This window comes from Pinus tabuliformis, chromosome 7 (genome assembly GCF_031772625.1).
Source record: "Pinus tabuliformis cultivar Carrire ecotype Pingquan chromosome 7, CPIR1, whole genome shotgun sequence".
Classification (NCBI taxonomy): domain Eukaryota; kingdom Viridiplantae; phylum Streptophyta; class Pinopsida; order Pinales; family Pinaceae; genus Pinus; species Pinus tabuliformis.
Genome location: NC_142293.1, coordinates 818,393,414 through 818,465,502, shown reverse-complemented (window position 1 = coordinate 818,465,502; position 72,089 = coordinate 818,393,414). Strand labels below are relative to the sequence as shown.

Here is a 72,089-nt window from a genome sequence, read left to right as displayed (position 1 = left end):
TTTGAACACAATATTTTTTTAACTAATTTCAATATCTATGTTAGGTAGTTTATGTGGATATCAAGTTATTTACACATTGTATTTTGTACTCTAAAAGAAGTTTTCACTTGAAGAAATTTAATCCCTCTCATGTTAGATCTAGAGTTAAATGGATCTAATTTATCTTGTTATTTTCCTTGTTATTTTCACTCTTCAATGTGCCTTACATATAATTTGACTTTGCTCTACTCGAAGGAGCCTTCCCCTCACGATGAACATTTCCATAATCTTTTTATCATGTGTCAATTTAGGCTTGATAACATCTTATGTAAGTTCACCATTTATCTTTATTATGGATTGCTTTTGGATGGTACATTCTCTTTGTTGGTAAAATTAATATTAATGTTAATTTGGTGAATTTATAATATTTGAGTAAGATGGAAGATGTTTAAAGTTAATATATTTAATAGCTTGTAAACTAGATATATTAACAACATATGATTTAGTAAAAATCAAGATGTTATGTGGGTGGGGTTACTTGGCTTGGCAATGTCAATTGGTCGTTGTCAATTGCATGTTCAACAATCTCATTAACAATATCAACAACAGAAGTTTCATGTTCTTGAGTTGGTAGAACGACCTCCATCTTACTACGAATTTGTTCATGATTATATTGTGTTTCACATACAGTTTAATCATCTTCACCATATAAGTTTCCTTGAGAGAGGGAAATCATATTATCAGTTGCGACCACATCATCTTGTTCATATACTTCTTGAACTTCAACAACTATTTGGGCATGCCCTTCTTCCTGACCATCCACATGAAACGCCTAGCTACAACCAGTATCATGCATAAGAGCATCACAATTCAGTGGCCAGATTCATGTCCTCCTAAAGCCAACCTTTATATTTGATGGTGTCAGAGCCCTTTTAAACGCTTTACTTGCAAGCTCTGTTAGCTCGAACCTTTTCACCTCAACCCCTGGATTCTTTGCCATCCATGCAACACGCTCTAACCAGAAATAGTTCTTGAAAGGGCCAAACACACTAACATCAAGGGGTTGCAATCTGTGAGTGGTATGAGTGAGCAATGTCAGTAGGTCGATGCCAAAATTGTTTTCTTCCTCAATTGTTTGTACAACCATGTGGCTTCCATGGCCATCTAACATCAATAGGTTTTTGTTATTAGGTGAGACACCACTTGGTATAGATGCAGCAAAGTGACAAAGCCAATTTAAAAACAGTTCTTTAGTCATCCATGCATGGGGATGTGCATCCATCCATGCACCTCATTCACAGTGTTGTATATAGTTTTTCATTTTATTTTTACCTTTGAATGGATAAAATCCTGGGATTGAAGTACCAATTGCATTGACACAACATAAAATAGTTACCCACTGCCTACTCTTAGGAAAGATCTTTGGCACATGTCGGCTCCCTCTCTTAGCAATAACCCACATGCCACAATTCCTCCATGCTTGTAAAACTGTTTCATCACAGTTCCATATATGGTCTGCACCATAAGAATGTTTATCGTAATCACTAGAAAGAGTGTCATAGAACTTACATACAATTGCAAGGCACAAATTTAATGCTATGTCTCTATCAAGGTCCTCAACTATACGCAATACAAGCTCTGGATGCCTTTTTTTAAACCCAAACAACCATCATTTACCAGGAAACCCATCTTTGAATGGGTTTGGCCTCCCTTGATAGATTTGAGCAACTGTTGATTTGAGTTGTATCAACTCTAGCCCATGTCCCAATTGGTCCATCTCTTTAAAACACTCAACCACCTCGACCTCCTCCTCTTTAGTCATAACTGTAAGAGGTCCTCTACATTTTGTATGAGTTAGACCATTTATCCAATAATGTATTGATGAGGGATGAATACCATGTTTTTTTGCAGATTCTCGAATTGAGTATCCATTAAAGTCTATGTCATGAATTGCAACTAACATTTCTTCTTTTTTCCATCCTCTTATAGCGCTGATATTTTTAGTTGAACTTGCCCCTTAGATTGTTATTGACGGTGGCTCTGTGGATGATGGTGTGACAACAGCAGCTTCAGTCGCATGGTCATCCTCAACAATGTTTCTTGGGGCATTGTTGACATTCACATCACTTGTCCTGTCCTCATCTGATGATGGGCATCACTACTGGGCACCCCTTGTCACTCTCCTGGCACTTCTCCTTGTACGAGAAACATAACTAAATTGTGCCATAGATGCAACAACCTGCATACTTATTTCATGCATTTAGTTAAGAATATTTGAAAATTATGCTTTCATACAAGGAAAAAATACTTCTGCTTTAATACAACCAATTATCAACATGTATGTTAGTATCCTTGAAAAATCAAATCTACAGATTGAATTTGTTGTATGTCTTCAAAATTATCAGTGATTATTGTTTTGATAACTTGTTTTTACACTTAAAATACCATGACTGTATTTGTACTTGGAAAACTACTCTCTGTTTCCACCTTCTTCTGGTACTATGAGAAGACTCGTCTACTTATTGTTGACTCTAATGCTTCATAAACTTCTAAGTCGGGCTTGTTTTATATTGGCGCTATCTTGGTTCCTTTTCTGGTTAAGATGTTGATTTGGTAGTTAATGTTGTTTGAATTAATTTTTTTAGCCTCATGTTTGTGTTTATTGTTATTCATAGTGACCACAAACATCCTAGGTTTGGATTGGGAAGACATGGTAACTCTACAAGTTGTTTGGCTGTTGAGGGCAGCCTTAGTTATGCTCTTGGACCTAGTTATAAAGTGCATTGGATTACTGTTTTTTGAATTAAATTTAATCCTTAAATGTAGAAAAATGTAAAGTCTGACACTTTTGGAGACACTCACAGACATCCTAGGAATTTCAACTGTTATTTTATACACAATTAGTTTAGTTCTTTTTTATAAATTGTTATTTAAATTAAATTGTTTAGCCTCATGTTTGTCAATATTGTTTAGTTTCATTAGGTCTCTATGTACCATGTTTGCCTCTACTCACATATTTTCACGCTTTTAGTATTGAATTTTCCCAAAAGATCGTTTGGGTTTTTACATTATTGTCATCTGAGCAGACCCATCTATTTATTGTTTACTGTAATGCTTCATAAACTTCTACATTTCTTGTTTTGCCTAGGTTTCCACCCTCTTCTAGTACTATGAGAACACCCCTCTACTTATTGTTGACTGTAATTCTTCAGGTACTTCTGCGTTGCTTGTTTTCTTTGGGGCTATCCTTGAATTCTCATTTTTTTTCTTTGGCAACTTAGAGACCTAATGTCAATACTGTTGTTATTCCTATAGCTAACACTCTTCAGACATGAAGGAAGCTCTAAGAGGAATTTCAGCTATAAAAAGTGTCACTTGGTTCCTTTTCTGGTTAAGATGTTGATCTGGTAATTACTATTGTTTGAATTAATTTGTTTAGATTCATGTTTGTCATTATTGTTATTTATAGTGACTACAGACATCCTAGGTTTCGATTGGGAAGAGATGGTAATTTTGCAAGTTGTTCGGCTGTTAAGGGTAGCCTTAGCTATTTTCTTGGACCTAGTTATAAAGGGCATTGGCTTACTGTTTTTTGAAATATATTTAATCCTTAAATTTTGAAAACTGTAAAGTCTAACACTTTTGGAGACATTCACACACATCCTAGGAATTTCAATTGTTATTTTATAAGCAGTTCGTTTAGTTCTTTTTTATAAACTGTTATTTAAATTAAATTGTTTAGCCTCATGTTTGTCAAGATTGTTTAGTTCATTAGGTCTCTAAGTACCATGTCTGCCTCTACTCACATATTTGCACACTCTTAGTATTGAATTTTCCCAAAAGATCGTTTGGGTTTTTACATTATTGTCATATGAGAAGATCCACTTATTTATTGTTGACTGTAATGCTTCATAAGCTTCTACATTTCTTGTTTTTCCTAGGTTTCCACCTTCTTCTAGTACTATGAGAAGACCCCTCTACTTATTATTGACTGTAATTCTTCAAGTACTTCTGCATTACTTGTTTTCTTTGGGGCTATCCTTGAATTCTCATTTTTTTTCTTTGGCAAATTAGAGACATAATGTCAATACTATTGTTATTCCTATAGCTAACACTCTTCAGACATGAAGGAAGCTCTAAGAGGACTTTCAACTATAAAAACTGTCACTTAGTTCCCTTTCTGGTTAAGATGTTGATCTGGTAGTTACTATTGTTTGAATTAATTTGTTTAGACTCATGTTTGTCATTATTGTTATTCGTAGTGAATACAAACATCCTAGGTTTGGATTGGGAAGAGATGGTAATTTTGCAAGTTGTTTGGCTGCTGAGGGTAGCCTTAGCTATGCTCTTGGACCTAGTTATAAAGTGCATTGGCTTACTATTTTTTGAAATAAATGTAATCCTTAAATGTTGAAAACTGTAGAGTCTGACACTTTTGGAGACATTCACAGACATCCTAGGAATTTCAACTGTTATTTTATAAACAGTTAGTTAAGTTCTTTTTTTATAAATTTTTATTTAAATTAAATTGTTTAGCCTCATGTTTGTCAATATTGTTTAGTTTTATTACGTCTCTAAGTACCATGTTTGCATCTACTCACGTATTTGCATGCTTTTAGTATCGAATTTTCCCAAAGGATTATTTGGGTTTCTACATTCTTGTCATCTGAGTAGACCCATCTATTTATTGTTGACTCTAATGCTTCATAAACTTTTGCATGGCTTGTTTTCCCTAGGTCTCCACCTTTTGGTACTATGAGCAAACCCCTCTACTTATTGTTGATTGTAATTCTTTAAGTAATTCTGCACTGCTTGTTTTCTTTGGGGCTATCCTTGAATTCTCATTTGTGTTCTTTGGCAACTTAGAGACCTAATGTCAACACTGTTGTTATTCCTATAGCTAACACTCTTCAGACATGAAGGAAGATCTAAGAGGAATTTTAACTATAAAAAGTGTCACCCGGTTGCTTTTCTGGTTAAGATGTTTATATGGTAGTTACTATTATTTGAATTAATTTGTTTAGACTCATGTTTGTCATTATTTTTATTCATAGTGACCACAAACATCCTAGGTTTGGATTGGGAAGAGATGGTAATTTTGCAAGTTGTTTGCATGTTGAGGATAACCTTAGTTGTGTTCTTGGACCTAGTTATAAAGTGAAATGGATTACTGTTGTTTCAATTAAATTTAATGTTGAAAACTGTAAAGTCTGACACTTTTGGAGACACTCACAGACAACCTAGGAATTTCAATTAAACAAAGTGATATTTCTGATTAAGATGTTGATCTGGTTTAGTTCTTTTTTATAAATTGTTTTTTTTTTCCTTGCATATTTGTAAATTTAAACCACATAAACATCCATTTCATTGAAATGAAGTAGCGTTGAAAGTGTCAAACAATGTTCCTAGTGGGAATTTTCCACAGAATTCATTAGATGAAACATCCATATAACCAACACATAAAACTCTTAATTCATACAAAGTTACAAGGTAGTTAGGTAGTTGACCCATTAATCTATTTTTTCTTAAATATAGCAGTTGAAGTTGGGTACATTGGTCCAAAGAAGTTATTAGAATAAGCAAAGAGAACTTCTATAGAAATTGGAAATAATATTTCTAGATATCCACTCAGTGTGTTTTCTGAAACCTTTAACCTTTGTAAAATAGTACATTTACTTAAAGTTGGTGGTAATATCTCAGACAAGTTGTTTTGGTGCAGTAATAAATTCCTCGTAGATTTACAATTGCTTAAAGATGAAGGAATATTTCCATTCAACTTGTTTTTGGACAAATCTAACATTTCTAATCCCACACATTGGCCAATATGATCTGGAATTGGTCCCTCTAGATTGTTTTCAGATATATCTAATTGTCGAAGTGAAACCAAATCACAAATACTTTCACGAATGCTCCCAAAAATATTGTTTGAATTCAAAAATAGATTTGTAAGAGAATGAAGTTTTCCTATGCATTTCAGAATTGTAGATGTAACATGATTCTCATTTAGAAAAAGATGTTGAATATGGTTCAAAGTGGCAATGCCCTCCGGTATTTTTCCAATTAGATTGTTTGCCCCTAAATTTAAGGTGCCCATCTCTCTCAATTTTGTTATGGCTTGAGGTATGCTATCAGTAAAGTTATTTTGAGAAAGATTTAGGTAGATGGTCCCAATCAAATTGCCAATAGCTTAAGGTATGGTACCCATCATGGTATTTTCTGCTAGATTTAGGGTAGAGAGGGGATTGGACCAGTGAGATCTATGTATCCAATGGACAACACGTGGAGAGAAGTGTAGTTGTTGAGATACATTAGAATATTTCTACTAAGATTATTGTTGCTCAGGGGGAGTTGTTTTATTCTTTTCCATCTGTAGCTAGCCATACTAGCCAATACTCTTCATTATGGTTGTGTCGTATTTTCCAATCAACTTTAAAATGATTTAGAATATAGAAGAATAGAAAAAATATATATTTTCATGAAAATGAAACTATAAGAACTGAAATAAAAACTGTGAGAAATGGAAATAAAATTGTAAGAAAAATGTGTTGTAATTGAAATAACTAACCTGAATAAACTGTCAAATGTTCTATTGATGATTTGTCTCCAGGGCTGGTGAATAGTTTGAATGTTAAAAATGCAACTTCGACAGTGGTTGGACTTCGTTTATAGTTTTTTGCACTTGAATTTAATTGGTGGTAAGGAAGGACATGGATTGCAATGGCTTCCTTTTGAATGTGTGATCTTTAATTAGATGTGATCTAATGACTGGGAATTTGAATTTTTTTTTTATCCATGTGCTTTGATCTATTTTAATGATCAATGTAATGGGTTGGGTGTCATTTATTGAAGTTATTGGCTTGGGTGTCATTTATTGAACAAAGTGGCTTTAAATATTTAAAAACGGAATAGTTATGGCTGACATACATTCACTTTTATTATTTGCATGTATGAATATTTATTTGGAATAGATAGCTTCAAATTTTTAACAACACAACAGTTATGGCTCACATACATTCACTTTTATTATGTGCAGGTATGGATATTTATTTGGGATACATAGCTTTAGTTCTGATGAGTGGGGGTTGAAGTGATTTCTACTTTGTACTTCTGGAATAGACTATGTTGGAAGGATTTATGGTTTTATCTGTTTTCTAGTTGGGTCGATATGATTTGTACTCTTAAGTATTAAGATACTGTTTATGGATAGTTGTGGGCCGAATCAATGTTTTGGGAAATTTTGGACGTAAATTAAAACATATTTTCACTTAATGTTAATTATTTTTGTTTAAATATTGGTTGCACAAGTCTCAATTTCTAGTGATTTGGTGGGACTAGTACTAGATCAATTACTGATCCCACAATATTAAACATCTATCCCTTAGTCAGGTGTGATGTGAATCAAGCTTTGATTTATACACATAAAAGTAGGAAACTTACTTTTTTTAATTGCAACTCGTAATTATTTTACTAAACAATACCAAATGTTGCATCTAAATAGCGTTTTTTCTTAAACGTCACATCTAAATATTTAAAACCAATTGATGGATAACTAGCAATTGCCCCAAAAGGTGCAAAGAGAGGCCGATAGAAATGTTAAATTGAAAAAATTGTATTTTGGTTGAAAATAATAAATATTATAATAATTCAATCATTCAAACTAAACCTAGTCAAAAAATTGCCCAAAATAAAATAAATCTTTAATCAAAATTATATTTTGATGACCTTAACAATTCTAGATTTATTAAGACACCATGGGTCTGAGGGTCGAATCTCTCTGGGCTCATATTTTGATGGCCTTAACAAATCTATTGTTAAAAAATCTTAATGCCAACAAACGTAATATTTCGTCCATTGGGTCTCGGGATCGAATCTCTCGGGGCTCATTTTTTTATGACCTTAACAATTTTAGATTTCTTAAAAAATCTTAATGCAAGCAAACATAATATGTTGTCCACTGGATGTGAAAATTGTAATAATAACAATCCATATGGTTCACATGTGACTGTTGAGAAAATTTGAGCCACTAAATTACAATTTAAGTCCAACATAACCCAGAAATTCAATATAAACCAAATATATTGAATCCAAATATAAACCCAGAGATTCAATCTGAGTATATATGGTATTGAGAAAATATGGAAGGGCACCTGGAGACATACAAGCAAGCAGAGGGATCTAAGCTATAGTTAGAGAGCCAGAGAATAGGCAGCAGGACCCGTGAAGTAGTTTTGACTAATCGATTCCCGAATCCAACCCCACCTCCTCAACCTACTCATTCTCAATCTCCCGGGGAGGCAATGAAAATGGTAACGAAATAACCGATATAGGATTTTGGATAATAGGTAGGTTTCAGGGTTCAGCTATGAATGATAAAATAATAAATCATTGAAGAGAGTTGTTGGGACCTTGGATGTAATATGCTTAACCTAGAAAATATAACAGAGTGCATCAATAGTTCAGTGCAAAACTAAGATACCTAATGCAGAAACAATCCCTTATATTATTTAGGGAACCTATAGAAAGCTAGGAGAGAAGCAATCTGAAAGAAGTTTTATGGAAGTACAGTACAATCTGAAAAATCTCTTCATCACACATGAAGAGAGTCAGTCAACAAAATGTTTACCTCCGAGGGATGAATCCACATTGACAATCCCTTTTTCCTTTCCCTATGCACTCACTGTATACGAAGGTATAATTACGCCGTTTACTACATCTTTAACATCTCCACTTTCCAGGAATTTCTCCTCCAGAAAAACGCTTGATGCCAGCCATATTCAACAGTGACATTGGCAGGCCTGGTTTCTCTGGCTTTCTGTGCAATGAGGGATCTATGCTGCCACCTCAGCATGGATGAAGAGGATCTAATTTAAAAAAACAAGAAACCACCTATCAGCATGGATGAAAAGGGTCTAATTCAGAGGAATTAATTTAGAAAGCCAAGAAACATGGATTGAGAGGATCTAATTTATTGTAAACCAAGAAACCCCCTCAGTGTGGATGCACATGATTTAATTAAGGTGTCGAGAGTATCCAAGAAGGGATCGCCGAATTGGAATGGGCAGTAAAGAACTCATGTTAAGTGCCATATAGTGCAATCTGAAAAAATTTTCATCACATATGAACAGAGTCAGTCAACAAAATGTTTACCTCGGATGGATGAATCCACATTGACAATCCCTTTTTCCTTGCCCTATGCACTCACTGTATACCAAAGTGTAATTACGCCATTTACTCCATCTTTAACATCTCCACTTTACAGGAATTTCTAGAACCCATCTAGAAGTGCAATAGAACTACCTTTCAGAATGGAAAAGAACGAGGGCACCGCCGAAACAACATCCTCCATTTCACGTCTTCTGCCAATTATAGACATGGTACTATGCGGAGGACATGGATCCTTCAACAGCAAACTGATGCTTTCATTGTTAGCCCTGCCTATGGTCTTCAACGGCCTGTTTAAGGGAACACCTTGCTCAGTTTTACGCTGTTTAGGCCCCTGTGTGGGAGGAGCAGGAACGTTACATTTACCTGCAGCAGCAGCAGGAGTAGTAACGGTAGGGAGGTCCTTATTGTTATTATTGTCATTTTCTGAAGATGATTTCTCTCTTTGAGGCTTACTGGCAGTAACTGCCTCTTGTTGAATTGAATCTTGATCCACAGACCCTAAATCGGCTGCAACATTACTGATGTTGTCGTTCTTATTAGAGTTATTATTGTTATTGTTGCTGCTGCTATTAAATTTGTTTTTCTCATTGACAGGGGTGCTGCTGATGTTGATGCTGTCTTGTTTGTCAGACGCCCTCGCTCATCCAATATTTCTCCACGCGGTAGGTGCAAAGCAGCCCACTATTCCAACCAATAGGAGTTGACACTGACCTCACCAGTCTTCTGGCGGGATACAGAATATGGGACAAATGTCAATAGGAGAATAAAAGTGTTGACTGATGTAAGTGATTCAATAGGAAGGCCTATCGGCTTAATTATTCATCATCGTATTTTTAGTGACTTGAATTCACAAGACTAATTCAAAAATTATAATAATAATAATAATATTAATAATAAAATAAACAAATAAATTTATTTTACCCTAAACTAATATTATTAATATTAATTGGTAATTAATATTATAATATTATCTTGGAGTTAATCTTATAATATTACTAAAGGTTATCACAATAATATTACTATTGATAACAATATTTTAATAATTTGATGTAAAAGAAAAAAAAGGAAAAAATACTCTAGTTTATTATTGATAATAATATTCATATTATATTAATATAGTAATATTAGCTTGAAGTTAATATAATAATATTACTGTAAATAAATAGATAAATAAATAATTATAATAATTATAATAAAATATATATATATATATATATTATAACTGTTAAGGGTCTTTTTAACCGTTGCATGTTCATATAGCCATTGAAGGACCTGCATGCTCTATTTAATGGATCGCTCAGATTTGTTCCTCAACTTGTCCTGACGATGAACCACACTAACTTGTCCTGACGATGAACCACACTAGTTGGTTCGAAACACGTCGACAAATTATTCTCTATGTGATTTCGCTGAAATCATTCTCACAAACTTAATTAAGAATTTTCAATTTAAGTTGTTGGACATTGAATACCTTGTAAATGAACAAAAACAAATTCAAGTTACATATGTTAAATCAGCACGCGCATGACATTAAAGTAGTGTCCGGTACATTGGTACATGGATGTTGAAGAATGGTTAAGGTTTATTAAAATTAATAATTTAATATATATAATTATAAAATGGGTAGAAATTTTATATTTAATTAAAATTTTAACGTGTAAGTTTTTGGAGTTTTCTAGTTGAAATCTAGTCAAATTTTGATTTGTGTTGTTTAAATTTATTTTTAATTACATATATACATTTAATACTCTTAAAAAATTTTGTGGAATTTTTATTGTGAATAGTTCACTTATCAAACTTGAGATTTCAATAAATCACTATTGAATTTTAGACAAAATAGATTGAAAAATAAATAAACTTTCTAAAAATAGAACTTAAAAACTACTCAATCTTAATATAATTGATAATTATATTAATAACTTAATTAAAAATTTTCGATTTACATTGCAGAGCAATGAATACTTTGTAAATGCACAAAAAATTTCGTATATGAACAGAAAAAATTGAAGTTTCATATATTAAATCAACCAAGGAAGACATTAAAGTAGTGTCTTAGTAAAAATTTGAAGTTACATATGTTAAATCAACCAGGTAAAGACATTAAAGTAGTGTCTCGGTAAATTGGGACTGGATGTCCCGTGAAGGTGGAGGAATGGTTAAGGTTTATTAAGATTAATAATTTAATGTATTTTAATTAAAATTTTAATATAATTGATAATTATATGGTATTTTAATAATTTATAATGTGTATCCCGGATGCGGGTGACTATGCAGCGTGAAGGGCAAGTGTCAGGTGTGGCTCGTCACATGGGCAGGTGTAAGCCCGGACGAGCCACGACATACCAGAACGCAGGTGAATTAAATACGATGGGAGGTATAGTTATTTGGGTTTTACTGCTGGTTCAGACGGCATTGAATGTGCAGCAGCGATCGAGGCAAATGGCGCTCAATATTTTCGCACCCCATGTCGTCTGTCTTCATTCTTGCAAGCGATCCGAGCAGAAGCTGGCAGAGACGGAACATTCTCTGGCTCAGTGCAAAATTACTCAGAGGAATTCTTGTCTGAAGGGTAATTCGAAGATGCAAAGAGAGAGGCCCAGAATGAGCAGTCGCCGTGGCGGTTCCAGGGGTCGCTCTGCTACTCAGCGACCAGTCAATTCGCATTCCTCCTTGGTGGAAATCACTTCTAGGCATAACAGAGGCTCGAACAGACTTGTAGGCCGCGGCAATGTGCGTGGGTGGGGAGAAATTCCGGACTGTGGTCATGTGGAACATTCGGTTGTTCGCTACCGGATCCCCTGCACTCTGGAGAAAAACACTCTCATTATCTCAATCATGGTGGAACACTGCAGCAATCTCAGGGGGCCTTTGGACAACCTGAATGTGCCAGTGGTTGACATGCAAGTTCCCACGGTTGATATGCGGCGGCCAACCAGAGCAGACTCTCCCCAAGCCACTCAAGCTGCGGATGCTGGCCCCAGTGAGCCGGTTCAGAGGTCGCTGCGCTCGGACATGGAGGAATCACAGAAACTCAAAGGACCAACGAAGGATGAGCCTCATACAACCGATGAGGATTAGCACTTCCGTCACTCTATCTTTCGCTACCAGGAAAGCAACTCTCTGTTTGTCTTTCATGCTCTTTGTCGATTTACTGCTCTCTCTGTTGGTTTGTCTATGTGTCAACCATGCTAGATTATATGTCCACCGTGTCAGTTTATGTGTCCATCGTGTCGGTTTATGTGTCCATCGTGTCAGTTCATATGTCCATCGTGACGGTTTACATGTTTATTGTGTCGATTCAAATGCTGGCTATGTCGATTCAGATGTCCCAATTTTGTAATGATGCTGCCCTGAAAGGTCTATTATGGGGAAAAATCTCTCTGGAGATGCAGGGCCACGGCCCTGGTGTAATTTTTGAATTTTTTGTAATATAAATAGCCTAGTCTTACAGAGAAAAAAAAATAAAATTATAATGTGTATGTTAAACAAAATATTATTGTAAAATAAGATTTTATTTTAATTAATTAATGTTCAGTTTTAATTTCTAGTTAATATATTATATTTAAAAAAACTATTTAAAAAATTTAATAATAAAATTTATTTAAGGTAAAAATTTTATAAATATTTTTTATTAAGAAATATTTAATTGAATAAATTTTTTATTATAAAAAATTTTCCTTAAAAAATTAAATAAATATCTATATTTTATAAATATATAATAAATTCTCAATCTATTATTTAGAGTAAAAACATATTTATAATAAAATGAATTTTGATGTGATTATCGCTAAAAACATGTTTCTAAAATATTATAAAATTATTAATGTTATTTTAATTTTCTCCATTTTTTATTTTTTATTAATTTGAATAAATTTTAAAATAAATATTATTAATTAAAATTATGTTTGAGATAATCTCATTGTCGAATGGGATTATTTTGGGTGATTAGATAGAGTGGTTAATTGATCATTGCATAGTTTTTTTTTTTTTTTAATAATTTTAAATTTTTTAAAGTATTTTTCAATTAAAGTTTTAAAATAAATATAAATAACAAAATATTAACATATGACATGCTTGTAACAAAATTTTAACTATATTATCTAAATTTAAACTAAGCAAGAGTAGTAGCTGCTCTATAACTCTTGTTCAAATGTGAGAGTTGGTTCATACTTTTCAAAGTTCAATAATTAAACTAAGCCGCAGGGAACACTAGTTAGTGGATCGTTTTTTTTAAGTTTATAGTACATTAAAGCAGAAACTAAAAATAAATAACGATGCCACTTATCAATTGCAATATTTTCTTTTGTTGTCTTTTACTTTAATAAGTATATAATACAAATTAATATAACTAGCAAACATTAAAACTATGTAAAATCGAAGACCTTCTAATATAACATGAAATCGATATGTATAATACATTAAAAAACAATTTGATTGTAACTCAAGCATGCTTGTGTGTTGGAAAAGCTTACAAGTAGCATAGGCCCACCTCAACTTGGAACTTGTCTTATTTGGGATAAACATGAATGCAATCATCAAATAACTTGTTATTTTAATTTTAACTTTTATTAATGTAAAGCTATATATATATTTGTGAGAGATATAACTTTTGGACTCAATTTTAACTGTATTTAAAGAAAGAAAGGGTGGCCACATTGTAGCCCTTGTCAAATGTTGAATTTGCTTCATACATTTCAAAGTTCAATATTTAAACTAAGCAACAGGAAGGAACGCTAGCTAGCGACCTTGTTAAATTTAAGAAATTATTATACAGTTCACGAGCTTCACTTTATTTTTAAAATTTAATTATGCTGCCCTTTGAAAACTCATTTCAAAGCATAAGGGATTTGTATCGGTATCTACCATTCGTCACAACAGTCATTCCAAAAAAACCGAAAAAGGAAATTGTTGATGGCGTTGGACCCTCCAACATGTCAGGGGATCTTCCCAGTCCCAACTACACCTCAGACCATTTGGTGTAGGAGTCCTAACAGTGGGTCGTACGATATCGCCTTAAACCATGGTTGCACGCACATGCAAGTAAGATATTCATATTGGTAGCAAGGGTGTGACATGCACAACAAGCCAAGGAAGGTGTATGAACAGTTCTATCACACGGAGAGTGAGTTGAGTGCGCCCCTAGGAAACCTATAAAAGCACGTGGTTAAGATGGGAACACACGATCAAGGATGCATCACAAACTAGAAGGCAAGTAAGCTGACAATCCAAAGTGTCGGTTAAACCAAAAACACATTTCAGTAAGATTCATACATACATACACAGAAAGAGTCTATACACACATGCGTAAGAAAATATATACATATATCATTTACAGTAAACAAGATAGTTGAAATAAAATACGAAATTTGCATGAAACATGTTGGTTTTGTTATATTAAGAAGTGAAAGTTCCTATCATATAGTACAGCCATGACCGACCACTAGTCCCAACAGCATAATGTTACAGTCACTTCCGTCTTCTCCTCCAAAGAGATGTACTAGCTCTGCACTATGGAGAAGCTAAGGCTCGTTACAATACTCTCCAAGATTTCTCTAAGATACTCCTATTAGAAGCTTGGCTGACCAAAAGCCTCTACAATGAGTTATGGGGTACTATATATAGCAAAGGGTGTGGTGACCCTTGACATTCCCCTTTGTGACTGTTCACCTACCCTCATGACTCTTCAACTACTCTATGACTGTTAAATTCAACTATCGACACTTGAACTTGCACTTGACAAGATGTTGCATACAATATACACATGTACCCATGTGAGACAAAATAGGCTTGAGCAAGCCATGCAAGATATCACTGACACTCAGAGAGTTGTGGTAAGACCAACTCTTCGACATCCTTGCAATGATTGATGGTGGCAAATTGATGCCAAGCTTGGTTGTTCGTGGTGGTTTCCCTGCATTCAATGGTGACATCTTTCTGGAAGCGAACTCTTGCTTCCGTTGCATTCGGGTACACTATTATGGCCCCTCTGTCCAACTCATCTGATAATATGCACAACACTGTCTTGAGTGCAGCTAAACCAACAACATACTTATGCATAATGTCCGGGCGGATCTCCAAGTGTGTGCTGGTGACCTTGCATATTAACATGTTGAAATACATCTTCAGCTCTAGTCGACTTGCTTCTTATCTTTGCCTCGGTGAGTGTGCCGAATGGGTGGGATCGCAAGCATGCGCATAATGACATCAATGCTCCTGAATACCCTTGCATGTGATCGACAACACTTCTCACCCTGTCTGCTCCATGCCGGCTGTTGGCTGGGTCCATAACCTGTATGGGAGTAGTTTCATCAGTTTGTGCATGTTGCGCCTCATGTTGTACCTGTTCTTGCTGCAACTTCTTATCTTGTCAATGCAGCTCCTGCTCTTCTTTGAGTTTCTCCTTCAGCACTTGCAACTCCTTCTCAGTTTCTTTCTCTACCTTCATGTGATCCTCTCGTCGCAATGTCGCCTCATATCCTCAATCTCCAAAGATGATTTCATCACAAGTGGATCTGCTTGAGCTTGCAACTTTGTTCTGCCTCTACACTATCAACAACCTTCCTCTTGCATTTGTCACATGTAGGTGTGCTACCTTCCACTGCTACTAATGGTGTTGTTCGTTGTGATGCCACTTCCATTTCATCTTGATATCCTTTTCCATGAACAACTTGATGTCTTCATAGGTAGGCAAGTTCATAGACAGTTGATTGATTGCATCCCCAGTTGTGCTTTAAATGATGTCTTTGACTCTGCTCTCCTGGAAGCCATCATACATGTGCTACTGAGAGGCAGATGAACACCTGCGATACCTCGAGACATAGAAACACTCATGACAAGCAATCTGTCAGTAGCAAACCAAAACAAACTAGAGGACTAACATGCAACATACATGTGTGACTGTAGTTGGGAGACCGACTGCCAAAACTGCACAAGACACAGTCTGGGCTGCCGAGAGGTTTACTGACTACTGGAACTGCTTAATGCATAGTCCAGCTTGGCCTGCTGAGGACTGAAATTGCGCAATGCACAATTTTAGTCACTAGTGGCATGCAAACCAGAAAACTGCATTGTGCAGTTTCTAGGGCGAACAAGGCACTGCCTCCTAGAATTGTGCAATGCAAGCCTGGAGGTCAGTGTTGGGCCAGAATTTTAGAATTTCTTGAGGGAAGGCAGAGCCTTCACTTCTAGAAATGCGTAACGTTAGCCGAGAAAAGGCAAGGTTCGGGCTAAGGCAGCTTAGACCCGCTGACAGGCAACTGAAAACATGCGAAGTTTGAACGCATGGTGATAATGAGTGTAAACAAGAGTGAATTCTCATGCATGTAAATAGTAACTACAGGATTTTGGGAAAATGGTAAACCATGCATGTGTGTGAAGCGAGTCGCCGCAACGTGACTGTTAGTGCAAAAACAGTGTCATGCATGTGACAACAGTGAGATGAAAATGAAAACTAAAATGATGCTTCTACAAGATAAAATATATCAAAATGGCAGCAAGCACTCACTGAAATCAAGTAGACAACACTCACACAAAGCGAAACACAAAAAGCAACTGAAACGGAGCACAAGACATGAAAAGTAGACTTGCCCTGAAACAACTAAGTTGAAAGTGTCGAAGACTCCTGGATGTAATGTGGGATGTCAGAGCTACAAGGTCGATGTGAGGAATGATCTCCACAGCATCGAGTTGATGAGTTTTGATAAGATCGAGGTTATGACGAACATGCCACAAATCTAGGAAAAAGCGACACTTTGCGAGAGGTTTCTAAAATGATCTATGCAATTTTAAATCTAAGATTTTTGTGATCCATAATGTAGAAGTAAGTCTTTCGGATTAATCACATTGATCTATGCATGTAACCTCCAACTACTAAAAATAGATCCCTAAATCTAGGGATTCCTTTTGCATGCTACGTTTTGCTATTTTGGGAAGATCATCCCATGCATGCAAATCAGTTTTTCTCGGTCCTGGAGGGAAGTAGTCGACCTCAAGGCACATGAATTAGTCTGCAAGCATGGGATGAAAATTTGCACAGTTCTTGGGCTGAGTTGGCATAGTTGTACTAGAGGGATTGCATAATTTCTAGGATCAGTAGGTGACTGCCTCCTAGAATTGCATAATTTATGGGTTGAGTAGCAGTGGTGGGTCTGATTGTGCAGATTTGTGGAGGAAGACTGCCTAACTACTTGCGCAATTCTGGAGCCCTGCAGGCTGCCGGGCTGATTTGCACAATCTCTAGAGGGAAGGTTGGTTTCCCTCTAGAATTGCGCAATTGTATGAGGGAAGCCTTACAAAATGATTTGCACAATTCTTGAGCTAAGTGGTCTGGCCAACTAATTTGCGCAATTTCTTGTGGGAAGGTTGGTTCCCCTCTAGAATTGCACAATTTTTTGGCGGAGTTGCTTGGCTAGCACATCGTCTAAGTCCGGAAAGACAACTTGTGAGGGGAGTGAAGCAAACTATCATGCACAAGCTAAAAAGACACTGAGAAACAACTGAAGCCTATATGCTTAATGGTGTAAGACATGCTGTTGAGGATGGTTGGTAGGGAGGCTCCAAAACAAAGCTAGGGCAAAATTTTGGAGGGTGTTTGTAGCCGCTACAACAGAAATATAATAATATCATATAACTTTTGGGAAATAGAAAAAATGGAATACAATAATATCACCAATTTGGGTTTGAAGCATGCTTTAAAATTGTTTATGTTTGGTTAAGAGGATTTTTTTGGACTTAAGGAAATAGGCTAATGGCCCAAGACCTAGAGACATCTATAATGAGTGAAAGCTTGCACCTTACGAACCACCAACGGGTTATTCCAGGTGGCATAGTTTTCCTTGAATAAAGGTAATGACTGAGTCTGCATTCGGGAATAACAACCAAAAGTAGTTGTCCTCATGGGTGATCTGACAACTAAATTATGATAAATTTTCCCACTATAGAAAAGATAATATCAGCAGCGTTACAAAAGCTACGATTCTTATCCAAATTCATTGTATAAAGTATATCTAAGTGGTGCTGAGCGCTGGTCATGTCATGCAATCGTTTTGCAAGTCGAGTGGGACTTGTTTTATCTATTTACACAGACTATGGTGCTTATCCAAATTTGTTGTATAAGATATATCTAAGTGGCGCTGAGCGAGGTCGTGTCATGCAATCATTTTGCAAGTCGATTGGGACTGGTTTTATCTATTTTTAATACGAAATAGATGACTTATAATGATCAAATGTATTTACATTCATTATATATATTCAACTAGATTTAATACGATTAAATTTAGTAGGGTTGAGTACACAAATATAGTCTTATTTGTTATAAGATCATTAAAATAAAAAATATTTAGGGAAATATTTTAGATAGTAATTATATTAAATATTTTCTTAATTACTTAATATGAATCACAAGAACCTAAATTTAGAAAATAAAAGATATTATCTATTTATAAAAAGAAATAATTATTAATAATAAATTATGTATTGATATTATGTTAATATAATCTATTCATATATTTTATATATTAATTAGCAACTCATAAAATGTAAAATCAATACATGTCTTATACTAAACCAACATATGTCTTATACTATAATAATAATAAGTAAATATAATAATATTATTAGATATCATTGTTTGGGATTCAACTGCATTAAGTAAGTCATTCACGTATGCCCATTTCCATGAGAGGTAGTCTCACTAATTTCTCATGATTTGAATAGTTCACTTAGCACTCAATGCATCGGGTGATGCTCACAAGGGTGAAGAAGTGGGATTGAAACTAGTGAAATGAATCACATTACGTGAATCATCACTTCCAGGGCTTCCACCCAGTGACACTTCCAGGGCTTCCACCCAGTGACCAGGAATACCTGAGAAATATAATATTATACATAATATATACATTAGTTATGTGTCTTATACTCTATTAATAATAAGTAAATATAATATTATTATATTTATAATATATACATTAATTATGTAATGTTGGTAAAACATTAAGAATTTCAATTAAAAAAAATAATGTAAAAAGATTTTACTTATAATTTTATTTTATTTTATTTATTTATTTTTTCTATTTAAATTTATAGCTTTTTTTAATTTTAATTTTTGCCAATGCCTTTTTAACAATAAAATAATAATAAATAAAATTTTAATTATTTTTCTAATATTTCCAATATCTATAATAAAAACATAACTAACACAAAAATTATTAACAAATAAGTAAATATTTATATTCAAAACATAATTAATACAAAATCCGCTAAAATAGTATTTGCATATTCTAAAAACTAATAATATAAAGAAATCATTATTAAACAAGAAAATGCCAATAATAAATTTGAAGAATATTGAATTTTCAATATATATTTATACGATTTTAAATAAAAATATTAAACATATCTTTTTTTAGTTAATTTTTTTTCTCTAGAATTTTTGTTTTATTTTTTTTTCATTTTATTTATTTAAAATCTAATTTAAATTTGTTTCCGTCCCAAATTTAAACTAGAAAATCTATATATGGCTTAAGAATTTTAAACAATATTACATCCATTTATATTTTAAGGAAGAAAACACATGCTAATTGTTAGTATATTGGTGCTGGTTTCAAATATATATTTTAAAGAGAAATTCACATGCTAATTGTTAGTACATTGGTGCTGGTTTCAAGGGGACACTATTTATATTTTTATGTTGGGTACATTGGTGCTGGTTTCAAGGGGACACTATTTATATTTTTATGTTGGGTACATTACTACAGAGCGGGTAAGACTGATGTATCTTTTCTTCACTGTATTTTTTGTTGGGTACATTAGTACAAAGAAGGTAAGATTGATGTATCTTTTTTTCATGAGTTTGGACTGTGTTTTAGACACTCCAAACTCTGGCGATAGAAAGCTCAGTAACTCTGCCAATTGGTGGAGTCTTGGGAGGATAAAATTTATAGCAGTAGCGATACTTTAGAGGTTTCATAATGAACGGCTTATCCAATGTATTTCTTTTTAGAGAGCATACATAACGGTTTATCTAATGTGATTTTTTAAGAGAGCATACATAACGGCTTCACCGGAAGACGTGGATGATGTAGAACAAATACGTTAAATAATGATCTACACCTTGTATTTATTCATTAACAATCGGAAAATTTAGGTAAAAAAAATAACTGCATTTGATAAAGACCAAGTAAATTTGGGAACGAAGAAAAAAGCAGAAGAATTTCAAGTATCATTTAATGAGCTTCTTAGGGCCATGCAATCTTACCCGAATGTTATAGTCTATCTATAATAGTTGGAGCTAAATGACTAAGTGGATTACCATTAAAACATATCAAACCGCTTTGGATTGAAAACATACACATATATACTATAGTAAAAAAAAATAAAAAAAAAATTAACTATTCAAAATTCAATACTAGGCATATACATACACATATATACTATAGTAAAAAAAAAAAAAATTGACTATTTAAAATTCAATACTGAAAAAATTTGGGCATATACATTTCTTTTGTCATTCAAAAGATTTTCATTAGATTTCTAGGAAAGCATTATTTACATAGATCATCCTGACAATCCCTCTTCTCTCATTCTAACTAGACTTGTTGAGATTAAGGACTGAAGGACCAGAACTAACAACAACATATCAAGGAGGGGGGGCTGCAAAGTATCCAACACGATCATGCATATGGAAATCTATGTGTTCCACTCACACTTCCAGACTGCGTAGCTAATCATTTGTGTGGCGATGGTTGCGACGAAGGCTGTCCAATTGCTGAAGAATTACACTTTGACTGTATTGGATGTCTTTGATATAGGCCACAATTTCGTTTCGATCATCATACCTATGGTCCCTGGGAATTCCCATGTTGAGTTGAATGTTTTGAAGCTACTCAACGATGGATTCCATGGTAGCAGGGGCCACTATGTAACCACGAGAGTGAAATGGAGAGATATCTACAACATCCTTTGTCTTTTGACTGGCCAAATTGTCTAAGGACGAGTTATGGCCTCGCTAGGGACACCCTACACAGAAGTGCTACCCGCCCCCCCTTGGTGAGGTCGACCCTGTTGTTAGGGCATACTAAGATTGGCACGAAAGAACCACCGAATGAACGGGAGGGTCACTGAGAAGTCTTCACAGAACCTGCAATAAGAAAACCAATAGCCAAAACCAAGAATCTGATGTCCCAAGTGGGTGCATACTAACATACAGATACCACAAGAGTGAACATAGGGAGAGTCAGGGACAACCCATACCAAAGAGCTATATCGGGCAGAAGCTTTCCACCATCCAATTACCCCATGGAAACCAACAACACAGACCCAAGAGCACGATGCAATAAAAGTAGGGACACCTATCCCTGATGGGCACCCAGACCACCAGTAGAGCTTACTAGAGACCAGGGTAGCACCCCCCCACAAACAAGAGCCAGAGGTAATTCCCAATAGTGAACCAACAATAGAATGATCTGAGACACAAAAAGACAAATCGACCCTCCTATTATGACAAGCAAAAGAAATTTCCAACATATATACCTAACCCTTCACAACAAGAGAAAGTTCCTGGAGCTTTTTCTTCTGTGTTGCAGGTCTAAGGTAAGCTCGTCTGTGACTCACGTGAAGACAAACAACAACGCCCTGACCACTCACGTTCTTGGATCCCAAGGACAAGATAAAAAACCAATTTTGACCCAACCCAAACTAGGACGAACATCCCCTTTGTTTCTCAACCAAGGTCGTGATTTGTTTCTCAACCAAGGTCGTGACCCCAGAGGGTCGCAATGGAGCTTGTCTTCCTCTATTCTCCTCCCGACCAAAATTCATTTCCCAACTGTCCAGACTAGAGAACAACACTCGCTTGCCCATGAATTTAACTGTGCAATGTGCGTGCGAGTTCAACACAGACCTGTATTGAATTTGAGGTTGACATATGAGTTGGTGCTTAATGAGCATGTGGAGGTGGGATGAGCCCCAATGGCTACGCATGTGACAATTGTGTACCCGATAAGTCACCCCCATCGGGGTGGGAGTATACATCTTATCACTATATAAAAAAATGAATTTTTTAAAATTTTAAACTGTCGAAATTAACAATTTTGATATTCAAAGCTTCAAAGACTCCTCTAAAATTGTTTTCAATGATGTTATAAAAGTGGTGAATAAAATTAGATATCAATATTAATAGAAAAGAACGCCTCCTAGGTGAGTCGATGGAATGAGAGGTCATCCTTTTAGTTGTTGGTCAATAATTAGATAGTAGTTAATGAGGCTATTTCCTAGTAATACACTATGAGGTAATTTCATAATAATTAAGTAACAAATGAATAAATCAAAGGACATTTGAGTAGAATTGGTCTCAATATTGTCAACATTGTCTTTAAAAACCTAAAACTATGTATCTCTCTTCCCAACAAAATTTTCAAAAACAAAAAAATGGATTTTTTCCTATCTTATAACAAATAAATAGTTTTTTGAGACATTTTTTTTGGTGATAATCACATTAAAAATTCATTCGTCGACACGTTTTGCACCAAACAGTGTGGTTCATTTTCAGGACAAGATGAAGAGGCAGATTATGTCACGAGTATAAATAGAGAGCAACATAGAGACTCAAGTTTAATTAACGGTTATAATAAATGGCTAGTATATAAATAATATATTTTTGTTTTTATAATTTCTATAAAAAAGGGCTAGTTTTTAAATAATAATTTTGTAACGGTTAGTTTATAAATAATTATATTTATAGTTTATATAAAAAGGGCTAGTATATAAAAAATAATTCAAAAGTTAGTTTATAAAAATTATTTTCCAAAATAATCTAGAAAAGGTTAAATATAAATAAAAAGAACACAAACATTCAAAGTCAAAAGTCAAACAAAGAGCGAACTTTCAAAGTCAAAAGTAAAAAAAAGAGCGAAGTGAAAAATGACCAAAGGGATGACCATATTAATAAGTAATGGAGCCATGACCTTATTAAAAATATAACCTATATGAAAACAATGGCATAAATAAAATTAAAAGTTAAAAATTAAAATTAATCAAATAATGAAAATTAATAAAATTCAAACTCAAAGTAATCAAAGAAAGATTCAAGAAACAAGGTCAAAATAAAGGGGCATAGGCCTAATAGTAAACACGAGGAATTACTAAAATAAATGATGTCTAATCTAGAAAACAAGTTAAGAGGGGCTAAGAAAGATCAAGAAGGCATACTCAAAACATGAGAGAAAATTAAAATCAAAAAAATAAAAAAATAAAAAGAAACATATAAAGAAGAAATACTTTTTTTTTTCTTTTAAGAAGACACGATAGGGATCCAACTTCCGCTAATATTCTAACCATGGTCTCTATTCAAATTATTTGTGCTCCTTTTTATTTCTAAAGCCTTCCTAAATTTACGATCATAGAAATGACTAACCATGACAATGATCTGGGCATCCTTAGTGAAGATGTGATGCTTATATTTTCAACATGTTCTGCGAAGGCAGAGGAGTGGGTCCTACCATACTTAATGCCAACGACGTGTTCATGAATTCTTTGATTAATCAAGCGAATGGTCTCACCAATGTAAAGAGTCCCACAAGAGCAAGGGATAACTTAAAACTTTATATAGATCACAAAAGCCTAAATTAAATAAATATATAGTTGAATATCATTTATGATACTCAACAGTGAATGATTCCTTATAAAAGAGATATTAAAATTTTAAAAAATGAACAAAAAAGATTTGAGAATTCACTATTCTAATTTATAAAATAATGTGCACAAAATCCTCCACATAAAACTAAAAATAATATTTTAAATAAAAATTTTAAGTGACAAAAAGTTAATATACAATCATATCCAATATTTTTATTTTTATTATTTTTTATTTAATTTTTTATTAAAATAATTTTAACATAAATTAAACACATACATCATCATAAATCATTGAAATAAAGAGTCCCTACTGATAGTGGTCGAAGACGCACCATGTGAATCAAACTATATTTTTCTCCTTTTCAATCTCATTATTTGAATTTAAGGATGCATGGACATTGTTTTGGCTTTAATGAGTTGCTAGTTTGAAACTCATCAATAGTTCTCTACAACCAATGACTCATTGTCTACACGAGATGAAGGATTCTTTTGTATTCCAACTCCTTCCCTTAGAGGAACTTTCTTTTAAGAATGGCTGTTTTTAAATCGCCAGACGCTAGATGAAATGGAGGAAGATTTTCTTTGAAAATTCAAGATTTGAAAAAAAATTAAAAATTTCCTCCCAATTGTGTACTGAATTGAATTTTGACGTATTATTTGGCCTGGTTCAGCTGAATTTTGTAACTATGATATATTCACAGTAGCTGACTTGTGAATATAATGTTATTTATTTATCTTAATTGCATAACAACATTGAGCCAAGAGGCCCATTCTACAACCTAGTATGAGGGGATGTGTAAGTTTGTTTGTTTGTTTCTACCGAAAATCCCGTTGTGATTTCCAATCCGAGTACAAAGTTTGAATTGAGAAGGGTAGAAGGAATTAAGGGGCCTATTGGACAGAATGAACCTCCATTCTTGGCTACATTGTTGATGGTGGGGGCTTCAAGATGATGGAATGATATGAAACCGGCTCACAAAAAGATAGAATAGATAGATGAACACCTTAGAAATAAGCCTCTTCGAGGGGGCAACCTCCTTTACATTACACAAATGAAAAATTCTTCGATGATACAAATGACAAGACCTCCTTTCTATATACGAGACTAAGGCGTCATAATATAATCAAAGCTGACATAGCAATAATAGTCTAAGGGCACACTAATAACAATAGTGGGCTTCTATGGGGCACAAAATAACAATATGGAGACTACACGGGCACAACAATATAATAAGGGGGTTGTGCTAATAACAATAAGGGGTTACACTAGTAGTATAGGGACCTAACATGTCCCTCTCTTTCAAAAGGTGTTGTCCTCAACTCTTGAGTAGTTCTTCATGCTTCTATATAAAATTCTTGTCCTCCCATGTGGAATCTTCAGCGAGTTAGTTCTTCCACTTGATGAAATACTCTGAAATTGATCGATTTCGTAGCTGTTGGGTTCTTGTTTCTGTGACTGCTCCAGGTTCCAATATGATTTTTCCTTCATCTTCACGTTCCAGCAAAATTATTTGAATTGGGATATTTTGCAACTTTTGAATGAGTGGCCACACTTCTTCATCCTTCTTCAATTCATACCTTGTTTCGTTTATCAAATCTGGTTGCATAATAAAAAGAGCACAAAACAATGCTTCCACGTCCTCATCCTTTCTTGAGAGTGCATCTGCAACAAAATTTTTCTTTCCTTTTCTGTAGATGATGTCAAAGTCATAAGCCAACATATTTGTGACCCATTGTTTTTGTTCTTCTAAAGATTATATTTGTTCTAAAAAGTATTTGAGACTATCATGATCCATTTTTACCTTGAAGTGTCTTCCCATTGGATAAGGTTGCCATTTCTTAAGTGCATGTAGTATTGCCAACATTTCCTTCTCATAAATAGCATGCTTGAGATGTAGCCGTGAAAATACCCAATCACCTACATCAAAACTTTTTTCACTATGTTGTTGATCTACCTGTTGTTTCATTCGATTCTACACCAAAGTGGCATTATCCTTTAAACGTTGGAGAACTTGTTGTTGATGCTCGATTTGATCTCTCACTACTTGAACCTTTTTTTTCTTCATATGTCCATCTATCTTGAGAGTTTGAGGAGTGGTAATTTCTTCCAATGCTTTACAAGATATGATCGGATTCATTTCTTGATGCTTGATGTGATCTTTCACTTCTTGAACATTTTTCTTCTTGATATGTCCTTCTATCTTGATAGTTTGAGGAGTGGTAATTTTGGCCAATGCATTACAAGCTATGGTTGGATTCATTTATTCTTTCTCGATGTGATCTTTCACTTCTTGAACCTTTTTCTTCTCGATGTGTCCTTCTATATTGAGAGTTTGAGGAGTGGTAATTCTTGCCAATGCTTTACAAGATATGGTCAGATTCATTTCTTCTTTTTATAGGGTTGGGTCCCAGTGTATATCCTCTTCTTTTTATGTTTCTTGATCATTTTCTTCCTCCTCTTCATACTTTATGTAAAATAATTTCTTCTCAGCACACTTATGACCTTTAGTGCATTTTCTATGACAATTGTAACACAACCCTTTTTCTCTTTTTCCTTCCAATTGTTGTGGTGTAAACCTTGTAGGTTGTGGAAAGCTAGGAGAAAAAACACTTCCATAATTATAGTCATGAGTGGTGGGATTCCTTGTTTCCATAATTTCGCTTTCAATTTTTCTTGCCAACCTGAATGCCTTCTCCAATGAATCAAGTTCCCAAAGACGAACCTCATGTTGAATGTTATCCTTTAAAGTCCCTATGAAGACATCAATCCTTTTTTCTCTCGAATATCATTTACCCTTATATTCGATGTTTGAAATCCTCAATGTGCTCTACCATTGAACCATTTTGTTTGAGATCTGTCAATTGGCTAAAGAAGGTGTTACTCTTTGTATCTTCATAATGTGCTATCATTTCTTCCGTGAAAATTGACCAAGTGACAAGTGCTCTATGAGAACACAACCCTTTATACCATAAAAATTGATCCAATTCTAAATATGAAGATGAAATACATACCTTTTGTAACAGTTTCACCTCATGTAGATCAAAATATTGCTCCATATGTAGTATCCAATTTATCGGATCCTTGCCATCGAAATTTCTCATATTTCCTTTTATTGATTTTAGGAGCTTGATCTTGAAACGACTATAACTTTGTAATTTTGGATCTCCAAGTTCTGAAATTTTGTCATGTAGTAGCCCTCTGAGTCCTCTTTCTAACCCTGAAAGTATGATCAAGATTGGATTTTGTAAGGAAGCGTTATGTCAAATCTCGCACGATTACCTGATTATAGACTAGTTCAATAGATTGAACTTGTACGAAGTTCCTTGTGTCAATGTTTCAACCTTAGGACCTAAAACTGATACAAAGAAAACTACAATCAGTCTTCTTTCTGCAACTTCTTACGAAATTTCAATTTGATGCTCAGAGACAAAGTTATGAAAATTTTCCCAAGGTCACCTGTTTAGGATGTAATTTGGGAGCCTGCAGAAACCCTAAATGTCTCAACTTATATCTCCGAAAATATAGCAAGACAAGATTTGAAATTCGTGCCCGAGCTTCACCAAGGTTTCAGCTCAAATGGGTTTTAATTTCAAAGTCTGAACCTTCATATAATAAATGTTATAGCGAAACTTCCACAATGACCTGTTTTAGATGAAATTCTGGAGCTTCTAAAAACTCTAACTTCCTTAGATCATATCTCTGAAAATATAGCGAGATAAGATATGAAATTCTGACGCAGGGTTTAGATGATTTCTTCTCAAATGGGTTTTCGTTTTTAGCTTCTGAAACTTTGTTGAGAAAATGTTATAGCAAAAATTCCACGATGACCTATTTGGAGTAGCGAAACCCTAGAATTCAAAGCTCTGATACCAAATGTTATGAAACCAGCTCACAAAGAGATTGAAAAGATAGATGAACACGTTATAAATAAGCCTCTTCGAGGGGACAACCTCCTTTACATTACACAAATGAACAATTCTTGGATGATACAAATGACAAGACCTCCTTTCCATATATAGAAGTCTAAGGGGTCATAATATAATCGGAGCTGACATAGCAATAATAATCTAAGGGCACACCAATAACAATAGCGAGCTTCTATGGGGCACAATAATAATAATATGGGAACTACATGGGCACAAGAATATAATAAGGGGGTTGTACTAATAACAATAAGCGGTTACACTAGTAGTATACGGACCTAACATGGAAGGAGTTGCAGATGGCCCAATCTATTTCCCACACTCTCTCCATGTATCGACTTAAGAAGTGGAAAATGAACACCTATAAGGAGTCATTGAAACTAGGAGCCCATGGAAGATGTGTAGAGAAAAGAGGCGTCATGGAGGGGAGGTATTTCACTATTTTAAAGTCCTTTGGAATGCTTGCAGAGGCTTCAATTAATAAATACAATTTTGGCAATAAAATCACACTCTAATTACAAGATTCATGAATCATAATAATTAACTGTAAGTGTATCATTTGAGGGAATGATTTGGGATGAACCTAGTGATGGAGTATTATAGAGCAGGGCATAGGTAGAAGCAAGAGATGTCTAGAGAGTAGCCTTTGGAATGTGGTGGTGTTGAGAAATCTCTAGTGCGTGTGATGCATAATGTCTAGTACCAAGCAAACACTTGAACCATTATCCTCCTCTTTTATTTGGTGAATAAGGTTGTCAAGAAATAAGACAATCACGTTTTCTGTGACATCATAGAGCTTCGCAATGTCAATGCGAGTATCATTGAAAGGAAGGCCATTGGGGACAGCCACAAAGCAGATCATTGTGTGGTTACTCAAACTGGTCTTGTTAGCCTCTTCTATGCGAGAATGGTTGTAATCTGTATTCACAAAATTGATAAAGAATCCCTCGTCTGCAAGTTTCAAGGCCACCTACATCATGGGATTTATGTGGCCTTGCGTAGGAAAAGGACTCTGAGTCAGTTAATTTTTTGGAAAGGCAGAGGAGACGAAACACAAATATATGAATTGTGACTTTTCTATTGATCACACAAAACTTGATAATACAATGAACCTGGTAAAGGGTATTTAACCTTTTCCAACTAGTGACTTGCCTAAAATCTCTTGAGATGCAACCACACATTAAAGGTCATCTATCACTTGACTTGACTCAACAATCCACACTCAATGCTCAACACTTAGTTAATTGACTCTATAATTTTAGCCAACTCCTCATGCGGGAGTAATTACAATTTCTAATACTCCCCCTTAATTACGACTGTATGACTCAACATAACTCAAAGATGACTCAACTATGCCTGCTAGGCTTACAATATAAATTGACTCAATTATTGCTGAAACATGCTTCTTGGTCTATGTCTCAGCTAGGCTTACAATGACTCAAGACTTTCACAATTTTGCATCTTCTTTTTCTTTATTTCCAAATTTTATATCTTTGAAATTGCTTCATTCTCTGTTTTGGGTTCTTGTTGTAGGCTCCATATTTCTTTACTTCTTGTTGTTGCAATTTTTCCTTGACTTTTCTTGAATTTTCATTGAAACACAATTTCATCTTGTCTTCTACACCTTCCTCTTCAAATATTCGTTCAATCATGGACTTTTTCCACAACATCTCATCTTCAAACTGCCTTCTTTTCTTTTCTTCTTGTGCTTCATATTTCTAAATTTCTTTCTACCATATTTCTTGATAGCATAATCTTATCTCTTCTTGACTCCATTGCTGAAAAATGGTTTCAATGCATTCATATTCATCTTTAGAAACATCCATATCATTATTTTCACATTCATCATCAGGTACTACTACTCTTTTTTCATCAAGTACTACTACTTTTTTATTTATTTGTTTTTTTTTTTTATTTGTTTTTTTTCCAGTAATCTACACACTCAAGATCATTATTCACCATTTCATTCAATTCTTTTATTCCAGCCACTACTTTAAGAATCACTTCAATTTGTTCTATTGGTTTCTGAATTCATTCTTCAATGAGCTTCAAATCTGCATCAAATTTATTAAAAACCTTGTTTTCAACTTTTTTGACCATGTTATTCTGAATACGTGTATATTCAAAAACAATGTTATAAACATCTTTAATATGACTCTCTTTAGTGAGAGCTTCCTACTCTACATTTGCTTTCTTTTCAATTGCATGGAGGTTGTCTTCCACTGTTATGCTATTAGTGGATATTCTGAAAAAAAACTCTTCAATCACTTTATCCTATTCTTGATCATCAACTCCTGCTAAATGGCATACTACTTCATGAGCAATTCCAACTTCTTCATATCTTGCTGCTATAGTGGCAGCTTCAACCTTCAATTCTTCATCAAACATTGTGCTTACCATATTGTCAAAATCCATCTTTGTTTCAAAAACAAAATCACACATGTCATTAACATAATGTTCATCCACACTATGGTGGGATATCCAAGAATGTATGTGTTCATTGTCAATTCATTGACAATTTCAACTTCACTAAATCCATTAGCTGTGGTTGGATTCACCAATTCACATCTAACTTTCTAGTCATCATCCATGTGTCTCATCACAATGGGATTCACCATCATCTGCATCATCCACATTACAGTGGAGTCCTTGAGCATTTATATGTTCTTGCTTTGCTTCACACACAGAGGTTGTTGCTTCACTCTCTGCAATCTTTGTTGCATCCTCTTCATCCATATGCATGCTTTCATAATGGGTTTCAATTGTATGGTCTTGAAAACCATCATCCAATTTTGAGTAGGATTCTCCAAGTTCTATTTTCCTTTCAGAGTCTTGCTGATCTACTCTCAGATCTACAACTGACTTCTTTTCTTGTGACATAACCTACTGTTTCATGTCACTCTCCTTTGTGCCAAACTCTACTTCCAAGATTTTCCATGCTTCCTTGGAAGTTGTAGTTTTTTCTACCTTCCACAAATATTTCTCATTCAATGTCTGTTTTATAAAATTCAATGCTAAAGCAACACATACTCTATCATATGGGTTATTAGACTCGTACAAAATTAACTCTTTAGCTCTAAGAAAAGTTAACATCTTGATAACCCAATGATCAAAATATTTACCTGTAAACATAGGAGGTGGTAGCAGATTGAAGCTACACCAATCACCCTCGATTGCTTCTTTGTCTTCTGTTAGACTTCTTAGTTCCTCAGCTACGACCTGAACCTCTCTAACTATGGAAACCATCTTTGCCTCTTCTTTTCGATTTATTTTCTTAATATGCTTCAGTCACGCTTTGCGGCTCATGACTACGGTCTTTTCCTTTGTTTTATAGTTTATTTTCTGATTGCATGAGGCTATTTTCCATATCACCCCCAAAATAAAATATGATTTTCAATATGCACCCCTATAAAACACAATCTTCACCCAAAAAACTGTAATGCTTAACAAAACACCAAAATATTTTTGTAGACTAACGAACTTTACAAAACCCTAAATTCTCTTCCCAAAAACCTTAAAAAAATATTTATACCATATATCTTTGTTTTTTTTCATATAAAAAAACCTTTAAAGAATGATCTTCCGCACAAAACCCTCTTGTTGCAATTAACCCTTTCAAATAATTCAAACATTTATTTGAAAACTTTGAATGATCTTCCGCACAAAACCCTCTTGTTGCAATTAACCCTTTCAAATAATTCAAACATTTTTTTCAAAAGTTTTCAAATAGGAATAACGAAGCGTCTTAATTTTCAGACCATTTCTTTTAAATTCCACTTTGAACTTTTAAAAGCATCATTTTTTTAATATTCCATCACTATAAAATAAAATCGAATATCATGAACGGAGTTGTCTAAAGAGGTGGAGGAATTTCTTGGATAGTCAAAAGTGGCCTGAATCGGGGCAAAAAAAATTCAAAAAATCTTGTAAAAACAGTACTTGAATCATGTTTTTGATGGTGGAAATGGATTCAACACCATCAAAAACGTCTAAAACACCTAAAATTTTAAAGTTTAACAACTATCACTTGGATGTACAAAAATCCTTCTGAGATTTTCTCTAAATATAATTGGAATTTCCATAACTTTTAGAGCAACTCCTCCACCTAGTTAGACCATGCCATCATGAACCCTAGGTGCCTCCAAATAATTTTGTTTTAATACCTTTCAACAATTAATAAAACAAGGCATTTTAAATTAAAAAAATAATGATGTCACTCACGGCGCTGCTTTGACTTTCTAGAAAACCAATTACTTCCGAATTCTTCAACACACTGACATTGCTGCTTCTGTGAATTCCCAAAAAACGAATTACTTTTGCATACATCAACAGACTGACGGTGCTGGTTCATGGCGGCTGTATTCAAGGAAAATTTTAAGGATGGAAAATTTTCTTGAAGTTTAAAAACATCGGCGAATCTCACTAATCCCTAATATGCAAACTATAAATTTTTTAATGATATATTTGCAAAATTATTCAAATTTATAATGATTTTATATATAGTCTCTATATAATGTTGGCGATTTTTAAGATAAAATAATTTTATATTCTAAAATTTGGGCGAATCATCTTTTATAAAAATTGGAAATTGGCGAATCATTTTTTGGAAAAATCATGGAAAATTAGCCCACTGGGCGAACATTAGCCCCTAAAATTTTCCATGGCTGTATTATTGCATCGACTCCTCTGCCTCACGGTTGAGGCTCTCCCAAATGGAAGCTCCTTAAACACTTAGCGGTTGTAGCTTTAGACTGATATTCTCCGTGGATGGTGGCTAGACCTTTCTTACAGCTCAATGCTGGCAGCGACTTTGCACCCTCACGGCGACTCTGCACGGTGACTTATCGCTCACGCAGTGCAGCAGAGAAACTTTCGATTTATTTTTTTATCACTTACATGGTGGGCCTCTACAACTTGCGGTGGTCGATTTTATATTTTTTTTTAGATCATCTATTTTGACTTCAGCTCTCATATCAATTGGTTGGAAAGACAGAGGAGACTGAAACCAAATTCACACAAATACATGAGTTGCAACGCTTTTATTGATCACACAAAGACAGAGGAGACGAAACCAAATTCACACAAATACATGATAATTACAAGGAAAACTTGATAATTACAAGGAACTTGGTGAAAGGTATTTAACTTTTTCCAACTAGCAACTTGCTTAAAATATACATACAACCACACACTAAAAGTAATCTATCACTTAACACTCCACACTCAACACTCAACACTTGGTTAACTAACTCTGTAATTTTAACCAACTCTTCATAAAAAGTAATTACAATTTCTAAAAAAAAATCCCTATCCACAAGCTTCAAAGCCACCCACAAGCTTCAAAGCCACCCCATCATGGGGTTTATTTGTCCTTGCGCAGGAAAAGGAAAAGGAACCAGAACTGCATGGTGTCGCCGCTTACTGCAACTGATTTCCATTATTCCTTCCTTTCTCAATGCCACGTTGCTGCCTTGGCCTCTAACATAACACTTTATTTACCCATAATTTTTACAAAATCTGAATAAGGGAGCCAGTTGTAGTCCAAATTTCTATGGTCAGAAAAGATAATAAAAATCATTTACCCAATCTTCCATATTCATACTTTCTGTCTCAGCTTGCACATATATCATCTCGCGATGCACTCAAAACACGTTAGCAAACTTTTGTGATTACCTGTCGATCGGCAATAAGCCTTACCGAATCCATTCGATCAATTGGGTGGAGAATTCCCCAATATTAATATTCTATAGCTTGTTTTCTTCTCCAAAATTCACTTCCAAAGATTGAGGTTGAGAGACCCCAAGCTAGAGAGACTCCTTTGACGCCTTCCCTTAGAATTTGCGCACAAAAGACTTAGAAGAGTTTACCAATCTATAGATTTGGAAAGTCCATTTAACCTATCCAGATCGATCTACCGTTGCCTTAAACACCGAAGTCTTACACAAGTTCCCAATTTACTAGAAAACCCACGCAGATTCCGTTGGGAATCCTAGAAGTGGAACCTCTCTAATAAGAAGGAAGCATTAAAAAAAAATCAAGAGAAAGTTATTCATGAACTAAATTCCTTTGAGAATATAAAACGCATCATCTTTAAACTTAAAAATAAACCCAGACGAGCAAACTTGAAATAGTCACCTATTACTTGAAAATGAACCTATGAAACCCGAAGTGTTCAAAATATGTCAACCCAAAATTTTATAAACACATCTATGAAATAAAAATAATATATAAAATTAATTATAAAAAAATATGATGTAAAGTGCTAATCAACAGATTATTACATAATACCATGGTAAGGTCATAATTATTTCCATAAGCGAATCCTAACAAGCCGATGTGTCAATGTATTGCTTCTCTACGGTTTTCATAGGATTGCCGATGTCTATTGCATATGTCGTGGAATATTTAAAAAAATTATTCAATGTGAATATGGTTTAATTTTAACAATGTTGGTTAAAATTATGGAATATTTTAAAATTTGTAATTTAATTTTTTAACTTTCTTATAAAATATAAATATGATTTCTGTTTTTAATTAATTTTTCTAAATTTAAATATATTTTAATTGTAAATTCTAAAATATTTTAAAAATATATTTTATATAATCAAAATCAAATCATTGATTTCACTTAATATTAATTAGATTTCCTAAAAATTAAAAAATCTATGAAGTTATCTGTCTCTAACCTTTTGAGCATTAAATCGATTATTAATTTTTCACCGATCAATAATATCCCATGCACATTCGTGATAGTGTTTTTCTTAAATAAATACAAACCAATTTTCAGGTGGAGTGTATAATTCTGTTTCAGAGATTGATCTCAATAACTAAAATAACATATAACAAAATACAGTTATTTTTTTAATTGTATATTGACTTGATTTATGATTTTAAAATCAGATTATTACCATTAAAATTATAATATTTAGTTTTTTATTATATTAAAATATATTAAATTTTAAAATTGGTCTTTAATTTTTAATTTTATTTAATAAATTATTAAGTCATATTAGATGTAAGGTCTTGTTTACCTTATACTTTTAAACATTTTAACTCTATCAAATTAAATAAAATAAAAATTAAAAAATAAAATAATAATTATAATTATTAGTAAAATATTTACTCTATCCAATTACATATTAAAAAAAAAATGCAAAATAAAATTAATAATTATAATTATAATTAATAATTAAATCAGTCTAGATCCATCTTAATTCCAGATTTACCAAGGTGTAAACCTCTTTTAAATTAAAAAAATATTTGATCTCTTTGGAAGTTTGGTAGATCCAAATTTCTTGAGATACAAACCTCTTTTAAATTGGATAAATTGGAAAGAAATTTAATCCCTATAAAAACCTGATAAATCCAAAATTAATATGTTATATTTGTATAAAAATTTAGATTTTTTATGTATTAATAATTTGGTTTCTAAATGTTTTGTATATGTATTTTTAAATTTGTCTTTTATTCGTTAGATTTATTTATTTTTTAGATTTTTATTTTTTTAAATTTTTATATTTCATTTTATTATTAATTTTTTTCAATTTATTATTATTATTTTTTAAATAATGATTTAATAACATAATTTAAATTTAATTTTAGATAAGTGATTTTATGAATTGTTAAAGATACCATTTCCATTAATTCATAATTTTAATTTGAAAACGAACTTATTTCGATTAAAAGGATGTTCTTGTTTTATTATTAACACAATTGCAAATATGTTAAAATTTATCTCATAAAAATGGTATTATTACAAATCACATTATTTTTTTTAATTTGGGAATTGAATTTCATATTTTTTTAAAATTAAAATAAGTCTAAGTATCTTTATTATTAAGAAGTTACGAGTTTAAATTTTTGGACACTCTACACTCTCGAGGTTAGGTAAGTCTAAGTATATTTATTATTCGAGGTTAGGTAAGTTTAAGTATATTTATTATTAAGAAGTTAAGAGTTCAAATTTTTTGACACTTTACACTCTCGAGGTTAGGTTTTATGGTTGAGCTTTTTGGACACTCTACACTCTCGAGGTTAGGTTCTATGGTTGAGGCATTGGATATTGTTGAAATTAATGGAGAAATGTATTATTGGAGAGACTCCATTCATTAGTTATGTGTGAGACTTAGATTACGAATTAGTTCCTACATTCTAGGTGGTTGTTCTAACCCTCCTACTTGCGTGCAAATTATTTATTCATGATGATTAATGATGAATGTGTAGAGCATTTTGCTAGAAACAGTGTCTAGGTGAAGCTCCTCACTTGTGAGATGCTTAATTTAATGAATATATTTAATGGGAGTAGTCTACCTAGGCGGTAGAATGGCCCGGTTTCCGGTGCCGCCCGGAAAAATCTCCGACTCCGGCCACCGGTAATTTCTCCGCTCCGCCCTACCTCCGCTCCGCCCTACCTCTCAGGATTCTGGTCGTTGATGGCATCTATTATTCCACCTGCTACTCATTTGTTGTTCTTCATTCGTGAGGGCAGCATATTAGAGTAGTGGGAGGGTAAGGAATGGAGTTCAATGTCATTAACAATTTTCAGAGAATGCACCACACAAACTGTTTGGGGTGCATGGATCACTGCGTCCAGAAATTTTACGAAAACTGTTTGGGGTGCATGGATCACTGCGTCCAGAAATTTTACGAGTGACAATAAAGAAATTTTAATGGAGTTGAATACTCGGTCCAGGCAAAATATTATGTGGGGTGAGAGAGGCTCGAACTCTCGACCTCAGGATTCCTCAGCTAAGCTATGAGACCTACGCGCTAACCAACTGCGCCACCACCCCTGTTGATGTGCACTACAATGACTCAAGCTTCAGAAACAAACCTTCATAGGGAGATGCTAAGGTAGGGCGGAGCGGAGAAATTACCGGTGGTCGGAGTCGGAGATTTTTCCGGGCGGCACCGGAAACCGGGCCATTCTACCGCCTAGGTAGACTACTCCTATTTAATGTCTTCCATTTTTAACATGGTATTAGAGCATTAAGGTTGACTTGAGTCAAAGCCATCGTGATTTGGTGATTGAGTGAGTGCCTAACCGGAGAAGTGTGGCCCTTATTGGCTGATACGGAGGAGGCCTCGTGGCGAGGAGGTGAAGTGTTGAGATATAGGGGGAGACAATTTTTTTTCTCTGAGGATAAACGTATCAGTGTGTTGTTTGCTTTAACAGATGTGTTGCCCTATGTTCTGATCAATGCATTATTATGAGGGAAAAATGTGTTTTCAGTCATTCCTTACACCAATTCCCCTCAGCGTGAGCCATCAATGCGGAATTAAACAGAGAAGAAGTGTTGCTCTGTGTCGACATGGAGGCTGGCTACATGTTGAATTGGCCCATTGACTGCGCGTTCTTGGCATGGTGGACATGAATCTGTGGCGTCGTTGGAGCTGTGGCATCGGTGAGCGTCGTGGCTCGTAGCAGCATCGATCATCCAGGGGAATTAGAGTGACATGTGTAGAGCGGCTTGCATCACTGAAGTCTGTCGCTCTTCGGCGGATCTGTGGATATAACACGTCCTCTACAACTTGGATTGTGAGAGATCTTATCGGCTTGGAGAAGTCCAATGCATGAACTTAGATCGTGAGAGATCACTGAGGTAAATTGCCAGCAAAGTCCGTTCAATTGAGAGCAACAAAAACGTGGATGGATGCCATGGTGTAACAGTGGTGGTGTGGCTGTTGGGATCTTCGCGCAGGAAAAAGTGCATTTTTTGAAGGCTGATTGGTGGCCTGAAGTGGAGGAGGATTGACTCCAGTGGAAAAATTGGTGCTGAGAACCTGGATCGAGCATCAACGAGATTGAGCTACATATATGTTGGAGACACGGTGCTTTGTTATGATGCTTTCCCTAGACGTTGAGTTGTGATCATAACCTGGATCTGGAGATTGGAGTAGAGGGGCTTCAACGTAGTAGATCGACGCAACAAAGGTTGATGGCTGGATTGCTGAGTCGGTCATAGCAACAGATAGGTCGAGCCGGCGACGTTCGTAGGTGTTGTTGCTGCTTCGTTGGCAGCAATTTCAGCCCCCAGCACATTCCACAAGTTCTGTGGCCGCGTTTGTTTTCTCTGAGCAACACTTAATGGAGCAGAAGCCTTGAGGCATCTGCGTTGAGAAGAGGAGGCATTAAAACCGAGGGTATTGTTGGAATCGTTTTTTTTCTTTGAATAATTTTTTTTTAAGGGAAAAGAGGGTTATGTGTCTCTTTTGGGGCTCCCATATGAAAGGGGCTCATACTAAAAAAAAAAAGGGCTTTTTTATATCCTTAAAAAGGGTTTGTGCATCTGGATCTGGACATAGATCTGTTTTTTTTGCTAGAGGATGAAAGTTTTTTGAGTTAGATCTATCAAGATGAATAATCAGATGGCAGAGGCATACTTGAATGAGAGAAATAAGCTCAACGGATCCAATTATTATAATTGGAAATCCAAGTTGCAAACCCCGCTTGAGGGGAGAAATGCATGGGCAATTGCAAACGATGATGAATTGAAGCCAGCCATAGCTATAGGCGGAACAACAGCATCAATCCAGAAATGAGAAAAGAGGGAGAATAAAGAAAAAGTGTTGTTAAAATTGTCAGTGAAAGACTGTATTATCCTTCACATCCGAGAATGTAAATCACCAAACTACATCTGGACAACTCTCAAGGACTTGTACAAGATCAAAAACACAAATCGCCTGTTGTTTATGAAGAGCAAGATTCTCTCCATTAAAATGGAGAATGAATGAGTGGCCGTGTTCATCTCCTGAATCATGGAGCTCAGAGATAAGTTGGGCGACATAGGGGAGACAATGTCAAACACTAATCTCATCATGATTACCATGAATGTTATGATTGATGACTATCAGATGTTTATCACAAGCTTGAATGCGTGAGAGAAAGCCCTCAAATTTGAAGAATTGACAGGGATACTGATGTAAGAGGAAGAAAGGTGGATAACTCTGAAACCCCAGAGTTCAGATCTTGCTTTAATGGCGAAGAAGAAGTTGTTGGAAATACTGAGAGAGGGGGTGAATCAGTGTTTCTTATTAATTGTTCTTTTTATCACTAAGACATATATATATATATATATATATATATATATATAGATATGGAACACAAAAATGGATAGTTGAAATAATTGCTTTTATTAACACAACCAGTGCAATGAAATAAATATAATATATAACTGGTTGTAATCAGTTGCCAAGCACCAAATTTCACTTTTGTGAGGCTCCAACCTCCAGAGCACCAACTCTGTTCTTCCAAGGCAATAGTTCTACACTTAGGAGCACCAACGCCCAAGGATTCCAGTCCTTTCAGTTCTAAGGCTCCAACCTTGTGGGCTCCAACCCAAACCTAGTATAAATTGGTTTGTTGTAGTTCTCTGCTCCCAAACGTGTTGAACTTCCGTTCAGTCCTGTCCTACTGCTTCTCGTGTCTCTCCTGCCTTTTCTCCCTCTGCCTCCACTTTAGCTTCCTCACACACTCATTATTCACACACACACTTCCTTGTTTTTTCTATTTTTGTATTCCTAATCCCTCTGATTATTCGTTTCTACTTCCCACCGACTCTTCAACTTCTTCCATGCTTGCTTGAGCTTCCTCTGCGCTGGCTTGTCCTTTGGCTTCCCTCTTCTCCATTGATTTGGCTTTTTGGTTTCCTCTGCGCTAGCTTTCCATTTAGCTTCCTGGCTTTTCAATTGTTGTGTCTTAAAACTGTAACAGAGCCCTGTTTTCTCAATGATAACAGGCATACATAGAGGCAACATTGTTTAACGAACATGCCACGTTCCAATCGCAATCGCAATTGGCTTTAGTTTAGCCCCCAGAACTATCAGGAGCATTTCTTAATGTATTTTTGCCTCCAAACCCTGCGCACGACAAATATTCAATTACACAAGAAATATGAGAAAAAATGCGACGGAAACTCTAAAAGGCAGACTTCAAATATATTTCACCTGCAACTATTCCTGTATCGGATCTGCTACATAAATCGCAATCGGCGATCAAGGCTTCCGAGGCTTTTCTCTTGTATTTCGGTTTTTACATGAAAACCCGCCAATACATTGAAAAACCTTTATGCACGGAACTCAAGGTTTATACAGTCGGGTTTATAAAACCCATCGGGTCTGGCTCTGCAATCGCAATCGGCAAAGCGAGGCTTTTGGGTGTCCTCTATATATTGACCCCATGACATCGTCGATGGCTGATGGTTCGATCCTCTTGACGATGCGATATAGCATTGAGTTGTGTTACAATCGGACCATCAGGTCCGTGACATACATCGCAGTCGGCGCTCGAGAGAGTGACAACCCTTTGTGTATTATTGCGATGGGCAGATGTGATATATCATTAAGCCATAGCACAATGTTGCAGTGGGTCCGCATGTATTGCAGTTGTATAATATACATATAGATATCGCAGTCGGGGGTTTGGGGTGATGGCACATAGTCGAACTGTCGATTATCACATCTTCGATACATATGTATATATGCACCTATATACATAACCTTCTCCACTCCGATAGTGTATTCGCCATATGACTAAGTCTTTCTTCCCCCGATAGTGTATTTTCCATATATGTAAGACTTTCTGTCCCCGATAGTGTTAAGCACACAATAATAGGGTTTATGCCTCTGATAGTGTTAATGCATCCTTTTCTCCTTTGATAGCTCCTTATAGTGTAATCTGTGGCATATATGGCTCCCGATAGCTCATTGGCATGCATATGACCCTTTTGTGGCATAAATTGCTCGATAGGTCCTGATAGCTCTATCTGCTTCTTCCATTGCTTCTATGGCTCTATTTGATTCCTCTGGCTCCTCAAATATTTCCATATTGACATCAATGACAATCTATGTCAACAATCTCCCCCTTTGTTGTTGATAGCAATATTCTTCCGCTCTCCCCCTTTGACATCAATGGCAAAGGAATGCACACGGACTCCCCCTGTAGAACTACTCCCCCTATCCTACAACCTCATTATCAATGAACTTGAGTGATATTAAAGAGATAACCCCCATCTTTTGATGCAGATGTTCAAATGCCTCTCTAGGAAGAGGTTTTGTGAAAATATCAGCTATCTGCTCCTTAGTACAAATATATTCCAAGACGATGTTTTGTTCAGCTACTTGCTCACGAAGGAAATGATACTTGATTGGTATATGTTTGGTCCTTGAGTGCATCAGTGGATTTTTGCTGAGACTGATAGCACTTGTGTTGTAACAATAGATGGTAATCGGTTGATCTGTACCTATGTTGACATCTTTTAGAGCTTCTTTCATCCATAGTATTTGAGTACAACAGTCTGCTGCAGCTATATACTCGCTTTGGCTGTGGATAATGATATGGATGACTATTTTTTGCTGAGGCAGGATACTAAATAGTCTCCTAGGAAGAACACATTTCCACTAGTACTTTTCTAATCATCTACACTTCCAGCCCAATCAACATCGGTGTATGCAGTTACAGTCAGTGTTGAGCTCTTAGGGTACCAAACACTGAAATCGGGAGTTCCTTTCAGATATCTAAGAATTCTTTTTACAATTAATAAGTCGGATTGTTTGGGAGCAGATTGAAATCTTCCCACCATTCCTATTGCCTACATTATGTCTGGTCTTGTAGCTGTTAAGTATAGAAGGGCTCTAATTATTGAACTGCAATGAGTTACATCTACTGGAGGGGAGTCATCATCTTTGCTCAATTTGCAATTTGTGGTCATAGGTGTGCTCATGGGTGCACAGTCTTCCATTCCATATCTTTTAAGCATGTCTTTAAGATATTTGGCTTGAGATATAAACAATCCTGCTTTGGTTTGAGATACTTGCAGTCTAAGGAAGTGAGATAAATCTCCTATCACAACATCTTGAATTGTCTTGATGTGTTTTGAGAAAATTCATGGCTCATTTCATCATTATTGCTAGCAAAAATCAAATCATAAACATAAAAAAGTGTGACTAGTAGCTTACCTTCATCCATCTTTATGTAGAGATTACTCCCTGTAACTCCCTTCTTGAAGCCTTGTTGTTGAAGATAGTGATCTAGTGTTGCATACCAAGCTCTAGAAGCTTTTTTTTTTGTAAAGTTAAGCAGATCATATTAATTTTGTTGGATAAAATTACATAGATTCCTGGGAGTCAATGTGATCTCCCGGTGATATTGCTTCCAATGGATAGATTCGCTGAAGATTGAGGTCGCTCTGGCGCTTCCAGAAAGTCCGGTCAGCACAGAGCTGCGCTGTCTGAAGATTGTGATCGAGCATTCTGCACAACGGATTTTCGTTTCCAGAGACCGGTGTGACGGGATGCTGCTTGATTTTGCCCGATCCTGTTGGCTTTGATCTCCGTTGGGCGTGACTTGCTCATAATCGATCGGGCCTTGTTTGAGTTTGCCATGATTTCCTGTAACGAGGACCCCTAGTGGCCTAGGCTTGTGCTTGCAGATCTGATTGATGGATATTGTGGCAGTTGGCTCTGAGTTCTCCCGCCTCCTGATCCTGCCAAAGGTTGTGGTACTCTACCAGATTGGAGTCGATCCCTTCATTTGCCAGTGCATCAGCTAGCTTGTTTGCTTTCCTTCGAACGGCTTGGAAGGTGACCCCTTTCATGTTGCAGAGTTGGCCTTGGAGATCTTTTAGTATTGCTGACAGCCTCCAGCTTGGGGTTACTTTGTGCACCTGTGCGCCCATCTGGAGTTTCCTGATCAGCCTTATTATTATCTCTGAATCGCCCTCCACTATCAGAGGTAGGAGTTTGTATCGACCAACCAGAGTGAGGCCTTGGAGGAGAGCGATTAGTTCTGCTGCGGTATTGGTGCTCACTCCGAGATTGCCGTGATAGATGAGGTGAATTGCTCTTGTGTGATCCCGTACTGCTCCCCCATAGCCTGCCATGCCCGGGTTTTGTCTTGAAGCCCCGTCGAAGTTGAGTTTGAATGTGTTAAAGGGGGGCAGGGTCCATTTGTCCTGTGTCGTGCCTGTTGAGGTCTGGTTCCTTCTAGAAGAGTTGGTCCTTCTTTGAAGATGCAATATCTGTATTATTCTTGCCTCGTTTGGAGATGCATTGCCCTATATCTTCTGTATGCCCATGGCATTGACTGTTTCTGTGATTAGCAGTCGAACTTTCCTTATCAGCATATGAACTCCTGTGGCTATGTTTTTGAATATTCTTGCATTTCGCTCTTTCCATAGGATCCAAACTAATGCGCCCGGAACTAAATTCCAGGCATTGTTGACCAGGGGATTGGAGGATATGGAAGATCTCCACTGGCTTAGTGAAATTTGGATGGAATTTTTGTCTCTATCTGATTGTCTAAAGACCATGGCCATGTCATCCCATAGAGAGCAAGTTGTAGGACAGGTGTTGTGTAGGTGATTGAGCGTTTCCGAACCATTCTCGCAGAGCATACATCGAGAAGGGCCTACAAAACCTCGTTTCTGAAGGTTGTCCCATGTGAGAGCCCTGTTATGCAGGACTAGCCAAGAGAAAAGTCTAATTTTTGGCCAAGTTCCTCTGCTCCACAGGGTTTGCCATTTGTGGTCTGATTGTTGATCCGAGGAGGCTGCCAAGAGCTTATAAGCTTCTTTGAGATTGAATGTGCCTTTGGGGTTACTTCCCCATCTTAGGATGTCCTCTTTGTTGGATCTGAGGATTCTTATTTTGTCCAAGTCTTGTAGAAAAAGGTCTACATTCCTTGGTTCTGCTGGGGTATGCCATTGTTCTCTGGAAATCCAGTTCTGCCATATGGTTGCTTCGCTTGCCGGTTGCCAGTAGTCTGCTACCGTAATCTTGCCTTCCTCCTGCATGGCTCTTTTAAGAGTGTTCCAGTCTGGGTGTTCCAAGGTTGGAAGCTGCTGCCAGGCATCTTCCCAGAATAGGGTTGTGTTGCCTTGGTGTACTTCCCAGAAGCTATGCTGCTGAACAATATGTCTATTTTCCCAGGCTTTGTTCTAGATTGGGGATCCTTGAGTGGTGCCTGTAAGTCGGATGAGGTCTTTGTCCCTGATTTGGGTTGTATACTTCGCTTTCCACAGGGCGCCCCGGAGGGAGTCAGGATTTTCAACCCATCTCCACCAAATTTTTGCTGCTACAGCCTTGCTTAATATCTCAGGGTCTCGGAGGCCCAAACCTCCCTCCATTTTTGGTTTGCAGATGTCTGTCCATTTGAGGAGGGCCCATTTGGACTTCTTAGAGCATCCATTCCAGAGAAAGGAGAGCTGAATGTTTTGGATGATCTTGTACGCCACCTTGGGGGCTGCAAGTGCTGAGAACATGTAGGCTGGCATGGTTTGAAGGATGGACTTTATCAGTATCAGTCTGCTGGCCATGTTTAGTGCCCGGTGGGTCCAGCTGCTTAGCCTAGCTCTCATCTTGTTGAGGAGGGCTTCCCAGTTGCTCGATCTGTAGGCATGTTCCGAAAGCGGTATACCAAGGTATTTGGTTGGAAGGGAGTTCTTTTGAATATTCAGAATTCTGCTGAGATTTCTCTGCACAGGAATGGATGTGTTGAAGAAAAAAAGTTTGGATTTGGTTAGGTTGATTTCCATACCTGAGGCTTCCGAGAAGGTTTTTAACACCTTGCTGATGGTGCGAGCTTCCTGTACTGTGGGGGCGCCCATGAGCATGGTATCGTCCACGAATTGCTGATGCATTATAGTGGGTCCTTGGTGTACCGGTTTGATGCCTTTGAGTTGGTTCTGCTGCTTTGCCTTGGTTAAGGATCTTCCTAGCCCTTCTGCCATTATGATGAAGAGAAAAGGAGATAGGGGGCCTTCTTGTCTGATACCTCTGGATGGACTGAAGGGTTGTAGGGGTCCTCCATTTAGAAGAATAGAGAAGAAGGCACCTGAAACCAGTTCCATTATCCAGTTTGTCCATAGCTGACTGAATCCAAAAGCTTGGAGGATTGCTTTCATGTATTGCCAGCTGATTCTATCAAAGGCTTTGGACAGATCAAGCTGGATTAACATGCCTAGAGATCTGTTTGTTTTGAGAGAGTGCAATACTTCCTGGGTGAGGATTATGCTATCAGTGATCTATCTTCCTTCGACGTAGCCAGTTTGCTCTTGAGAAATGATTGAGGGGAGGATGGATTTAAGTCTGTCAGCCATCAATTTGGAAAGGATTTTATAGAGGACATTGCAAAGGGCTATGGGGCGGAACTTATCAGGGGAGTTAGCCTGGTTCGATTTGGGAATCAAGGTAAGGAAAGTGGCATTGATGGCAGGAAGGACTTTCTTGGTTCTGTGAAAGTTTCTTACAAGAATAAGAAGGTCAGCTTTAATGATGGGCCAGCACGCCTTGAAGAATTCAATTGTAAATCCGTCAGGTCCGGGGGCCTTGTTCGTGGCCATGGAGAAGACGGTTTCTTCAATTTCCTATTCAGTAAACTCTCTTAGAAGCAGGGCGTTTTGATCCTCTGTAACTAAGCTGGGTATGGCCCCCAAAATTTCCTTTATGGCTTGGGATCGATCTTGAAGGGGTTCGCTGAGAAGAGAGGTGAAGTAGGAGTTGAGCTCAGATCCGATGTGATCCCTTGAGAAGACTTGATCGCCATCTACAGTTTTGAGGGATAGGATGTGATTAAACGCTCTATTCTGGATGGTAGACTTGTGAAAGAAGCTGGTGTTGCGCTCGCCTTGTTTTAACCATTGCACTCTCGATTTCTGTCTCCACAGTAGCTCTTCCTGTTTTAGTCTTTCTTCCCATTTCCTTTGCAGAATCGATTCTTGAGTGTTCTGCTCCTCATTGGGCCCTTTTGTGATCAAAGTTTGTTGGAGGTTCGCCATTTTTACCTTGAGTTCATTTTTGGCTTGCATTATGTCGCCAAAGGTATCTTTGTTCCATTTTTTGAGGTTGGTCTTTATGGCTTTGAGCTTCTGCTGGATTATGTACATGATGTTGTCACTCCTTATGGTGGTTTGAGTCCACTAGTTTTGTATATTCTGCATGAATGATGGGTGCTCTGTCCAAAAGGCCTCAAATTTGAAAGGTCTGTTTTGGGGTTTATCCAAATTGGTGAAGTGGATCTACACTGGCCAATGATCAGATCCTCCTATGGGCAGAATGCTGGCCTCCATGTCTATGTTTTGCAGCTGAATGGATTCCGACATGAGGAATCTGTCAAGCCTATCTGTCGATTTCCTCCTTGCTTATTGTTCCAGGTATGTAGACCATTGACGGTGGGGATGTCAATGAGTTTGGAAGCAACAATAAAAGTGTTGAATGCTTCCAAGTCCTTATCCAGTCTTCTTAGTCCTCCCTTTTTCTCTGCTAGATTGGTAATCATATTATAGTCTCCTCCTAAAATCCAGTGATCTACCCCATGGTGTTGTCTGACTTCATCCAGGTCTAGCAGCATCTCCAGCTTTTCCTGAAGTCGTTGGGGTCCATATACATTGCTAACACAGATCAATTGCCCTGAATCTGGCATGCTAAAAATCACCGATAGAGAGTTCTTGGTGGACAGAGCATTTTGTATTATGAATTTGCTTTTGTTCCAGAATGTGATCAACCCTCCTGCTTGCCTGATTGCATCTATGCTGATGCATTGATGACTGTTGGAAACAAGTTTTTTGAGAGTTTTCATGCTCTTGGAAGAGCATTTGGATTCTTGCAGTAGGACAACCTCTGGGTGCTACGAGAATAGGCGGCTTTTCAGGATCCTTCTTTTGGAGGTACCGTTGAGCCCCCTGATGTTCTAGGTTGTGATTTTCATTGAGCAATCTTTGGAGTAGAAAGGACCAATGCCCTGATTTTCCCCTCATTGATTAGGCGTCTGCCCAACTCTTGTATCTGCTGTCTTGTGGATTTGCACCCTCTTTTCCTGCCTGGTCCCTGTGGTTTATATTGATCCAGATCCATGTTGGCTTGTATTCCTGTTTGGCTGCTATTTCCCCATTGCCTTTTGGCTGCATTCTGGTTGATGTATTCTAGCTGCAAGTAGGCCATTTCTATCTTCTCCAAATGGTCTTGAGGAATGGAATCGACTCCCAATTTGGACCATTGCTCATTGACCTTTTGAAGATCTATATCACCAAGGATCTCCTCCAGAGGATTGGTTGAGGGGGTTGTGGAGGGCTGATATAAATGGATTTCTATGCGTTGTTGGGTTTGCTTTGAGGTTTGGCTGGTGGTATTCTGGAGGGAAGAGAAGTCCTGATGGTGTTGCAGTGCCTGGGCATGGTTTGGGTCAGAGATTGAGCTTACGGCTTTGGTGGTAGGTGTGGGTTGGCTTGAATCTGTTAGATTATGATCAGTGGGGGCCTGAGGAGCTGTTGGGTTCTCCGATGAGTCAAGATTGCCCAGAATTTCAAAGCTATTTTGCTGGGTGGGGGTCTTATTGGTGGGGGTAGTGTTGGTGTGTTGTTTTGGAGCCTTTTTGCTTATCTTCCCTTTATTCTTTCTTGAAACGGGGGTGAAGCCAGGAGTTGGAGTTTCCCCTTGTTCCGATTGTGCTTTGGGCTGTGATTGATTGAGAGGGCATCCGTGGCTGAGATGTCCATGCTGGCGGCAGGTTCGGCATCTGAATGGGATATTTTCATAATCAATGGTTTGCTTCTAGTGCACTCCTCTGTGGATCAGCTCCATATGGCCTGGGAGGGGTCCTGAAATATCCAAGTAAACACAGATTCTAGCATAAGCCATGTACTTACCTTGTGATGTTAGATCTGAGGCTTTGATGAAGACTCCCAACTTGTTTCCTATGGCCTCCAAGATTCGCTTGTTCCAGTAATCCACAGGCATAGAGTGAAGGTGAATCCATACTGGAACTTTTTTGAAATCCTCCTGTTCTGGAGCGAAGTTTGGCCTCCAGTACGTGATGTATAGTCCGACAGAGTTGTAGAAATATGGTCCTCCTTCGAAGATACGATCTCGGTCTTCCTTGTGGGCGAAGATGACGGTGAAAAAGCTTCTCGATCCCAGCTGGAGCTTGAAATCCCCTTTGGGTTTCCATTTCTGGTTTATCCACCAGCATAGAGCCTTTTCATTCAGTCGAACCCCCATGAATCTGCAGATCAGGGCGTGTTGGCTCATGTGGTCTCTATATTCGTCTATCCATGGATCTTCAATGATTAGTCTTAGTATTTCCTTTGAGATGGGCTTGCATGGGGACGATTCTTTCTCGCTGTGTCGTTTGGGATTGTGCCCCATTGATTCAGTTCCTTTTGGCTCCGATTTGTGGCTGGTTCCCTCAGATCTGGAGCTGGTGGGGAAGTTGGGGGTTTCCATAGGGAGGCTGCCGAAAATGAAAGGCTTAAAAGACGGGGGGGTCGAACCCCCCCGGGAGTTGTGCATGGAGCGAGTCAGGTGAGAGCTCCGTTGCAGATCTGTCATATATTGGTTGATTCTGCAGGCTGGCTTGCCGAGCCGAGCTCAGGGTTTTGCAGGGTTTCAATCCAGTTGGTGCTCTTCAGAGGCTCGCGCTGTTTTTTTCACCCTGCAACATCACCAAGCTCTAGAAGCTTGTTTCAACCCACATAATGCCTTTTTCAACTTACAGACTAAGTATTTTCCTTCCGTTAGATCAAACCCTTCTGGTTGCTCCATGTCGACTTCTTCCTTGTGTTCCCCATTCAGAAATGTTGATTTTACGTTCGTTTGATAGATTTTGAATCCTTTTGAGCAAGCAAATGCCAAGAACATCCTGATAGTTTCCATACGAGCTACTGGTGCAAATGTCTCTTCAAATTCAATTCCTTCAATTTGTGAATAACCTTTGTAGAAAAGCCTTGCCTTGTTTCTGATAACCTGTCCTTCTTCATTCATTTTATTTTTGAACACCCATTTGGTTCCTATTATGGTTTTGTCCTTTGGATGAGGTACCAACTCTCATGTCTCGTTCTTCTCAATTTGGGACATTTCTTCTTCCATGGCCTTTACCCAATGAGGATCCTTGCTTGTGTAAATATTTCTGGTTCTATCATGGATAGAAGAGCAATAATGTTTCTCTTTGGTGTAATTAATGTCCTTCTTCGGGTTTGCATCCCTTCATCTTGATTGCCAATAATCTGCTCTTTTGGATGATATTTCTGGAGAAACTTCATCTTTGAAGGGGTATGAGGTGGTTCTTTTTCCTCTTCTTCTTCTTCCTGATCTATTTTTTCTTCTTTAGGTTCTTCTTCTTCAATGAGAAGATCATCTTCATGTTCTTCAATTTATTTTTCTGGAAGGTTTTCATCAATCTTTACATCAATTCTTTCCACTATTTTCCTTAGAATTGTAGCACTTGTAGGCTTTGCTCCATGTAGAGTATCCAAGGAATATCCCTTCATCAACCCGAGAATCAAACTTTCCAGGTGAGCCATCATTGATTTTTATGAAGCACTAGCTTCCAAAGATCTTGAAGTACTTTACTGAAGTAGGTCTTCCGTTCCACAACTCATAAGGAGCTTTTTCACAATTTAGTCTTAATTGAGTTCGATTCAAGGTATAGATAGCTGTCCTGACTGCTTCTCTCCAGAATTTTGGCTGCAAGTCTGCTGCTAATAACATTGTTTTGCCATTTCTTGAACTATTCAGTTTCTTCTTTCAACTACCCCATTTTGCTGGGATGTTATGGTAGCAGAGAATTCTCTTTTGATTCCATGTATGTTACAGAACTCATTAAATTCTTTTGATGTGAATTTTCCCCCTCTATGTGTTCTATGGCACTTAATTTTTGAGTCCTTTTCATTTTCTACAAGTGCTTTTAAATTCTTAAAACACTCAAACGTTTCAGATTTATATTTTATGAAATATATCCACATCATTCCAGTACAGTTATCAGCAAATGAAACAAAGTACCTTTCTCCTTGGAGTGCCTAATTTCTAGTTGGTCCACATAAATCAGCATGGATGATCTCCAAGGGATTTGATGTACAGATCTCCTTAATCTTATTGCTGGTTCTAGTTTTCTTTCCATGTTGACAAGGACCACATACTCCTTGATTTGGTTTGAATAGCATTGGGATGTCTCGTACAACTTTAATATTGCTGATATTGATCAAATTTTTGAAGCTTGTATGTCCAAGTCTCTTGTGCCACAACCAACTTTCATATGTCTGACTCAGGTAGCATTTACTTTCTTGAATCTTGTTCAAAATGTAAATGTTGTCTAGTGTTCTCACCCCTTTCGCCACTAGTTCTCCTAAGGAGGAGTTCCTTATTTCACAGTATTTGGTGCTAAAGAGAACATTATGACCTTGATCACAGATTTGGCTAACACTCAGAAGGTTGTGTTTGAGCCCGTCTACTAGCAGAGCATCTTGAGATTTTCCTTTTCCATTGATGAGGGTAACAGTTCCTTTTCCCGCAATTCTGCCAGATCCACTTCCAAAGGACACATTTCCTTCCTTTTTGCTCAATGAGACAAACTTCCTTTTGTCCCCTGTCATGTGTCTGGAGCACCCACTATCCATAAACCAATGATTTTCATTATTTTGAGCATATAGAGCCAGGCCACATTTATCCATGTTGGGATTCTCACTACTTGCTTTTCTCCTTTTGAGTGGGCAGTTCTATTCATAGTGTGCATTATTGTAGCATAATGAGTAAATTAGATCAAATTTGGTCAAGGGATCAAACGAATTGAAGGTTTTGATTTGTCACTTCCTTTTGGGGGCATATGGTTTGATTATTTGATCCTTTAGCTGTGGTGTTTCACTCTTGCGAGCCATGCAATGTCTGGCTTGATGACCAAAGTTCTTACAATGAAAACAATGTCCAAGAAAGATAGTTTTGTACCTGTTGTAGTAGCCACGGTTTGAGTCAATTTCCTTCCTTGGAATTACTCCCGCTTCATTCTTTTGATTTGAGATGGGCCTTTCATGGAATACTGGTTTTTATTTGTTGTAGTATCCATGATTCAAATCCATATTATTCTTTGGAGTTATTCTCTCTTCATTCTTGAATTTGGAATGCACCTTTGATGACATATTTTTTCTTCTTTTGGGTTGCTGGAAAGTGCATCAGCATAGCTTTTCGCACTATTCTTAGTGCTTGATGATTCTCCTTTAAAGCCTATTCCAGACTTGTCATGTTGATGTTTTTGACTTTTCAGGATATTCTCAAGTATTTGAAAGCTTTTCCAACCCTTTTTGACTTGCTCCAATTCCTTCCTCGGAGATACTATTTTGGCTTGATGTTCTTCACAAGTCTCTTCTTTTTCTTTTAGCTTTGTTTCCAAGAGATCTTCTCTTCTTCTTGTTTCCTTGTTTTCTAACTTGAGAGAAGTGATTTTATTTCGTATTTCTCATTTTCTTCAATGGCACTTATTAACAGTTCATCTACATTTCCTTCTAGCCCTGAGTCATCTTCATTTGTGAATGCCATGAATAATGTTTCTTGGCTTTTATCATGGTCACTTTCCTCATTTGATTTCCTCTTGATGACTACAAATTCATCCTCATTAGACTCATCCTTCTTAGAGAAGAAGTTTTTCTTACTGGTCCCTTTCTTTTTGTATACCCTTCTTTTAGAATTTCCTTCATCATCACTGTCATGTTTATGAGGAAATTTTGCAGCATAATGGCCTATTTTTCCACATTCGAAATAGATAAGAGGGTACTTACCTTTTAGCTTAGATCCTCTCTTCATCTTTTGTACAAATTGAGCCAATTCGAATTCCACAACGGAGTCATCACTACAGTCATTCCTTTCTTTCCCCTTTTTTGATTTTGAGGCCTTGAATGATACATCTTTGGAGCTTGGGCCACCTTTCCTCATCTCATAGGTAGTGAGGATTCCATGGAGTTTATCCATATTGAGAGTATCTAGATCCTTTGCTTCTTCTATGGCACTTATTTTGGAATCAAATCTACCTGGAAGAGATCTTAATACCTTTTGAACAATGGTACTTTCTTCAATCTTTTCATCCAATCCTTTAAGGTAGTTGACCACTTCAGCTACTCGGAGGAAGTATGATGAAATATCTTCTTCATCTTCCATCTTCAAACTCTCAAATTGCCTTCTATGTGTCTGAAGCTTTTCCTTCTTGACTTTTAAGTCTCCATCGTATAAGCCGACTAGCTTATCCCACATTTCTTTGGCAGAGTTACAATTCATAACTTTTGTGAGCTCGGAATCAGTGATTCCACTGGTGATGGAGTTCAAGGCTTTTGCATTTGCAATGTAGGCTTTCCTCTCGTCTTGATCTGTTGGAAGAGTGGGAGGAATTTGGTACTCATTTTGAACAAAATGCCAGATTTCAGGTCCAAGGGACATTAAGTAGTAGGTCATTCTCTTTTTCCAGAAACCAAAATTAGTGCCATCGAACAGAGAAGGTCTTCCTAATGCTTCATGATTTCTCATCATGGCTATGAGTCCTTCTTCAAGCTGTTAGGCTAATATGAAGAAGCCTGCTTTGATACCAATTGTTGGAAATACTGAGAGGGGGGTGAATCAGTGTCTTCTATTAATTGTTCTTCTTATCACCAAGACATATATATATGGAGCACGGAAATGGATAGCTGAAATAATTTATTTTATTAACACAAACAGTGCAACGAAATAAATACAATATATAACTGGTTGTAATCAGTTTCCAAGCACCAGCTTGGACTTTTGTGAGGCTCCAACCTCTAGAGCACCAAATCTATTCTTCCAAGGCAATAGTTCTGCACTTAGGAGTACCAACACCCAAGGATTCCAGTCCTTTCAGTTCTGAGGCTCCAACCTCGTGGGCTCTATTAGCTCTGCTATGTTCTTTGATACTTGATGGATCAAAATAGGTGTTGAGTAGTGTTGGTTTGGTTGTGCAAGGCTGGCAACAGTTTTTCATGTTTTCTCCTTCATTTTCCCTTTTTCTCCTTATAACTCCCACACCTCTATTTCCTCCTTCCGCTTAAATTCTCCTCATTCCCCTTTAAACCCCTTTTTCCCTTGTTTTCCACCCATAACCCTGCATAAACCCTTGAAATGGCTTTCGGGCGCTTTTTCTGTTATAATTCTATTAGACCCCTTTAAACCTTTTTCTTTTCCCCATCCCCGCGTGTTCTTTGTTTAAAATTTATAAACCCCGATGACTTTATAAACCCCCTATTAGCCTATTTTCGTTTTACCCTGGCACTATAGTCATAACCCTTTATAACTGCGCATAAAAGAAAAAAAAATCATAAACCTAAGCTTTAATAAGCCTGGGCCCACTCTCGCCTATCGCATCATCCAACATACATGTGTATTAAATCTGGGCCATCCGATTACCATTGCCTTGATCCAACGATATGCGTGGCCCCCGCTCCCATAAACTAATCGACCGATAGCCAGCGAGGAAGTGGTTTCCCACTAGCCACGTGTCGCATAACTATTGGATCGCGCCCACCTTGTACGAATACCACTGCGCCTGATAAGCGGTGCAGGGAAACCACCCGCCCGCTATACCGCCGAAACCCCGCTCGTTAATAATCGTGCATCATCCACCCCCGATCACTGTCGGATCTGCCCGACGGTGATCCAACGGCCCTCATTGCATATTCTTTATCACCTCTCGATAGCTCCTCTTGCATAATCTCCACCGTTGATTTTTAGGATCCAACGACTGGGATTCATTCTGCCGTCTAATCTGCCTCTATGTCTTCCATCGCCTCCCGCCATTAGATCTAGGCCATCCATCTAATTCATCCAATGGCCAGCATTCTTTCTCGGCTCTTCGTCCAATTTCAAGGCATTTTTTAGTGTTTTTGGCTTGACTCATGCACGCGAAGAGGGAAGAGATTACCCAACAATCTACTGTTTAATCCTCAGCGACTTCATTCAAAGAAAAACACGGTCAAGGATGAGAAAGTACTGCCTTGAGCAGTGGAATTCATTCAGTAGTTATGGACATTAATTCATGAAACATTCCACTTGTTCAAGGAGTACACTAGAGTATAGAAAGAGCCATTTTGTTCATTAAAAACAGTCATAATGTTTCAGAGGCCCATAATAGTTTGTAAATGTGGTTGGTGGTTAGTTATGACCCCTCCACGCATGGGTATGCAGAGCTATTTTGTAAAAAAACTCCATATATACTGAAAAAAAGATGTAATCAAGTTGACGAGTGTTATTCTGTTGTAAGCTTCAACTTCTAGAGACTGTAACTACTGTGTAACCTACAGCTTTTGGTTTGCATTTCCAGCTAATACAAGCTTCTTTTGCTGCTGATTGCTCACTTTCGACTTCTTCTTCTTGTTCTACGCTGTGCCTGTTTTTCATTTATTCATGTGTTGTTAATGTTTAGCATTAGAGGGGCTGTCATCCCACCTCTATGTTAGGATTTAGCATGTGTCATTGAATTTGTTTGCAGGTTTCTGTTATTTTAGTGCCAGAGAGTTGTCATCCTGTCTGAGCATTAGGAAACAGATTTATAGACCTCTCAACTGGTTGCAGCTGGCCATCACAGGGTCCTGTGCATCTGCTGGTGTGATCAATGTTCTCCATCATCACCTTATCCTCAAACTATGAGTAATTGGTGGTCTAAAGCCTTGTAGTCTGGGGGTGTTCACCCATGTATGGGGTCAAGCACAGTAGAAGTGGTTGTCTGGCTTGAATATGCAGCATTTCTTTCATTCATCTATCATTTATCCAACATTTTGTTGAGTTTGTAATGTTCTCAAGCATCTCTGAGATACAACCTAGGAGAGTTTCTTGGGGTGATAACATTAATTGGTGCCGTTGCTGGGGAGAGGAGATTGAAGCTCAGCTTCCCTGGGAGAACGACACAGTTCCAGATTTTGATGATAGACAAGGTCTAGACACAGTTTTTGGTTGTAATCATCTATCTGGCGACTCCATTGGAGGTAGACCATCATTTGGCGACTCCACATTGAAGTTTTGGCTCAGTTTATGAGACACACTGGAAGAAATCCTCAAAAGTTACCAGCTGAACTAGCGCTTGAACCTGAGAGGACTGTTAAATCAAAGAAAGCTTCATAAAAAGGGGCATCAGGATCAGGTAAGCCTAAGAAGTCTCATGCATCTTTGAAAGATAAAGTTATCGCTGAAGATTTACAGTTTAAAGGTTTAGAGCACATCACTGTTAATAAGGAAAAATCTTCAGAGATTAGTTTAGCCCCTTGTACAGTTAGTTCCCCTTTAAATCTCAATCCAAAGAAAGCTTCCCATTCAGTCGAAAACATCCCTTTATCTCTGCCATCCATCACATTACTCCCTGCCATTCAATCTGATACTATTCTTCCAAATATTCCAATCATGGCAGGACAAGAAGCACCTACGAGGATAGAAAGAATTTTAGCTACCAGATATGGACCATTGGTATTGACTGTGCCTTCAAATCCTATGCCTATGGGAGAATATCAAAAGTATATGCCTAAATTCACTGGCACAGAGGGAGTAACAACAAAAGAACACCTTGAAGCTTTTTACAGTTATGCTGATAATTTAGATATAAGTGAAAATAATGTGTGGATGAGAGTTTTTGTTCAGAGCCTTGATGGAGAGGCTAGGAAGTGGTTTAGAGAATTACCCCAGAGATCAATAACAGATATTGAAGCATTAGACGATGCGTTTTTGAAGTAATGGGGAGATAAAAAGGATTTGTTGTATTACCACACTGAGTTTTTGTAATTTGAAGAGGGAGAATGGGGAATCAATACCTGATTTTAATAAAAGATTCAATCGAATGTAGAGTAAGATACTAGATGATGTAAAGCCTACTCCTACCTCTGCCAAACTCACTTATGCCAATGCTTTTGACTCTGATTTCTGCCTGTTATTGAGAGAAAGGAGATGTGCTACACTGGTAGATATGCAGGATGCAGCCCTAGAGGTAGAGTCTAATATTATGGCTACAGAAAAGTTAAAAAATCAAGCTGACAGGAGGAGATAGAGAAATCAGGCATCTACTTCTTTTGCATCATCTTCAGAGCCTAAATTAGATAAAATGACTAAGATGATAGAGTCATTGGCTGCTGAAATTTCTAAGTTGAAGGTTGAGCAGATCTCAGGGAAAGCAAGGCAGCAAAACACATTTTCTCCAAGAAATCTAAATCCTTTCAGAAGAGAAAATGAGCAGTTACAAATAATGCAGAGGGATGAAGAATCAAAAGAAGATCAGGAAGTTAAAGCTCCTTTTCAAAATGTACTCATGGAGGAGGAACAAGTTGAAGAAGATGAGGATGAAATTCACTGCATGGAAGATAAAGGCAGCACTGCATTTTTGATATTGGTTGAGTATGAACAATCATTGCTGCAGGAACAACACAGTCAAGAATGGGACAGAGGAGCTTTTCTACAATCTGGTGAACAACAACAAAGATATAACCTTAGGTCGAATGCAAAGAATGTCAAAGAAAATCCTGCACAAAGAGCTGCTGTCCAAACAGAACCACATAATATCAAGCAGAGAAGACCAGTAGTTGATCCAGTCATCCTTAAAGCTCCAGTTCAAGAGGTAAAAAGTTATGATAAAACATCTTCTTCTTTTAGCTTTGAGTCAGAAGTTCAGAAAGTGAAAATATCTGTGCCTCTGGTTGAGTTGATGAAGTGTGAAGTATTTAGGAAGCCTATACTTAAAGCCCTTGAGCTAGTAACCAAACAAACCTCCATTGACTCTGTTAATTTGCAAGATGACAAGCCTGCCATTGTGCTTAGCCTCATGATTAAGCTTGTTGATAATAATTCTCCATCTTTTTATGTCTCCATGACCATTCATGATAAAGTCCTTCACAACTGCCTGCTAGACACAGAGGCCAGCCACAATTTAATGCCTAAAGCTGTCATGGAAGAGCTAGGCCTTGATATCACTAGACCCTGTCATGATTTATTTTCTTTTCATTCAAGGAAGGTGAAATGTCTTGGATTGATTAAAGATCTGGCCATTACCTTAACTCAGTTGTCCATGAAGTGTATGATGATGGATATTGTGGTAGCAGATGTCCCTCCTAAGTTTGGCATGCTGCTGTCTGTAGGGTGGATTAAGAGACTAGGTGGAACATTACAGAATGAGCTATCTTATGCCACTGTCCCAGTGTTTGGAGGAGAAAGCAGGAGGTTGTATAGAGAGGCACAGTTGGCATACATTATTAGTGACGAGAAGAATCCTACAAATCATCCTATATATGCAGTGGACACTGATTTTGGAGCATGTATTCTCCAAATAGAAGAGTCTCAGAAGGATGTAATGTAGATCAGGAAACCAACAGTTTAGGCCGAGAAAGAGCAAGGAGGTCAAGTTTCGGAAATGTTTTTTGATGGAGCATGTTCCTGGGAAACTACAGGAGCAACGGTGGTGCTAGTATCTCCACAACAAGAAAGCGTTCAGCTGTCTTTTAAGCTGGTTTTTCAAGTAACAAACATTATATCAGAATATGAAGCGCTGTTGTTGGGCCTTAATGCAGAAAAAGGCAAAGGAATTAGAAGCATAAAGGTATTTGGAGATGTTGATCTGATCATTCAGAAAGTAAATAAAACATTTCAAGCAAAGCACCCAAGGTTGAAAGCATACAGAGATGAGGTATGGAGAATCAGAGATTCTTTTCATTTTTTTCTGCATTTCATGCATTCCTAGAGTTCAAAATCAGCTTGCTGATTCCCTTGCTGTTTATGCTAGTTTATTTTTACCTCCCATGCCTCCCAGACTTGTGTATGAAGTTCAAATGAAGTATAGACCACCCTTGCTCGATAATATCCACCATTGGAAAGTTTTTGAAGATGATAATGAGTTGAATAGGTTCCTTCAAGTCATTGATGAATTTTTAGAAATGCAAATTGACCAAGAGAATGAAGCCTTGGAAGAAAACCCCCAATCCCAGCTTAGAAATAAAATTGGTAAAGACAACATTGTCCAACTTCCTAGTAACCATATTCCTAAGGGTCTAATTCCTCTTGAAAGACTGTTTGACCAGAATGATGTGCCTTACAAGGCTGCTCAAAAAGAAGATCAATCTGCAGTCTGTAAGCATGATGTAGGAAGTCCGGGTCAGCCTAGGTATGTGAATTTGTCCTCTCATTTGTCTACTGATCAAAGTGTTGAATACTGCAATTTAACGAGGCAATTTGCTGATGTGTTTGCCTGGGAGTATAGTGATCTAAAAGCGTATTATAAGAACATAATTCAGCATAAAATCCCTCTGGAGAAAGACACAATACCATTCAAATAGTAGCTGAGACCAATAAATCCTATGCTTCTTCCTCTGATTGAAAAAGAAATTAAAAAATTGCTGGCTGCCAAGATCATAGTACCTCTCAGATATTCCAAATGGATGGCCAATCTAGTGGTGGTGAGGAAGAAGAGTGGAGAAAATAAATTGTGTGTTGATTTTCGAAATTTAAATAAATGCTCCAAGAAATATAACTATCCTTTACCGAAGATGGAGCATTTGCTGCAAAAGGTCTCAGGAGCTAAAGTGATGTCATTTTTGGATGGATTTTCAAGCTTCAATCAGATTGCTATTCACTCAGATGAGTAAGAAAAGACTGCATTCACTACTCCTTGGGGCACTTTTATGTATGCCAAAATTCCATTTGGATTGATGAACGCTGGAGCCACCTTTCAGCGAGCTATGGATATAGCATTTGTGGGAGAGAAGGACAAATTTGTGCTTATCTACCTTGATGATATAACAGTTTACTCCAGCCGCAATCAAAATCATTTGCAACATTTGAAAAAAGTATTCTTGAAGTGCATGAGGTTTGGAATATCAGTCAATCCCAAAAAATCTCAATTTGCTTTAAATGAAGGCAAGCTGTTAGGAAATATTGTGTCTGCTACAGGTGTTCAGATTGATCTAGAAAGGGTCAAAGCAATTCAAACTTTGTCCGTCCCTAGATCAAAGAAGAATATTCAGTCTTTTTTGGGAAAAATTAATTTTGTCAGGAGGTTTATTCCAAACTTTGTTGAATTGGTTAAGCATGTGACCTCCATGTTGAAGAAAGGGTCAGAGGTAAGATGGACTGAAACAGTAAGGAAATTATTTGATTCTATCAAGAAAGCTATTATGGAGGCTCCCACACTAAGCAGCCCTGATTACAGCAAGGAGTTCCATATATTTTCTTTTGCCTCTGAAGACACTATTGCAGCTGTTTTATTGCAGGCAGATGAGGAAGGTTCAGAACATCCGATGGCATTTTTCAGCAAGAATTTGAGGGATGCTGAACTAACATATGATATTATGGAAAAATAGGCATATCCTCTTATTAAATCCTTAAAGGCTTTCAGAGTTTATATCTTGCATTCAAAAATAATTGCATATGTGCCTTCTGCCACAATAAAAGATGTCTTAACACAACCTGATGCTGATGGAAGAAGGGCAAGATGGATTGCAAAAATGATAGAGTTTAATATAGAGCTGAAGCCCACTAAACTGGTCAGAGGTCAAAGTCTTGCCAAGTTATTAGCTGAAGAAAATTGCATGTCCTTAGATATTTATTTCCTGAGCATAATTGCAGAAAATGGCCAGATAAGTAAAGAAGAGGAAGCAGCTGAAATAGAGAGAAAGCAGTTAGTGACCGAAAATCTAGTTCATGTAACTGGTATGCTGAAGTAATTAATTTCTAGCTGAAGCTAGAGATCCCTGGAGGATTTACTCAAAGTCAGGCCAGAACTTTAAAACTTAGAGCAGCAAAATATTGCATTATGGAAAATCTGCTCTACTGGAGGGATCCATCTGGGGTATTTTTAAGGTGTCTGGACAAAGAACAGTCAAAAGAAGTTATGCAGCAGTTTCATAACAACATGTGTGGAGGGCACCATTATTGGAAAATTACAGCCCATAAAATTCTCAGAGCTGGGTACTATTGGCCCACTTTATTTTCTAATGTATTTTCTTTTGTTAGATCTTGTGACAAGGGCCAAAGATTTGAAGGTAAACAGTAGTTGAAATCCCTGCCCCTAAAACCAATTTAGGCAAAAGGACCTTTTCAGCAGTGGGGCTTGGATTTTATTGGTGAAATCAATCCACATTCCAGTGACTAGCACAGGTGGATATTAGTAGCCACTGATTATTTAACTAAGTGGATTGAATCAGTCCCTACCAGGAAGGCGGATCACAATGTGGTCATGAAGTTTTTGACAGAAAATATCTTCAGCAGATTTGGTTGTCCACATAAATTGATTACAGATAATGTAGCAGCCTTCAAGGCAAAAGAATTGGTGGAAATGTGTAATTCAATGGGTATCAAACTTGTTCATTCCACTTCATATTATCCACAAGGAACTGGTTTCGCAGAATCCTTTAATAAAATCCTGATCAGGATAATTAAAAAGCTGTTAGAGGACAATAAAAAGAATTGGGATTCAAAGCTCAAGTATGCACTGTGGGCTGACAGAGTGACCATTAAGAAATCCACAGGCAATTCTCCTTTCAAGCTGGTATATGGCACTGAGGCTATATTTCCAATTCAGCTAACTCTCCCTGTGGCAAAATTCCTTCAAGAAGAGTAGGATGAGGAAGAAGACATGGCAAAGAGAATCACTGATTTGGTAGAAATACATCAGATTAGAGAATAGCTGGTTGGAAAGGCTGCAACACATCAGAGAAAAATCAAGGAAGCCTTTGACAAATGGGCAAAAAAAAATAATTTTTAGGTTGGTGACTTAGTTTTGAAATGGGATGCACTAAAGGAGAAAAAAGGAAATCATGGGAAGTTTGATGCTTTCTCGACAGGGCCTTTCATCATTTCACAGGTTCAAGGGAACAACACCTTCATACTGAAAAGTATAGGAGGAGAGACGGTTTTTGATGGCCCAGTTAATGGGCGATTTTTGAAAGTTTATGTTGTTTAAGGTCCTTGGCCTTAAAAGTTGTAAATATTGTGTTTTTATCAGTTTTAGTATAGATGCAGTAGACTCCATGCCCAATGGAACACTGGGAATTTTGGCTAATATGTTTTCAGCTGGAAAGGCATTGGTCTGCAGGTTCTTAAGACCTCACAGGGAGGGTCTCATCCCCAGAAGGAGCCAGTGTTAGCTCTGCTATGTTCTTTGATACTTGATGGATCAAAATAGGTGTTGAGAAGCGTTGGTTTGGTTGTGCAAGGCTGGCAGCAGTTTTTCATGTTTTCTCCTTCATTTTCCCTTTTTCTCCTTATAACTCCCACACCTCTATTTCCTCCTTCCCCTTAAATTCTCCTCATTCCCCTTTAAACCCCTTTTGCCCTTGTTTTCCTCCCATAACCCTGCATAAACCCTTGAAACGGCTTTTTGGGCGCTTTTTGTGTTATAATTCTATTAGACCCCTTTAAACCTTTTTCTTTTCCCCATCCCCACGCGTTCTTTGTTTAAACTTTATAAACCCCGATGACTTTATAAACCCCCTATTAGCCTATTTTCATTTTACCCCGGCACTATAGTCATAACCCTTTATAACCGCGCATAAAAAAAAATCATAAACCTAAGCTTTAATAAGCCCGAGCCCGCTCTCACCTGTCGCATCATCCAACATACATGTGTATTAAATCTGGGCCATCCGATTACCATTGCCTTGATCCAACGATATGCGCGGCCCCCGCTCCCATAAACCGATCGACCAATAGCCAGCGGGGAAGTGGTTCCCGCTAGCCACGCGTCGCAAAACTGTTGGATCGCGCCCACCTTGTACGAATACCACTGCACCCGATAAGCAGTGCGGGGAAACCGCCCACCCGCTATACCGCCGAAACCCCGCTCGTTAATAACCATGCATCTTCCGCCCCCGATCACCGTCGGATCTGCCCGACGGTGATCCAATGTCCCTCATTGCATATTCTTTATCACCTCTCGATAGCTCCTCCCGCATAATCGCCACCATTGACTTTTAGGATCCAATGGCTGGGATTCATCCCGCCGTCTAATATTCCTCTATGTCTTCCATCGCCTCCCGCCATCAGATCTAGGCCATCCATTTGATTCATCCAACAGCCAGTGTTCTTTCTCGGGTCTTCATCCAATTTCAAGGCGTTTTTCAATGTTTTTGGCTTGACTCATGCACACGAAGAGGGAAGAGATGACCAATCAATCTACCATTTAGTCCTCAACGACTTCATTCAAAGAATAGCACGGTCAAGGACGAGAAAGTACTGCCTCGAGCAGCGGAATTCATTTAGTAGTTGTGGACATTAAGTCATGAAACATTCCACCTGTTCAAGGAGTACACTAGAGTACAGAAAGAGCCATTTTGTTCATTAAAAACAATCAGAATGTTTCAGAGGCCCATAATAGTTTGTAAATGCGATTGGTGGTCAGTTATGACCCCTCCACGCATGGGTATGTAGAGCTATTTTGTAAAAAAACTCCATATATACTGAAAAAAAGATGTAACCAAGTTGATGAGTGTTATTCTGTTGTAAGCTTCAACTTCTGGAGACTGTAACTACTGTGTAACCTGCAGCTTCTGGTCTGCATTTCCAGCTAATACAAGCTTCTTTTGTTGTTTATTGCTCACTTTCCACTTCTTCTTCTTGTTCTAGGCTAAGCCTGTTTTGCATTTATTCATGTGCTGTTAATGTTTAGCATTGGAGGGGCTGTCACCCCACCTTTGTGTTAGGATTTAGCATGTATCATTGAATTTGTTTGCAGGTTTCTATTATTTTAGTCCCAGAGAGCTGTCATCCTGTCTGAGCATTAGCAAACAGATTTATAGACCTCTCAACTGGTTGCAGCTGGCCATCACAGAGTCCTGTGCATCTGCTAGTGTGATCAATGTTCTCCATCATCACCTTATCCTCAAACTATAATTGGTGGTCTAAAGTCTTGTAGTCTGGGGGTGTTCACCCATGTCTGGGGTCAATCACAGTAGAAGTGGTTGTCTGGCTTGAATATGCAGCATTTCTTTCATTCATCCATCATTTATCCAACATTTTGTTGAGTTTGTAATGTTCTCGAGCATCTCTGAGATACAACCTAGGAGATTTTCTTGGGGTGATAATAGGCTCCAACCCAAACCTAGTATAAACTAGTTTGTTGTAGTTCTCTGCTCCCAAACTTGCTGAGCTTCCGCTTCACTCCTATCCTCCTGCTTCTCCTGTCTCCCCTGCCTTTTCTCCCTCTGCCTCCACTTCAGCGTCTTCTCATACTCATTATTTGCACACACACTTCCTTATTTTTTTGTTTTTATATTCCTGATGCTTCTGACTATTCGTTTCCACTTCCCACTGACTCTTCGGCTTCTTTCATGCTTGCTTCAACTTCCTCTGTGCTGGCTTGTCCTTTTTCTTCCCTCTTCTCCATTGATTTGGCTTTTCGGTTTCCTTTATGTTGGCTTTCCATTCAGTTTCTTGGATTTTCGGTCACCGTGTGTTAAAATTGTAACAAAGCCCTATTTTTTCAATGATAACATACACAGAGGCAGCATTGTTTAACAGACATGCCACATCCCAATCGCAACCACAATTGGCTTTAGTTCAGCCTCCAAAACTATCAGGAGCATTCCTTAATGTATTTTTGCCTCCAAACCCCGTGCACAACAAATATTGAATTACATAGGAAATATGAGAAAAAATGCAATAGAAACTCTAAAGCGCAAACTTCAAATATATTTCACCCGCAATTGTTCCTATATTGGATCCAATACATAAATTGCAATCGGCGATGAAGGCTTCCAAGGCTTCTCCTTTGTATTTTGGTCTTTACACTGAAACCCGCCAATACATTGAAAAACCTTTATGCGCGGAGCTCAAGGTTTATATAGTCGGGTTTATAAAACCGATCAGGTCCGGCTGTGAAATCACAATCGGAAAAGCAAGGCTTCCGGGGGTCCTTTATATATTGACCCCATGACATCACCGATGGTCGACAGGCCGATCCTCTTGCAGATGCGATATAACATTGAGTTGTATTACAATCAAACCATCGAGTCCGTGACATACATCACAGTTGGCGCTTGGGAGAGTGACAACCCTTTGTGTATTATTGCGATGGGTGGATGTGACATAGCATTAATCCATAGCACAATGTTGCAGCGGGTCTGCATGTATAGCAGTTGTATAATATACATATAGATATCGAAGTCGGGGGTTTGGGGTGATGGCACATAGCCGAACCGCCGATTATCACATCGCCGATACATATGTATATATGTGCCTATATACATAACCTTCTCTGCTCTGATAGTGTATTTGCCATATAACTAAGTCTTTATGCCCCCAATAGTGTATTTGCCATATATGTAAGTCTTTTTGCCCTCGATAGTGTTAAGCACGCATATATATATGCGATAGTGTTAATGCATCCTTTGCTCCTTTGATAGCTCCCAATAGTGTAATATGTGGCATATATGGCTCTTGATAGCTCATTTGCATGCATATGACCCTTTTGGTGCATACATTGCTCTGATAGCTCCCGATAGCTCTTTCTGCTTCCTCCATTGCTCCGATGGCTCTATTTTCTTCCTATCTCCTCAAATATTGCCATATTGACATCAATGACAATCTGTGTCAACATAAGCCCTTCAAAGGGAAAGAAAGTGCAGGACAGAAATGCAGAGGTACCCCACAAAGAAAGCCACCTCAAGGCATGTCTTTCAACATAAGTGATTCAAGAACCAAATGTTTTTACTACGGTAGAGCTGGTCATATTGCTAAGTATTGTTATAAGAAGAGGCTTAATGAAACTCGACATAGAAATAAGAAGTATGCAGGGCATTTTGTTGATGAAAATTATAATCAAAATCTCACATTGTTTGTATATGATTCTGCATTCTCTACTGAGGATGATGAAACGGAAACTTGGTTTGTGGACTCAAAAGCTTCCACTCACATGATAGATAACAAACATTGGTTTGAAAATTTCAAAGAAAGAAACCTACCTTTGTATGAAAGGAACAAACCAAGATGAAAATGACAATACACCACTTTTTACGACTCATATCCACTATTCCTCCCTCTCCATATCCTTAGAACTCAACATTTTCTCGACCCTGAATGCTGGCGGACTTTGATGAAGGGAACACTCGTTGAGGTTCTATGATTGGGAAATATACCAACTTTGTTGTTTCCATATTTCTCTTCCTCCTGTCTTCAACAACAACTTTGTGACGATGAAGTCAAATCATACCTACTTTATTGTTTCCATAATCCCCTTCCTTCCGTCTTCAAGGGCAACTCAGTGATGATCAAGTTGAACACATTATCATAGAATTATCATTATTTGAATGAGATGTGTTGAAAGTTCAAAAAGTCTTTCCAGATAGTTCACAGGCTTCCCTTTACATTGATGCTTCCCATTGAAAATTCATTTCATTAAATTTTGGTGAAAAACATTATAATATATTTAAGTTGCAGAGTCACAGATAAAAATATCACCCAAGGCATATGCCATTTTTCACACTATGCAATCATTTAATTAAATTTAGGTGAGAACATTATAATATATTTGTTGCAAAGTTGAAGACGAAGAGATCACCATTTGTTCAGTGGCCCCAAATTTTACTATTGTGTAGTGAGTTTTGTTTTTTCCATCTACATTCATGATGTCCCACCACAACTTTTTGTAGTCTGAAAAGTTGTAAATGGTATCCGGGAAGATAATGCTTGGATTACCCTGTGGCCACATTTCTGGCATGCCGTACCATCTCGACCATCTGGTCCGATTTATGGCAAGATATTTGTGGAAGATTCTCCTCTGGTTGCTTCCTTCTGTCCAGATCATAGTGATATCTCTAAAATTTTGGCTTAGGGATTCTTCAGCCAAATGTGCAGCCATCATACTCCTATGATACACCATGTCGTGTATCCATTTGCTACCTTTGGGATAGACTTTCCTTTCAGGTACTAAGTGTTGAATATCTGAATGAGGTTGCAAATTTGCATCGAGCACTTTTGTGTTTCTTAGCTGCCATGTTGGTTTCCATTTGGAACAGTATTCTTCCCAGTTCTGTGTTTCAGAAATACTTCTCAGAGTCTTTGTATGTTGGGAAGGGTCCCATTCTGTTACTATCATCATGGCAATGTATTTCTGATTTAAATATTCTCTGCACAGGAAGTCAAGCAGACAATTCTTTTCGCCTTTGATGTGTTCAACTTCAAAGTCAAAATTTGCAAATAGAGCCTACCACATTGCAAACCTAGCTTCTCCTGCTTTCTTTATAGCTTTACTAAGGAATTTCTTTAGTGCAGAGGCATCTATTCTTAAGAGAAACATTTTGTGTATCAGGTGGATATCAAATTTATCAATGCAGTTTGATGCTGCTTTGACCACTTTTTCTATAGTAGAATAATTTTTCTCAAGTGGGCTCCAAGTCCTTGAGAAAAACTGAACTATTTGTTCTTTTCCTTCTTTCTTTTGCTTCAAAATTCCTCCCCACCCTTCATTGCTGGCATCTGTTTCAACAATTTTGAAAGAATCTTCATCAGTGATATGAAGAATAGGAAGAGTTTTTACCTTCATTTTAATTCTTCTGACAGCTTCAGTGTGGGCCTAAGACCAAGGTTCTGGATGTTTTTGCATTATTTTGTTTAGTAATAATCTATCTTTGGCGCAATCTTTGTAAACGCTGCTAACATAGTTTAAACATCCCAAGAATCTCTGTAATTGAGAGTGATCTGCCCATTTTCAATTGCATGGCCAAGAAACTTGATACTTGTCCGAAGTAATTCAATATTTTTCTTGCTAAGAACCAGTTCATTGGTTTTGACAAGTTGTAAAAATTTCTGGATATGTTTAAAGTGATCATGGACATTTTTAGAAAATATAAGTATATCATCAATGTATACTAGTAACAAATCAAAATATGGCTTCAAAATATTATCCATAACCTTCTGGAATTTGGAGGGGGCATGCTTTAGTTCGAAAGGCACGATGTTCCATTCATAGTGTCCTGCTGGGACATTGAAAGCAGTCTTAACCTTATCATCTTCATTAATTTCCACTTGCCAAAATCCTAATTTGATATCAAATTTAGAAAATACTTTAGCCCCTGTTATTCTTGCTAAAATATTTCCTTTGTGAGGAATGCGGTAAGTATCATCTGAGAGGACAATATTTAGAGGTTTATAGTTTATGACGAGTCTTGGGATACCTCTTAACTATTCTGAATGTTTATTAACATAAAAACCATAGCAGTTCCAAGGATTGCTAGATTATCTAATCAATCTTCTTTCCAGGAGGCTTTCTATCTATTTTTGACAGATATCTATATGTTCTTTGTTCATAGGGATTTCTCTGCTCTTGTAGGGTTTCCCTTCATACTTATCTTTGTAGGGCAATTCTACACAGTGTTGTTTTCTATGCCAAAACGCATTTGGTTCTTTAGCACAACATTCTTTTCCTATCTGTGATCTTAGAGTTGAGATCCTTTGTTTAATTATAGGAGTTTGAATTGTTGGGTTGTGTTATATTCTTTCCACGTAGTTAACAGGGGGTTTGTCGGGCACCCGTAACCCCACTTTATGGGGTCCAGGGCAGCGCCCCGGAAAATTTTTGTTTTGGACCCTATGTTAAGTTGGGCGGACCCACCTATGGTTTTGTGCATGATTTTCACACATGTTTTTTGGACGCGATGGTTTTCGGTCCATGGTATTGGATGCTTCAGAATGTATAAATATGTATTGTAACATTGAAAGGAACATAATGAAAAATCAAGTTGGTAGTCCCGGTTTTGGGATCCAGGGGAAAATCCCTGTGTATATGTGTTTTATGTGTTCTGCTCTCGCATTATTTATTTTCTGTGTTTTAGAATTCGTATGCAGGTAATTTCTGTACGGGGTGAAAACCTACATTTGGTATCATAGGTGTTTTGGCTTCAAGGGGACGCCTTTGTTGCTGAGGGGTTTCGCTTGGGCCCGTGGTAGACCTGTTCAGTGGGAGATCTGCGAGATCGATTTTGGTGGTGAAAGAAGATGGCGAGCAGTGGAAAGATAGAGATCGAGAAATTTAATGGTTAGAGTTTTGAGTTGTGGAAACTCAATATGGAGGACTTGTTGGTGGATAAAGATCAGTGGATCACGGTAGATCCGGGTACTAAACCAACATGAGTGTCTGATGAAGAATGGAAGAAGTTGGATCGGAAGGCAAAGAGCACAATACGATTGTGTGTCTCAGATTCAGTATTGTTGAATGTATCAGGGGAAGCTACAGCGAAGGCTTTGTGGGACAAGTTAGGGGCTTTGTACCAATCTAAGTCTCTGGTGAATAAGCTATTCTTGCGGAAAAAGCTGTATAGCTTGAGGATGAAAGATGGAGACTCGATGACAGAGTATCTGAATGCATTTAATACTGTGGTAAGTCAGTTGGCATCTGTTGATATTGGAATTTAAGATGAAGATAAGTGCATCAGTTTGTTGTGATCTCTAACAGATTCGTGGGATACTCTGGTTATTGCAATAGGTAGCAATGCAACTGCCTTGCATTTTGATGAAATAGTCTCATCCTTGTTGACAGAGGAGATGAGACGGAAAAATATGGAGAGCCAAAATGGTGATGCCTTGCCTGTACAAGGGAGGACCCAGAACAGAAACAAAAATAAGCCATCGAGTGGTCGATCTAAATCTCCAGGAAAAACTGTAAAGGTGGTGTGCTGGAAATGCGGAAAGGAAGGCCACTTCAAAAGGGACTATAAATCTAAAGATCCTGACAAAGGAAACAGATCTGATGAGGCTCCTTCTGCAGAGGCGAAAACCACCTTAGATGAAGGTGGGGATGTGTACTTGGCTTTCACAAGTACACATGTAGATCATGAGGCATGGTTGATTGACTCAGGTGCATCCTTTCACTTCACTCCCCATAGAGAGTGGTTCTGCGAGTATGAAAAATATGATGGTCGTGATGTCTTCTTGGGGCATGATAGGAAGGCTAGAATCATTGGTCGTGGAAAAGTAAAGTTGAAGTTGCAAGGTGGAAGGGTTAGAACGCTTCCAAGTGTTCTACATATTCCTACATTAGGCAAAAATCTGATTTCTGTTAGCAAGCTGGATCATGTAGGTGTAAAAACAATGTTCGAGAAGGATACCTGCAAGATGGTTCGAGGAGCTCTATTATTGATGCGGGGAGTTCGGATTGGAACTCTGTACAAGCTGCAAGGTAGCACTGTTATTGATGGGTGCAATAGTTCTGTGGTTCCTAAAAGTGGAACAGAAAATCTAGTGGTCTCTGGAGAGAAGACCATGCTGTGGCATCAAAGGCTTGGACATATTTGAGAAAAGGGCCTTCGAATACTTCATGGTAAAGGTATGGTAGAAGGTATGAGTAATAGCTATCTGGATTTTGATTTCTGTGAAAATTGTGTATACGGGAAGCAGAATCGGGTGAGTTTCCCCTCTGGTGGTAAGAGGGCGAAACATATATTAGAGCTTGTGCACAGTGATGTGTGTGGACCTATGAAGGTTCCATCACTGGGTGAGTCTGTGTACTATGTATCATTTATAGATGACTTCTCAAGGAATACATGGATATATTTCCTTAAGAAGAAATCTAAAGTCTTTGATAGGTTTAAAGAATTTAAGACTCTAGTGGAAAACCAGACATTGAAGAATATAAAGGTGTTGAGGACAGATAATGGTGGAGAGTTTTGCAGTAAGGAATTTGAAGAATTCTGCAAGAAGTGTGGTATAGCATGGCAAGAGACTACTCCATATACACCTCATCAAAATGGAGTTGCAGAAAGAATGAACAAGACGCTGATGGAAAGAGCAAGAAGCATGCTCAGTGGTTCCGGGTTAGGACAGGAATTCTGGGCAGAGACGGTGAATACTGCATGTTACCTAGTCAACAGGTCACCTTCATCAGCGTTGGAGGATAAGACTCCACAAGAGGTATGGACTAGTAAGAAACCCTCTCTTTCACATCTGAGGGTATTTGGATGTGATGCATATGTACATGTTCCAAAGGAGAAAAGAACAAAGTTGGATAGTAAATCTGTAAAGTGCATCTTTATTAGGTATAAAGATGGTTTAAAGGGTTATAAGCTTTGGAACCTAGTAACAGGGAAGGTTGTGTATAGCCGAGATGTGGTGTTCAGAGAGGTGAAATATGTTATTAAACATGAAGTTCAACCAAAGGAACCTGAGAAGATAGAGTTTGAGCTAAAGGAGGAAGAATCAGACTCTACAGTAGAGGAGGAATCAGAAGATGAAGAGCCACAAACTCCGGCTGTGAGAAGATCAATTCGAGAAAGAAGACAACTAGAAAGGTATAGTCCATCTGCTTTCTGTTCATATTTTGCTTTGTCTATTACTGATGATGATCCCAGAACTGTGAAGGAAGCAGTGGATTCAGAGGATGGAAAACTCTGGAAAGAGGCCATGGTTGATGAAATGGCATCTTTGCACAAAAATGAGGCTTGGGATCTTGTGGAGTTGCCGGCTGGAAGGAAACCCATTGGCAGCAAATGGGTGTTCAAAAAGAAGAAAAATGTAGAAGGAAAAGTGGAGAAATACAAAGCTCGGTTGGTAGCAAAAGGTTATTTCGAGGTGCTAGGAATTGATTTTGGTGATAGTTTTTCTCCTGTTGCCAAGGAAACTTCTATTAGATTACTTTTATCTGTTGTTGCTGCTTTTGATTTTGAGGTAGAACAGATGGACGTGAAGACAACATTTCTTCACAGGGATCTGGAAGAGGAGATCTACATGAAGCAACCTGAAGGCTTTGCGGTGAAGGGTAAGAAAGAAATGGTATGTAAGTTAAAGAACTCTCTATATGGGTTAAAACAGTCACCAAGGATGTGGTATCAGAAATTTGATACATTTATACGGGGACTTGGCGTCACCAAAAGCAAAGCAGATCATTGTGTGTATTTTAAATTAATTGGTGACCGTGTTATTTATCTGGTCTTGTATGTGGATGATATGTTGCTAGTTGGAAATGACAAAGAAGTTATCCAGGATATGAAGACCCAATTGTCCTCCAAATTAGACATGAAAGATCTTGGTGCTGCAAAATATATTTTGGGCATGGAAATTAAAAGAGATCGGGCAAAGAGGAAGCTCTGGTTAAACCTGAGGAAGTATGTCGAGACAATATTACAGAGGTTTAATATGCAGGATAGTAAACCGGTGAAGGTTCCTATTCCTGTAGTTGTGAGGTTATCTGTTGAACAGTGTCCCAAGACATAAGAAGAGGAAGAGGGCATGTCTCGTCTTCCATATACAAGTGCAGTCGGTAGCCTGATGTATGCAATGGTCTGTACTAGACCAGACATTGCACATGCAGTGGGATTATTGAGCAGGTTTATGTCAAAAACAGGGAAGGAGCACTAGACAGCAGTGAAGCAGGTTTTCAGGTGTTTGCGTAGCACTAGTGATTATGGTTTGTGCTACCAAAGAAGACTAGGATTGGACAGAGTGTTGGATATTCATGGCTTTGTTGATGCAGACTGGGCTGGAGATCTGGATCAGAGAAGATCTACGAGTGGGTATGTGTTTAACCTATTTGGAGGTGCAATCAGTTGGATGAGTAAGAAATAATCTATAGTGGCACTATCAACTACAGAGGCAGAATACATGGCAGCCACTCATGCAAGCAAGGAAGCAGTTTGGTTGGAGAGATTGTGTTCAAAAATGGTGTTAGTACAGGGAGCTATAAGGATAGACTGTGATAGCCAAAGTGAAATTTTCTTGGCAAAGAACCCCGCATATCATTCAAAGACAAAGCACATTGATGTTCAGTATCACTTTGTGAGGGATATGATAGAAGACAAAAAGGTGTTGCTGGTAAAGGTGGACACTTTGAAGAATATTGCAAATGCATTGACAAAATTTGTGAGCTCTGAGAAGTTCTCTTCGTGTAGAGAGACAATGGGCATTTTAGGGCTGGAAAAATGACTAAGCTCTCTTGTGGCCCCCTGTGGAAAGAAAACAACAAGTGGGAGAATGTTGGGTTGTGTTATATTCTTTCCACATAGTTAACAGGGGGTTTGAGGGGCACTCGTAACCCCACTTTATGGGGAAAATTTTGGTTGTGGACCCTATGTTAGGTTGGGCGGACCCATCTATGGTTCTGTGCATGATTTTCGCACATGTTTTTTGGACGCGATGGTTTTCAGTCCATTGTATTGGCCGCGATGGTTTTCAGTCCATGGTATTGGACGCGATGGTTTTCGGTCCATGGTATTGGATGCTTCGAAATGTATAAATATGTATTCTAACATTGAAAGGAACATAATTAAAAATCAAGCTGGTAGTCCCGGTTTTGGGATCCAGGGGAAAATCTCTGTGTATATGTGTTTTATGTGTTCTGCTCTTGCATTATTTATTTTCTGTGTTTTAGAATTCGTATGCAGGTAATTTCTGTACGGGGTTAAAACCTACATGAATATAGTCTTAGATAAGATTTCCAAGGGCCACACCCTTGGGGAACTAATGTTTCTCGTGGGCTTGTCCTTAAAGCTTGCACAGTGTAATAATGATGTCTAGTCACAAGACTGAATGTGACCAGTTTTCTCGTGGGCTTTTCTATTTAAAAGCATCCACTATGTAAAATTTATTTACAATACAATGTTTTCCATGGGATTTGTTCAAATCTTCCATAGTGTATCAAAGCAAGTAACGTTTGGTTCATTACTGTTAGTACCCAAAATCTA

At 37.5% G+C, this 72,089-nt stretch overlaps 1 non-coding gene across 1 annotated transcript; it reads right to left on the bottom strand.

Annotated features, from left to right (window-relative positions):
• Nucleotides 1–36,404: 36,404 nt before the first annotated feature.
• On the bottom strand, nt 36,405–36,491 carry TRNAM-CAU (transfer RNA methionine (anticodon CAU)). The gene is given in 2 exon segments: nt 36,405–36,440; nt 36,454–36,491. It is a non-coding gene; the product is annotated as a tRNA-Met (tRNA).
• Nucleotides 36,492–72,089: the final 35,598 nt, after the last annotated feature.